Source organism: Triticum aestivum, chromosome 3A (genome assembly GCF_018294505.1).
Source record: "Triticum aestivum cultivar Chinese Spring chromosome 3A, IWGSC CS RefSeq v2.1, whole genome shotgun sequence".
Taxonomy (NCBI): Eukaryota; Viridiplantae; Streptophyta; class Magnoliopsida; order Poales; family Poaceae; genus Triticum; species Triticum aestivum.
In genome coordinates, this window is record NC_057800.1 from 645,352,874 (window position 1) to 645,424,962 (window position 72,089).

A 72,089-nucleotide genomic window follows, 5' to 3' on the forward strand; every position below is an offset into this window, starting at 1 on the left:
TGTGATGTTTATCATGTTTATACATCTTATTTGCTTAGAACGATGGTAGTAAATAAGATGATCCCTCATTACAATTTCAAGAATGTGTTCTCCCCTAACTGTGCACCGTTGCTAAAGTTCGTCGTTTCGAAGCACCACGTGATGATCGGGTGTGATAGATCCTTACGTTCACATACAACGGGTGTAAGACAGTTTTACACATGCAAAACACTTAGGGTTAACTTGACGAGCCTAGCATGTACAGACATGGCCTCGGAACACAAGAGACCGAAAGGTCGGGCATGAGTCGTATGGTAGATACGATCAACATGAAGATGTTCACCGATGATGACTAGTCCGTCTCACGTGATGATCGGACACGGCCTAGTTGACTCGGATCATGTAATCACTTAGATGACTAGAGGGATGTCTATCTGAGTGGGAGTTCATAAGATGAACTTAATTATCCTGAACATAGTCAAAAGGTCTTCGCAAATGATGTCGTAGCTCGCGCTTCAGTTCTACTGTTTAGTTATGTTCCTAGAGAAATTTTAGTTGAAAGTTGATAGTAGCAATTATGCGGACTAGGTCCGTAAACTGAGGATTGTCCTCATTGCTTCATAGAAGGCTTATGTCCTTAATGCACCGCTCAGTGTGTTGAACCTCGAACGTTGTCTGTGGATGTTGCGAACATCTGACATACACATTTTGATAACTACATGATAGTTCAGTGCGTAATGCTAAATGGTTTAGAATTGAGGCACCAAAGACATTTTGAAACGTCGCGAAACATATGAGATGTTTCGAGGGCTGAAATTGGGATTTCAGGCCCGTGCCCACGTCAAGAGGTATAAGACCTCCGACGATTTTCTTAGCCTGCAAACTAAGGGAGAATAGCTCAATTGTTGAACTTGTGCTCAGATTGTGTGAGTACAACAATCGCTTGGATCGAGTGGGAGTTGATCTTCCAGATGAAATTGTGATATTTCTCCGAAGTCATTGCCACCAAGCTGCTAGAGCTTCGTGATGAACTATAACATATTAGGGATAGATATGATGATCCTTGAAATATTCGCGATATTTGACACCGCGAAAGTAGAAATCAAGAAGGAGCATCAATTGTTGATGGTTGGTGAAACCACTAGTTTCAAGAAGGGCAAGGGAACAAAGGGATACTTCATGAAACGGCAATTCAACTGCTGCTCTAGTGAAGAAACCCAAGGTTGAACCCAAACCCGAGACTAAGTGCTTCTGTAATAAAGGGAACAACCACTGGAGCAGAATTACCCTAGATACTTGGTAGATGAGAAGGCTGGCAAGGTCGATAGAAGTATATTGGATATACATTGTGTTGATGTGTACTTTACTAGTACTCCTAGTAGCACCAGGGTATTAGATACCGGTTCGGTTGCTAAGTGTTAGTAACTCGAAATAAAAGCTACGGAATAAACGGAGACTAGCTAAAGGTGAGCTGACGATATGTGTTGGAAGTGTTTCCAATGTTGATATGATCAAGCATCGCACGCTCCCTCTACCATCGAGATTGGTGTTAAAACCTGAATAATTGTTATTTGGTGTTTGCGTTGAGCATAGACATGATTGGATTATGTCTATCGCAATACGGTTATTCATTTAAAGAGAATAATGGTTACTCTATTTATTTGAATAATACCTTCAATGGTCTTGCACCTAAAATGAATGGTTCATTGAATCTCGATCGTAGTGATACACATGTTCATGCCAAAAGATAGTAATGATAGTACCACCTACTTGTGGCACTGCCACGTAAGTCATATCGGTATAAAACGCATGAAGAAGCTCCATGTTGATGGATCTTTGGACTCACTCATTTTTGAAAAGTTTGAGACATGCGAACCATGTCTATTGGTGTATATGCATGAAGAAACTCCATGCAAATGGACCAGTTTGAACTCACTTGATTTTGAATCACTTGAGACATGCAAATCATACCACATGGGCAAGATGACTGAAAGCCTCGTTTTCAGTAAAATGGAACTAGAAAGCAACTTGTTGGAAGTAATACATTTTGATGTGTGCAGTCCAATGAGTGCTGAGGCGTGTAGTGGATATCGTTATGTTCTTACTTCACAGATGATTTGAGTAGATGTTGAGTATATTTACTTGATGAATCACGAGTCTGAATTATTGAAAGGTTCAAGTAATTTCAGGGTGAAGTTGAAAGATCGTCGTGACAAGAGGATAAAATATCTATGATATGATCATAGAGATGAATATCTGAATTACGAGTTTGGCACAGAATTAAGACATTGTGGAAATTGTTTCACAACTAATACAGCCTGGAACACCATAGTGTGATGGTGTGTCCGAACATCATAACTGCACCCTATTGGATATGATGCATACCATGATGTCTCTTATCGAATTACCACAATAGTTTATGGGTTAGGCATTAGAGACAACCACATTCACTTTAAAAGGGGCACCACGTAATTCCGATGAGATGACACCGTATGAACTATGGTTTAGAGAAACCTAAGCTGTCATTTCTTAAAAGTTTGGGGCTGCGACGCTTATGTGAAAAAGTTTCAGGCTGATAAGCTCGAACCCAAAGCGGATAAATGCATCTTCATAGGACACCCAAAACAGTTGGGTATACCTCCTGTCTCAGATCCGAAAGCAATAAGGGATTGTTTCTAGAATCGGGTCCTTTCTCAAGGAAAAGTCTCTCTCGAAAGAATTGAGTGGGAGGATGGTGGAGACTTGATGAGGTTATTGAACCGTCTCTTCAACTAGTGTGTGGCAGGGCACAGGAAGTTGTTCCTGTGGAACCTACACCAATTGAAGTGAAAGCTTATGATAGTGATCATGAAACTTTAGATCAAGTCACTACCAAACCTCGTGGGATGACAAGGATGCGTACTACTTCAGAGTGGTACGTGATCCTGTCTTGGAAGTCTTGTTGCTAGACAACAATGAACCTACGAGCTATGGAGAAGCGATGGTGGGCCCGGATTCTGATAAATGGCTCGGGGCCATAAAATACGAGAGAGGATCCATGTATGAAAACAAAGTGTAGACTTTGGCAGAACAACTCAATGGTCGTAAAGCTGTTGAGTGCAGATGGATTTTAAAAGGAAGACGGACAATGATGGTAAATGTCACCATTAAGAAAGCTCGACTTGTCATTAAGAAGTTTCTGACAAGTTCAAGGAGTTGACTACGGTGAGACTTTCTCACTCGTAGCGATGCTAAGAGTCTGTTGGAATTATATTAGCGATTACTGCATTATTTATGAAATCTTGCAGATAGGATGTCAAAACATTGTTTCCTCGATGATTTTCTTGAGGAAAGGTTGTATGTGATACAACCGGAAGGTTTTGTCAATCCTGAAAGATTCTAATAAGTATGCAAAGCTCCAGCAATCCTTCTAAGGACTGGAGTAAGCATCTCGGAGTTGGAATGTATGCTTTGATGAGATGATCAAAAATTTTGGGTTTATACAAAGTTTATGAGAAACTTGTATTTCCAAAGAAGTGAGTGGGAGCACTATAGAATTTCTGATAAGTATATGTTGTTGACATATTGTGGATCAGAAATGACGTAGAATTTCTGGAAAGCATATAGGGTTATTTGGAAAGTGTTTTTCAATGGAAAGCCTGGATTAAGCTACTTGAACATTGAGCATCAAGATCTATAAGGATAGATAAACGCTTAATGGTACTTTCAAATGAGCACATACCTTGACATGATCTTGAAGGTGTTCAAGATGGATCAGTCAAAGAAGGAGTTCTTGCCTGAGTTGTAAGGTATGAAGTTAAGACTTAAAGCTCGACCACGGCAGAAGAGAGAGAAAGGACGAAGGTCGTCCCCTATGCTTAAGACATAGGCTCTACAGTATGCTATGCTGTGTACCGCACCTGAAGTGTGCCTTGACATGAGTCAGTCAAGGGGTACAAGAGTGATCCAAGAATGGATCACAGTACAGCGGTCAAAGTTATCCTTAGTAACTAGTGGACTAAGGAATTTTCTCGGTTATGGAGGTGATGAAGAGTTCGACGTAAAGAGTTATGACGATGCAAGCTTAACACCTATCCGGATAGCTCTGAGTAGAGATACCGGATACGTATAATGGAGCAACTATTTAGAATAACTCCAAGTAGAACAGTTATTTGAAATGGCTCCAAATAGAGCGTGGTAGCTGCATCTAGGAGATGACATAAAGATTTGTAAAGCACACACGGATCTGAAAGGTTCAGACCCGTTGACTAAAACCTCTCTCACAAGCAACATGATCAAACCCAGAACTCATTGAGTGTTAATCACATAGTGATGTGAACTAGATTATTGACTCTAGTAAACTCTTTGGATGTTGGTTACATGGCGATGTGACCTGTGAGTGTTAATCACATGGCGATGTGAACTAGATTATTGACTCTAGTGCAAGTGGGAGACTGTTGGAAATATGCCCTAGAGGCAATAATAAATTAGTTATTATTATATTTCCTTGTTCATGATAATCGTTTATTATCCATGCTATAATTGTATTGATAGGAAACTCAGATACATGTGTGGATACATAGACAACACCATGTCCCTAGTAAGCCTCTAGTTGACTAGCTCGTTGATCAATAGATGGTTACGGTTTCCTGACCATGGACATTGGATGTCATTGATAACGGGATCACATCATTAGGAGAATGATGTGATGGACAAGACCCAATCCTAAGCATAGCACAAGATCGTGTAGTTCGTATGCTAAAGCTTTTCTAATGTCAAGTATCATTTCCTTAGACCATGAGATTGTGCAACTCCCGGATACCGTAGGAGTGCTTTGGGTGTGCCAAACGTCACAACGTAACTGGGTGGCTATAAAGGTACACTACAGGTATCTCCGAAAGTGTCTGTTGGGTTGGCACGAATCGAGACTGGGATTTGTCACTCCGTGTAAACGGAGAGGTATCTCTGGGCCCACTCGGTAGGACATCATCATAATGTGCACAATGTGATCAAGGAGTTGATCACGGGATGATGTGTTACGGAACGAGTAAAGAGACTTGCCGGTAACGAGATTGAACAAGGTATCGGGATACCGACGATCGAATCTCGGGCAAGTATCGTACCGCTAGACAAAGGGAATTGTATACGGGATTGATTAAGTCCTTGACATCGTGGTTCATCCGATGAGATCATCGTGGAACATGTGGGAGCCAACATGGGTATCCAGATCCCGCTGTTGGTTATTGACCGGAGAATGTCTCGGTCATGTCTGCATGTCTCCCGAACCCGTAGGGTCTACCCACTTAAGGTTCAATGACGCTAGGGTTATAAAGGAAGCTTGTATGTGGTTACCGAATGTTGTTCGGAGTCCCGGATGAGATCCCGGACGTCACGAGGAGTTCCGGAATGGTCCGGAGGTAAAGATTTATATATGGGAAGTCCTGTTTTGGTCACCGGACAAGTTTCGGGGTCACCGGTATTGTACCGGGACCACCGGAAGGGTCCCGGGGGTCCACCGGGTGGGGACACCTGCCCCGGGGGGGCACATGGGCTGTAGGGGTGTGCACCTTGGCCTATATGGGCCAAGGGCACCAGCCCCAAGAGGCCCATGCGCCAAAGGATAAGGAAAGGAAGAGTCCTAAAGGGGGAAGGCACCTCCGAGGTGCCTTGGGGAGGAGGGACTCCTCCTAGCCGCACCCTTCCTTGGAGGAAGGGCCAAGGCTGCGCCTCCCCCCTCCCTTTCCCCTATATATATGTGGGGGGTGGGAGGGCAGCCATACCAATGTTCTGGTGCAGCCCTCCCCTTCTCCCAAGTCCTTCTCCTCTCCCGTGGTGCTTGGCGAAGCCCTGCAGGATTGCCACGCTCCTCCACCACCACCATGCCGTTGTGCTGCTGCTGGATGGAGTCTTCCTCAACCTCTCCCTCTCTCCTTGCTTGATCAAGGCGTGGGAGACATCACCGGGCTGTACGTGTGTTGAACGCGGAGGTGCCGTCCGTTCGGCACTTGGTCATCGGTGATTTGGATCATGACGAGTACGACTCCATCAACCCCGTTCACTTGAACGCTTCCGCTTAGCGATCTACAAGGGTATGTAGATGCACTCTCCTTCCCCTCATTGCTGGTCTCTCCATAGATAGATCTTGGTGACACGTAGGAAAATTTTGAATTTCTGCTACGTTCCCCAATAGCAATGTCCTCATATGAGGAATTAGTGATAGCAGAGGCAGTTCAAGAATTTGCAGCATTGGAAGTGTTTGACCATTCAGGTGAAGAATTAGCAGTTTCACGTTGAATGCACTTCAAACATGAAGGAACAAATTCATCCTGAGTAGCGCTGATTTGTTGAGCAAGTAATGAATCACGCTCCTTCTGAAGATCTTCATAACTCACTCTTAGCTTCTCAAGATCTTGCTTTCTCTGAAGAAATTCGTAAGAAAGCTTCTCATGATCAGATAAGAGAGTGTTACGATGACTTTGAAGGGTGTCAAACTTAGACTGAAGTCTCTGAAGACTATCAGCCAAAGCTTTCGACTGATCCATTTCTTCACCCAGCATATCATCGCTTTTATCCAGCATGTATTGAACTTTTTCCAAAGCTCTTTGTTGTTTAGTGGCAAGGAAAGAAAGTTTGACATAACTGGGTCCAAATTCATCACCAGATTCATCATCACTAGACTCAGATAAGTAGCATTCAGTTACCTTGGCACCTTTTGCCATAAGACATGGTGCATAGGATGATGATTCTGGATCGAAGTTCATAGCATTGCACGATTCAATGAATTCTTAGAACCAGGGTTCATGGTGAGATCGATGACCTTCATAGACCTCAGAGAGTCGGTCCCAGATGAGTTTCACATGGCTGAGATGCATAACGTTCCTGAACTAATTTTGTGACAAGCTGGAGCAGATGATGTCCTTCGCCATGAGGTTGAGAAGTGTGTATTTGCGAATATCATCAGCCTCCGTCTTCTTGCATAGGTCAGTAAGACCAATCTCGGTGACGGTCCAGAGTTCGCTGTTCATCGCCATGAGGCGCTTCTTCATCATGGCCTTCCACTTGGGATAATCATGACCGTCAAAGATGGGGCAAGTCACAGTCTTCATTCCTGTGTTCGACATAACTAAAACTCTAGGTGGTTAAACCAAAATCACACAGAACAAGGGAGTACCTTGCTCTGATACCAATTGAAAGTGCGTTATATCGACTAGAGGAGGGGTGATAGGCGATTTTTATGAAATCTTCACTGAGGATTTCAGGGTGAGGAAATTCCCGAGTGAAGAATTACTTGCAGCGGAATAAGTACTCAGAAGTAAATATAACAGAACATGAGCATGGTCTTCATGATGAAATGAAAAACAAGCACAGAGTACAGAAAGCGTAAACACAGGAAAACACAAGATGAAGACAAACAAATTGAAGAAATTGAACTGAGGAAATTGAGAAAGTCTTCGGTCAAAGTCTTCAAACAGATATGAACAAGCTCACAACACAGAAATGAGGAAATGAAAGGGTTGAGGAAATGGAACCAGGTAGCTTGGTGAAGACAATGATTTGGTAGACCAGTTCCAACTGCTGTGACAGTTGTACGTCTGGTTAGGGCGGCTAGGTATTTAAACCTGAGGACACACAGTCCCGGACACCCAGTTCTAAACACGTAGTCCAGAACACTCAGTCCTCACCGTATTCCCCTTGAGCTAAGGTCACACAAACCTCGTTCAATCACTCGTGGTAAGTCTTCAGGTGACTTCCAAACCTTCACAGTCTCGGTCACTCGGCGATCCACAATTTCCTCTTGGATGCTCTAGACCATGATGCCTAACCGTCTGGAAGATACGCTGTCTTCAAAGGTAACAAGCGTCAGATCCATGCAGGATCGATCTCTTCAGTGCTGCTCAATCACTTGGGGTTTGTAGGTGTTTGGGTTTGGGTTTTCCTCACTTGATAATTTTCACTCAAAGTTCTCAGAGGATGGGATGCTCTCAAATTACAAGTGTCAGTTTCTCTTGGAGTAGCCAACCAGCTAGTGGTTGTAGGGGGTGGATATTTATAGCCTAGGGAGTAGCCCGACATGATAATACATAATTGCCCTTCAATGATATGACCGTTAGGTGGGTAGATATTTTGGGACAGCTGACGCATAGCACAACAATGGTCAGAATTTTGAGTATCAAATTCCTCAGGGCTATCATGTTCCTCACTGTGTAGGCAATCCGCACTGGCGAATTCCTAACTCCTCAGTCAGAACAAATTCCTCAGAGACCAGAAGAACTTCGTCTCTGTCACTGAATAAATTGACTAAGCCGTATGAGATTTCCAATGGCTTCACTCGAAGGAATTGGTAGGTGTATGATTTGAGTTGAGCATCACTTGGAAATTTTTCCTTAGTATTTCCTCGACCCCCTTTAACAGTATGGTGTTTCCTATGACTCAAGAAAGAGAAAATGAAACTACGTAAAGTCTTCACGCTTCGTGTTCCTTGAACGAATACCAAGTCTTCAGTATTAAACCAATTTCTTCACTTTCAAAGTCTTCAGAAAGTCTTCAAAAATACAAAGTTTTCAGTCGAAGAACTTCATTTTTAGGGGTCGACTTTCTCTGTAAATATGAAACTCCTCATAGACTTATAGACCTGTGTACACTCACAAACGCATTAGTCCCTTAACCTATAAGTCTTCAATACACCAAAATCGCTAAGGGGCACTAGATGCACTTACACTACTGCGGGAGTCCTGGACTAAAGGGTCCTCGGGCGTCCGACCTGTTATCCATGGGCCGAAGACTGTATCAGTGTCCGGATTGGACTCTACTTGGCGTGGAAGGCAAGCTTGGCGACCGACTATGAAGATTCCTTCTTATGTAACCGGCTCTATGTAACCCTAGATCTCCCTCTTGTGTTTATATAAACCAGAGGGGTTAGTCCAGAAAGGATAGATATTCCTTACCATAGTCATACATGTTGGGGAACGTAGTAATTTCAAAAAAATTCCTACGCACACGCAAGATCATGGTGATGCATAGCAACGAGAGGGGAGAGTGTTGTCCACGTACCCTCGTAGACCGAAAGCGGAAGCGTTAGCACAACGCGGTTGATGCAGTCGAACGTCTTCACGATCCGAACGATCCAAGTACCGAACGCACGGCACCTCCGAGTTTAGCACACGTTCAGCCCGATGACGTCCCTCGAACTCCGATCCAGCCGAGTGTTGAGGGAGAGTTTCGTCAGCATGACAGCGTGGTGACGATGTTGATGTTCTACCGACGCACGGCTTCGCCTAAGCACTGCTACAGTATTATCGAGGTGGACTATGGTGGAGGGGGGCACCGCACACGGCTAAGAGATCAAACAGATCAATTGTTGTGTCTCTGGAGTGCCACCTGCCCCCGTATATAAAGGAGCAAGGGAGGAGGAGGCCGGCCCTAGGAGGGGGCGCGCCAAGTGTGGAGTCCTACTAGGACTCCCTAGTCCTAGTAGGATTCCACCTCCCATATGAAATAGGAAAAGAGGAAGGGAAAAGGAGAAGGAAGGAAGGGGGCGCCCCCCTTCCCTAGTCCAATTCGGACCAGACCAAGGGGAGGGGTGCGGCCACCCTTGAGGCCCTTTTCCTTCTTTCCCGTATGGCCCAATAAGGCCCAATACGTATTCCCGTAACTTTCCGGTACTCCGAAAAATACCCGAATCACTCGGAACCTTTCCGATGTCCGAATATAGTCGTCCAATATATCGATCTTTACGTCTCGACCATTTAGAGACTCCTCGTCATGTCCCCGATCTCATCCGGGACTCTGAACTTCTTCGGTACATCAAAACTCATAAACTCATAATATAACTGTCATCGAAACTTTAAGCGTGTGGACCCTACGGGTTCGAGAACTATGTAGACATGACCGAGACACGTCTCCGGTCAATAACCAATAGCGGAACCTGGATGCTCATATTGGCTCCCACATATTCTACGAAGATCTTTATCGGTCAGACCGCACAACAACATACGTTGTTCCCTTTGTCATCGGTATGTTACTTGCCCGAGATTCGATCGTCGGTATCTCAATACCTAGTTCAATCTCGTTACCGGCAAGTCTCTTTACTCGTTCTGTAATACATCATCTCGCAACTAACTCATTAGTTGCAATGCTTGCAAGGCTTAGGTGATGTGCATTACCGAGAGGGCCCAGAGATACCTCTCCGACAATCGGAGTGACAAATGCTAATCTCGAAATACGCCAACCCAACAAGTACCTTTAGAGACACCTGTAGAGCACCTTTATAATCACCCAGTTACGTTGTGATGTTTGGTAGCACACAAAGTGTTCCTCCGGTAAACGGGAATTGCATAATCTCATAGTCATAGGAACATGTATAAGTCATGAAGAAAGCAATAGCAACAAACTAAACGATCAAGTGCTAAGCTAACAGAATGGCTCAAGTCAATCACATCATTCTCCTAATGATGTGACCCCGTTAATAAAATGACAACTCATGTCTATGGTTAGGAAACCTAACCATCTTTGATTCAACGAGCTAGTCAAGTTGAGGCATACTAGTGACATACTGTTTGTCTATATATTCACACATGTATTATGTTTCCGGTTAATACAATTCTAGCATGAATAATAAACATTTATCATGATATAAGGAAATAAATAATAACTTTATTATTGCCTCTAGGGCATATTTCCTTCAATACAGGCTAGGCTTCTAGGGTTTAGTCATTACAATCTCATGGTAGATCAACTCTTGTAATACTCACATTCATCAAGATCAATCAAGCAGGACATAGGGTATTATCTCCATAGTGAGGGCCCGAACCTGGGTAAACACCGTGTCCCCCGTCTCCTGTTACCATCGATCCTAGACGCATAGTTCGGGACCCCCTACCCGAGATCCGCCGGTTTTGACACCGACATTCATACTAAAATAACACCTTAAGACACACATCAACCAAAACCCTAATGTTACCTAGATACTCCAATATCACCACAAGTATCCACGGGTTTGATTATACAATATGCATAGCACAATCTCAGATTCATCTATTCAAACCAACACAAAGAACTTCAAACAGTGCCCAAAGTTTCTATCGGAGAGTCAAGACGAAAACGTGTGCCAACCCCTATGCATAAGTTCACAAGGTCACAAAACCCGCAAGTTGATCACCAAAACATACATCAAGTAGATCACATGAATATCCCATTTTCACCATAGATAAACACATGCAAGACATACATCAAGTGTTCCCAAATCCTTAAAGACTCAATCTGATAAGATAACTTCAAAGGAAAAAGTTAATCCATTACAAGAAGGTAGAGGAGGGAAGCATCATAAGATCCAACTATAATAGCAAAGCTCGCGGTACATCAAGATCGTGCCAAATAAAGAACACGAGAGAGAGAGAGAGAGAGAGAGAGAGAGAGAAAGAGAGAGAGAGATCAAACACATAGCTACTGGTACATACCCTCAACCCCGAGGGTGAACTACTCCCTTCTCGTCATGGAGAGCACCGGGATGATGAAGATGGCCACTGGTGATGATTTCCCCCTCTGGCAAGGTGCCAGAATAGGGTCCTGATTGGTTTTTGATGGCTACAGAGGCTTGCGGCGGCGGAACTCTCGATCAAGGTTCTGTTCTGGAGGTTTGGGGATATATAAGAAGTTTTGGCGTCGAGAACAAGTCAGGGGGGTCCACGAGTCAATCACATGACTCGGGACTCTTTTGGCCCAACTCTTTTGCTTCGGGGGCTTCTTTTGGTCCAAAAATAATCTCCGTAAATTTTCTGGTCAATTGGACTCCGTTTGATATTCATTTTCTGCGAAACTCAAAAACAAAGAAAAACAAAAATTGGCACCGGGTTCTAGTTAATAGGTTAGTCCCAAAAATCATATAAAATAGCGTATAAATGCATATAAAACATCCAAAATAGATAATATAATAGCATGGAACAATAAAAAATTATAAATACGTTGGAGACGTATCAGTTCTCGCCTGCGCCGTTGTCGACGCAGCCAACCACTTAGTCCCCATCTCTGGCGAGGTCCTAGCTCGGCCTCGTCAGGGACGTGATAGTCGGCCACATCGCTCTGACGTTTTTGTTCCATGCTTATATAACATGAGGTTGTCCATGGTTCACTCTTAGTCAACGGAGAAAGCCCTACATATGTGGTTTCCATGGCGCTAGCCGTGTGATTTGATTTTTGTAGATTATTCTCTTTTGTGCAAATATTAGCAAGATGATGTTGTGGCAGTCCCAATATATTATTAGTAGTATATCTAAGGCTATATCATCTACATTAAATATATATTTAGGCGTAGCTCCTTCAATGGATATAATATCATTATTGTATCTAGAAGAGCTCTCATTTAAAGAGTTGTATCATATGCAGAGGAAAATATTAGTTCTCTTGGTTCTAGTGCTAAGAGTTATATCGAGATTAAGATATGATAAGTATCTCTTCCCTCATTAAATGCAGTGACTCAAGGTTTTTTCCTTATGTTTCATGATCAGGATATAGTTCAATGTGAAGCACTGTAACTGCCCTTCACGGTGGACTTGTATGCCAAGGTGCTCACATTTATATTAGGAAACCACTAGACATCAGACTACTGGTAATTTGCTTCCCATAAGACCAGTCTGCGGCCATCCGATCAAATGCACCCTGGTCGTCCGATCAGCTAGTAAAACCAAGGGTGTGAATTTTGGATTGGAGATTCCTAAATAGTACTTTCTCCGTCCCGAAATAAGTGAGTCAACTTTGTACTTTAAAATTGAGTCACTTATTTTGGAACTGAGGGAGTAATTGTCTACTTCCTAGTAACAGTTGCATCCATTAAACGTGCATGCATCACGTGGTAGACTGGTAGTACTTGCCGCCAGTTAAAATTTGATTCCCATAAATCACGCACAATATCCTTTATTATCAGTTTTTTTGGTAAGTTGTGATGTGCTTCCAACAATCAAATATAAGAAAATAATATTACTGTGATTTGTTTCATTTCCATCAGGCATCTGAACATAAGTGCTTTCCATTAAGTTGTTTCCCATAAATCACGCTCGATATTCTTTATTATCAGTTTTTTGGTAAGTTGTGATTTGCTTCCAACAATCAAATATAAGAAATGAATTATTATTGGATATGCATTTTTGTGCAAGGCAACATGCTTTAGGTGGCATGGAAGCATTAATTTATATCGACAGAACCATTCTATTATGGGGCCATGGAAACATATTTTTGATTGTATAATAGAAATATATATTTTTTTGTATTGAGGAAGCATTTTGTCTATGCTATGGTAGCATTTCGATGATTTGGAAATTCATTTTGGTGTAGCAGAAACAATATATGCGTTTGATGGAAATATTTACTTTTCACAAACTAAATTATAAGGAAGCAAAATAAGAATATACACGGGCACAAAGTTATTCAATATACCGACAAAGCATGAACTTTTACTGTATGGTACCGTAAGAACATATTGTTCAACACAAGCATTTAATGCAGTCTATATTGTAAGAGCTTTGGAAACAAAATTTTGGTTTAAAGGAAACAATCTTTCTGTATAACAGAAATGTTTTCTTGGGAAAGAGTTCATGTGGAAGCATAGTAACTTTAGTAAGAATGATCAAGTATTGAAACAGATTAATCCGGTAAAACAAATAAATGTACTCCTTTTTTTACAACAAAAGTAGAATCTTATTGCAGCCACACTATTTTCAATTTTACATAGCCATGATAGCAGCAGTCGCTCGACAAGGTGGTCATGGAAAAGATCAGCTCGGGCCATGAACTCTCTGTCATGAACAGTACATCCGACAACTTAGAGTAGCGCATAGAATACTCAACATCATTGCCATTATGCAATAAAGAAGCACGACCGGAATCAGGTGTGGCAAAATGTTTGTACAATAGAAGCATTCAATGAGAAAGAAGGAAGCACACACTGATATTAGTTGATACTAATATTTAGTAAGAGATTGTACAATAAAATTGCGCTAACGGAAGCAACACTAGCGAATGCTTGGATCGCATGCTAGTAGTGGTCAAAGCACACACTAGTAGTGGTTGAGGCAACCACTAGTGTTGCTAATGGTTGAACAGAATGTACAATAAAATAAGCACACACTTCAAATGGTTGAAGCAAAAATCCATGAAGATAGAAACATATGCAACAAATAAAAGTAGGAAGCATGCCTGATAGGAAGCAATTGCTTCTTTTTAAGAGTTTCTGTTATCACAACAAATATATGAATATGACACACAAAAGTATAAATTTTAATTGCAACCATGGTTGGATGAAGAAAGTTGTGCTTCACGAATAAAACAAGAATAAATCCAATAGCTAATATGAACATAGGCCGATGTGAATATAACCAGAAATATGAGTACGAGCTATTTCCAGGAAAGGAAACCAATTTGGCTAGCTGATATCTCAACAAGCTATCTGGGCTGAAGGAACATATGTACAATACTAATGAAGCATGGATATTTGGAAGCATCAGTGTCATGATATCTCAACATAACTTTACATAGTGGAAGCACTTTTTGTTTTGAAATGCGAAGCACATACTTTTGAAATTAGGAATTACCTACCAATACGTGAGTGCGCAATATGTGAGTGAGGTGGGGAGGGAGGAACCAGATAAACCATGATTTACGGATAGAGACACGGGAGTTATGGTGGGGTGGGTGCGTGGTAATCGGGAGGCTTGAACTGATATCTCCAGCGATATCTCGACCGACCGACCGACGGATGGTGTTGGAATAAACGGTGGGCAATCGGTCCGATGTTTCGTTTCCATCAGACGTCTGAACGTAAGTGTTTTTCTCATATAGTCCAACAATCCAATTCCACGCCAACTCGAACTCCAAGCACGCTTCGAACCAACCACAAAAGAAAAACAACAAGAGCACCAGCTGGCGCGGGTCACTGGTTTGTTGATCAACAACAACAAAAGGCACATGATGCATACTTATAAAACTTGAGCCCGCTCGTGCCTGTTTCTGTTCTACACTACGCTACACATTATACACCACATTGCACTTTCCCCTCTCCAACAACTCTTCCTCCAGTAGTAGGAGTAGTTATTAATTGTACGTAATAAACAAGGGTTATGCCCTGCTAAACTAAACCGGAAACGGCCAAGGAATGAGAACAAATTAACGCATGCCGAGCTCAGCAGCAACCACCACCCACGCCGCCTCCCTAATTAAAACCGGCGCCGGTGGCGATGAGCCGATGACCAACCCCCCGCCCGGAATGCTTAGCTCGGTAGGAAAAAACCGTCAACGGAAAATCCCAACCTCCACCGTGGAAAGAGGACGAGCGAGGCGGAGCAGTGGGGGAGACCGGGAGAGACTCTGCGCGTAGAGGAGGCGAGAGGAGAAAGAGAGATCCATCCAAAATACTCCTCCGTCTCCACCTCCACCTCCACCTCCACGTAAAGCTAGCTGTATTCCTCTCCACCGTCGCCACCACCACCACGCACACTCCCCTCCCCTCACTCTCTCTCTACCTTCTCTTTCTCTCTCTCTACCTCTCGAGATCTGCCACGGACGCGGAATTCAGCTTGCTTCTCCCGTGAGGATGCCATCCTTACGGCGGCTCCCGCGCCGGGGGCTGCCGCCGCTGCTCCTCGTACTGCTCCCGATCCTGCTCGCCCCCTCCTCCTCTCGCGCCGGCGTCCTCGCCGCTCCGGCCACCGCGAGGAGGCAGCTGCACCAGCCCTTCCTGCCGGACCCGTCCTCCGCCGCGCCGCCGTCGCAGGCGCCGCCGGGCCCGGCGCCGCCCTTCTTCCCCACGCTGCAGGCGCCGCCGCCGCCGCCGGGCACGCCCACCGCGCCGGAGCAGCCCACGTACCCCGCGCTCGTGCTCCCCAACCCCGGCACCCCCGCCGGGAGCGCCACGGCCGCGCCCTCCGACGGCGCCGGGGGCAACAAGTCGTCCAGGAGCTCCAAGCTCGTCCCGGCCATCCTGCTGCCGCTGCTCACCGTCGCCGTGCTCGGCCTCTCCATCGCCTTCTTCTTCAAGCGCCGCCGCACCAATGCCGGCCGCGGGGTCGGGGGCGGCTGCGTCGGCGGCGGGGAGAGCAAGTTCCTGCACCCGGAGCGGGCCAGCCTCTTCGCGCGCGACGAGTTCGGCGGGAGCGGCAGGGGCGCGCCGGCCACCACGGCCGCGTCCACGGCCCCGTCCGCCGAGTCCCTCTACGTGGGCACCCTGGCCGGCAGGGAGGACGGGAAGAGCAGCGACACCACCTCGTCCGGAGACGAGGTGTCCCGGAGCTCCGGCGGGTCGCCGGAGCTGCGCCCTCTGCCGCCGCTGGTGGGGCGGCAATGCGGGCCGGCCGGGTCGAGGAGCCCTGGCATCGGCGGGTCCTCCCCGTCGTCCGGGGACGAGGAATTCTACTCGCCGCGAGGATCGTCCAAGGCGTCGGGCTCGCAGCGGACGCTCGCCGCGGCGGTCCAGGCCGCCGTGGCCGCGCGCGACCGCTCCCGTACCCCCTCGCCGGGATCGGCTGTCAGCACGCCGTCGTACCCGTCTTCGCCCGGGGCGACCATGTCCCCTGCACCTTCCTCCCCGCCTCTCCTGTCCAGCCCCGGCCAGTCGTGCCGCCGCTCCGCCAAGGCAAGATCCGAGAGCGCGCGCGACGTCTTTGGCATGCCACCGACGCCTCCACCCCCACCTCCTCCGTTCGCGCCGACACTTCCACCGCCGCCGCCTCCCCGCCGGAAACCACCGTCCCCATCGCCACCGTCCTCTCCACTCGTGAGCACGCCGCCAGCTCTCAGATCCGCCACCGACACCATCTCAAAAAACCCATTCACCCAGCCACCAGCCCCACCGACAAGCACGCGCGGGCAACCTCCTCCGCCACCGCCGCCTCCACCGCCGCCGTTGGGCTACTGGGAGAGCCGCGTTCGCAAGCCCGGCATGTCGAAAGAGGCCATGTCGCCGGCGCTGTCTCCGCCGCCCCAAGCCGCCAATTCCAGGAGCGTTCCACCCACCGACGCGTTCCCCGGGCGGCTGCAGGACAATGCGGACCATGGCGACAAGTCCGAGGAGACCACGCCGCGGCCGAAGCTGAAGCCCCTGCACTGGGACAAGGTTCGGGCCAGCTCCGACCGAGCCATGGTGTGGGATCAGCTCAAATCCAGCTCATTCCAGTGAGTGCCCTGCCAAATTTCCATCTTTTCTCAGTCCAAACTTTGTTCTTCATTGGTTTGCTGATCTATTTAGCTGAATTCTTGCAGGGTGAATGAGGAGATGATCGAGACGTTGTTCATCTGCAATCCGGCGAATGCGGCGCCGAAGGAGGCGACAAAGAGGCCGGCGTTGCCGACGCCCAAGGCGGAGAACAAGGTGCTGCTGGATCCAAAGAAGGCACAGAACATCGCCATCTTGCTGCGCGCTCTGAATGTTACCAAGGAGGAGGTCTGCGAAGCCCTCTGCGAAGGTGAACAAAGACTAAATTCCTAAATTTGAAATGCTTCCATCATTTCTTGATGAGCTCTATACCGCATTGTGTCGAGAATTTGAGATGTTTGGATCATCCAGCAGCCTTCACTACTATGCTTACCAATTTGCTATGTGCCTTCTCTACAGGTAACACGCAGAACTTCGGCGCAGATTTACTGGAGACCTTGCTAAAGATGGCTCCTACCAAGGAAGAGGAGATCAAGTTGAGAGAATTCAAAGAAGAGACATCTCCTATTAAGCTTGGCCCTTCCGAAAAGTTCCTTAAGGCGGTTCTTGATGTGCCTTTTGCTTTCAAAAGAGTAGACGCAATGCTTTATATTGCTAACTTTGAATCAGAGGTCAAGTACTTGAAGAACAACTTTGAGATCCTTGAGGTGAGCATCATTATTTTCCTAGCACCTCCACTTTTACTCGCCACCGCTGCTCTGTTTTATTACCTAAATGATCATTCTTCGTTTGACAGGCTGCTTGTGAGGAGCTTCGAAACAGCAGACTATTTCTGAAGCTACTGGAGGCCATTCTCAAGACTGGCAACAGGATGAATGTTGGCACAAATCGGGGCGATGCTCATGCGTTCAAGCTTGACACTCTACTCAAACTGGCTGATGTCAAAGGCACCGATGGCAAGACAACCCTTCTGCATTTCGTCGTGCAGGAGATCATCCGAACAGAGGGCTCCCGTCTCTCTGCCAGCAACCAATCAACGCCAAGAACTCTCGCGAACCCTCTCCGAGACGAGCTTGAGTGCAAAAAGCTCGGCCTCCAAGTGGTGGCTGGCCTCGGCAACGAGCTCAGCAGCGTCAAGAAGGCGGCGGCAATGGACTCCGACGTGCTAAGCAGCTACGTCGCGAAGCTCGCAGGAGGAATAGAGAAGATCACCGAGGTTTTGCGGTTGAATGAAGAGCTGAACACGAGGGACGACGCGTGGAGGTTCCATGACACGATGCAGAAGTTCCTGAAGAAGGCCGACGACGAGATCCTCAGGGTTCAAGCTCAGGAGAGCGTCGCGCTGTCGCTCGTGAAGGAGATCACCGAGTACTTCCATGGCGACTCGGCGAAAGAGGAGGCCCATCCTTTCAGGATCTTCATGGTGGTCAGGGATTTCCTCTCGGTGCTCACTCAGGTGTGCAGGGAGGTCGGCAGGATCAATGACCGCACGATCGCCAGCTCCGTGCGCCATTTCCCGGTGCCCGTCAACCCGATGATGCCGCAGTTGTTCCCGAGGATCCACGCGTTGAGAGCTGGAATCTCCGACGACGAGAGCTCGGTCGCGTCGTCGCCCTGACCACCACTAGTCTGCCAATAGAATTTTTCTTGGATTATCAACGGGGAGACATGCCAGAGAGGGCGGGAACTACAGAAGGACAACTCAACAGGGTGGCAGCCGGGGCCAGAGCACCCCTGGCACCGGAGCTTCAACCAACTAGCAGCGGCATCTATCCAACATGCCATATGGCCATGGCGTCGCCAAGCTCAGGTGAGTTGGAGGTAGCTGAGCACCCCCCTAACACCGTGCTCGACGACGCTCGACACCCGCACGCATGAACACCGATGGCGGCGGGCCTGTTCATCCCTTTTTTCCTGACTTTTTGTACCTGTAGAATATAGAATGTACAAGTTTTTGCAAATATTTATTCCGACATATAAGAAGGGACAAAAGGCTTTAGGTCAGACTTCAGAGGAGGAAAAATAAGCAAGCAGTTCATGTATGTATGTATGTATGCGGTCTCAAATTCTGTACATTAACATGGAAGAGTGGGTAAATCAGATGTCGAATTATTCGCCGCCCCGAGCAATGCTGTAAACAAATTTCAAATGCATGTTGAGTGGTGAAAATGCTGTCAAAAATTTCAAAACCTTGCTGAATCTGTACAGCTGCTTCTGTGTGGTAGCTGCTGAACTGGGATGCAGGTGAGAAAGAGAACAAAACAAGAGCATGAGAGTGAGAGTGAGACTGGTCTGGTGGTGGTGCCAAGAAACAGATAGCAGAGCACTCATCACGGTGTTTTGGCATCACATTTCCTGCCTGCACAAATGGTCCATAGGAGTACTACGACCATACACTAGCTGCTGTACCCACCAGCGCCACTACTAAGATGCAGCCAGAGACTTTTTACCAGAGCATAATCTGACAATACTTTCATCTGCAGTAGAAGAATGTTACTAGTATCCACTGCAGGGCAGAGCAGAAGTGCTGTAAACTTGAGAAGAACTTTATCTGCTGCAGAAAGAACCTGAGCAGTTCATTACGGTGAGTTCATTATGGGCCAAGAGGTGCAAGACACTGCAGCACTGAGCCATGCTTGCTTAGTGGTAGTAGAGCAGTGATAAGCCGGGCATTTCATGGCCATGTGCTGGGCTAAAACTATGGTTTTCCATGGGAGTATGTAGCATGGAGACGGCAAAGACCAGGGCGGGGTGGTGGTTCGGGTGGCCGCTATCGCCGGGTCCCCGTCGGCATGTGGGCGTCGCGCTGGACTGTATGGATGCTGCATTGTGATTGTGAGCATGCCAATGCCATGCACGCACGGCTCGTTTCACTGGCTGGGGCTGCCTTTCCTACCAAACTCCATTCTTGCCGTTTTTCACCACATGGCCCCCCTTTTGTCTCCTACGCTGGACGCCCATGCACCAAATTATTGGCACCCGATTGCCTGTAGAATGAATGATGGCTTTGCCTTGGCCTTGGCCTAGAGGCACACGCATGGGCTTGGGCTGACTGGTTTGGCTTGGCTGAACAAGTTGGTGGCATAGGTCAAGAGGAGGCCATGATTGACACACATTTAAGAAGCACGGGCCAGCCAGGGCGAGGGGGAGGAGGAAGAGGGTGAAGATGAGACTGCTGGAGATCGATCTGGCCGGGGTAGTGGCTGGAGTTGGAAGGTAGGGGAGGACCCAGCCATGGCACGCTTCTGGCCTGGGGCAGCAAGATTCTGTCTAAAGACCAAGTAAAAGGGCACGTAGGCGCTCGCATGATTTGGGAGGAGTGACCAACAGCAGCACAGTGTGGCAACTGCATGCAGTGGCCGGCACTTGAACCGCTGCCCCCAAATCTCGCAATGCCGCCGCCCGCCGGTGTTCTTCCATGTAGCACAATGCACATGCGGATGACTCGTGCTGCTCTGTCAGTGATGCATCCTAGTACGAATGCGCTGTAGGCTGTTGGCCAGAGCTCTTTCTTTCCAGGCACTTTGGGCGCTTTCGTTTGATCTGGACTCTTTTAGTTAGTTACTGCCCAGTGAACGCAATGATGCACTACACAGCACATGCATGCAGAGTCTACTCCACAAGTGAGGTAAGTTTTACCGGCTTTGTAGCTAGATATGAGGATGCTTGAACGCAAAATTGAAGCTCTTTTGTCTGGTGACCAATCCCATGTTGCTATTTTAGTTCAGGCACGCAGAGGCATTATTATATCCTTCATGCTGAACCTGTTGCAGGAGTGATGCAATACTTGGCTCCCATACCTGCTTTGCTTTCAGACAAGCACTAGAAAGCAATGCATTGCTGATCACTTGAAGGAGTGATATACAGCAATAATGTGTATACTCTTCGTCGTCTCCGTCCCCGGCAAACCTCCTCTTCTCCCTCGGTTGCCACCACCTTCGGCTCGCCGGGGATAGGTGAAAGACAAGGAAAAGAAGGGGTCGCGCAAAGGCAAATGAAAGAATATGATGAAGAAGAAGAGAGCAGTATCTAGCAATCATGAGGACCAGCATCACAATCACAGGGATGATGCTGTGATGAGCCCCTCCCAACGGCCTCATTCTCACCCCAAAGCCGTGAGGGAATCAATGCAATGCAGCCAACGGCATTGCATTGCGCCCCGGAGAGCGATCATCGCGGCCACGACAGGGTACCATCATTGCATTGGATGCAAAACATCATACCACAAGAAAGAAAAGGCCGGCCGGCCCCAGAACAGGGAAGAAAGCGGCCCAATAGCTTCCGTCCCATCCATGCTTTAACCACCTCTTTATTTTACTGTATGTGGCATGTCACTTTGCCCTTCACCAATCAACCAAAGTCCAAAGTGGTTTTGGGTGGGTCTAACCTGTCAGAAGCGAGGTCCTCCTCTAGTGAAGAACTCCAGCAAAACAGAACAAACTTTCTGGTGGCTGGCAATTGCTTCCTAGGAGGGCCTATGAAGGCCAGACATTACAGGACTAATACAGCAGCAGCAGCAGCAGCTGAGTAGCAAACATACATAGGCAGCGTTGTCTTACAGGGTTGGCTGACACGAACTCATATAATTTATTAGCAGGGAACTCTGGTTCCTTAAACGTCCATTTGAACAATCAATGGACTAATCGCGGCCCGTATAGAAGTGTATCTGAGATGGGCTACGATTATTATTTTGAGTAGTAGATGGCAGTCACAGTACGGTACAACAACAACAGGGGAAACAACTATTGTATAATGGTTCATTTACTTGCTGTGAGATGGCTCAGCTCGCGCCGTCTTGGTCTTCGACGGGTGTGAGAGCCACATACAGGGCTGATGCTTCGGAATGTCCCCAATGCTCGTCCTTGCACCAGACCTCTCTTGGTGTATACTGTATGTAGCCCACTCAAAGTAGCCCGGGAATGGCCATCCAGACTATCCACGGACGTCAGTGCCACCCCTGCAGCAAAATGTGTGTTGCATCAGTTGGAACTGAAACAAACTTCCCCATTGGTAATTGGTTACTGGGGTCTATGAATCACAACTCATGGAATTACTACACCAACATCAACAAGAATGTAGCAACAGAGATAGCATGGGTTCAGATCAGATTGTGCGAGTTATCAGCAGCGCGACGCTAACTGACATGAACCCGTAACATACTGGTAGGGATGCTGACTCATTAAGCATTCGTTTGAACAAATGCTGGACCAGTTATGTACGGTGTCAGGTTTGTGGATAGATATAACTGCTACGAAGATATTGCAAATACTGGATAGATAGATATAGCATTGATAGAAACAGCTCCACTACGATTTAAGCACCTTGGTGAATGCGGGTTTAGTTTGTGTCAGGTTTGCTGTCAGCGGCCTCGCCGTTCAAGAAGCGCGAGAACCACATGGCTGATGCTTTAGGGCGCCGGGAGAGCCCGTTCTTGTAATCAACATAGACAATCCCAAACCTCTTGGTGAATCCCATCGCCCACTCAAAGTTATCCACGAATGACCATGCAAAGTATCCACGAACATCGGCACCATCCCTGTAATGCCAACAGTTAACAAAATTAGTGGCATCACTTGCTTTGGTTGTTTTATTACACGGTGCTAGTTATGCGGCAAGCAAAAACAAACTCACTTTATTGCTTGTGCGACTGCACCAACATATCCTTTGAAGAAATTGACCCTCTTTGTGTCATTTAAGAACTGATCAACTGGTGCTGATGGATCGTCTTCGTCATCCATGCCTACAGAAAATAAACTACATGAGAGCATCATCCATATACAAGGTTGGTTACTTAACAATTTAGTTAGCAAATATTACATCACACAAACAAAACTATGCTAGCTGGATACCAAGTAATGGAATAGCAAATTCTTATTTTTCACATTAAAAAGTCACTGTATTGCATTTACATGTGTACCTGTCGGTTCTTTAAACTTCAATGTCGTATTCTATTTAATTTGTAGTGTGTTTATCTTGCCAATCTATTTTGTCAATATTCTGTGGCAGTACAAACTCAGGAATTTGAAATTCTGTACAAAAATATATATCCAAGAGAAGATAAAGAAGAGCTCCCTATGCATATTCCATAATTAGACTAGCACGCACAGGTGGAATAAATAGCTTGCTGCGGGGTTGTTTGGTCAAAACAAAAGATCTCTGCAACTAAGGCAGTACAACAACCTCCAAGTTGCATAGTATAACGATTCTAGAAAAAAAAACTGGAAATAAAGCAAACTTAATCCATATAATCTACATTATGTGAAGTAATTGTTATTTGATTTAATCACTCAACCAACATATGCAGGAAATGTCACAACTTCAAATAGTGTAACCAGATATGCCATGTGTGTATTAGAAACTTCAAATATAAAATATGCACCAGAAAAAATGTTAGAAGCATGGAAGCCTTACCATTCTCTGTTATATATATTATTGGATTTTCATATTTTTTTACTATATAATTGATTGTTTTCCGAATACCCCAAGGAACTATTAAAAGCCACTCAGACGCAGCCTGCACAAATATTGAGACGAAATGTTAGGTGAGATCGTTGGAGCTACATGAATGGACAGCGGTCGAGTCTTTACTCTTTCACCAATTGCTTCACCGCTACTCCATTTTTCTGCCAAAGGGAAATAAAGTGTCAGCATTACGATATTAATCTGGGGATAGGATAGCTTGCAAGGGACAAGTTTACATATATATAGTGGGCGCAGAATATTCAGACCGAACTTCAGCAAGAAAAGTAGTTCTGTATTGCATGTGTATATTGATTTACAATTCTCCAAGAGTAAGGAAGAGGTAAATAGACTCTATGGGCAGTGGAGAAGGGCTGTTTTTCCTAATCAGCAAGGTGAAATACTTCTGCCATGTCTGCTGTCTACATACTGCAGTTTTTATAGATAACCCTGCATCTTTCAGCTGATGCTGTGCTTGTTTTTCCAAACAAAAAAGACAAGTCTTTGATAGATGAATCATGGTACCTGATCTCTCTATTTGTTCAACCTGATAAAAATGGATCTCTTGTGGTTGTGGGTTAGGCCGATTGCCAATGATTCTTGTTGTATAGTGATTTAATCCAATAAAATCAATTTTGTTCCTCATCAATTCACGGTCTTTCTCCGAGAATTTTGGAAGATATTCACCCACTCTCTGGCGCATGCTTTCTGGGTAATCACCAAAGTATATTGGGTCCAGGAACCTTCAAGAAAAGCAATTATAATCAGGATACATGCATAAAATCATATAGCTTGATGAATCTGAAGATGCGTCAGCATTATATTAAAATACAGGAAGTTACCCTGAGCGGAAACAAAAACATATAGGTTCTATGGAAAATGGTAACAAATTTACGAGACTTTTAAGTATTCCCTGAATAGGTGAGCATAATTTTTACCATCCAAGTTGAAAGTCAATGCGCCGTGCTGCAGCAGCCTGGTCTTCCATTTTGTCCGACATTGGCTCCGCCCATTCACAATCAATAACAAACCCTACTTGACCACCTTGCTTAGCCTATAATATGTAAAATATCAGCAAAACAATGGTACTACGAACAAACTGATAATGATGATACTTCAATGGAAACTTAACAGGCCTTGAATTTTCTTCTGTAGACATCAACAGCAGCAGCATGAGCTAAGATCTGGTGATGGCCAGCCAAGAAAGGTTCAGCAGCTACACCTTTACATAATCCAGGAGCAAATATTCCAACCGCATAAGCATTAATGCATGTTTGAATAGGTTCATTGATTGTTATCCAATGCTTAACTCTATCTCCAAAATTTGCAAAGCAAGCTTCTGCATATAATGCGAAGTACTCCCTGAAATTTTTTGACAACCAATACGATCAGATATAGAAACACCAAGTTAAACGAGAACACTTTGACAGGGGTCTTTCCCCCCTTCCCGGAAAAAAAAGATAGAACACTTTGAAATAAAGCAATGTTCTTAGGTAATCATGCCATGTAGTATTTTGTGTTGGCATTTAACTATATTTACAAATTCAGAGTTTAAAGATAAGATGCCTGCATTGACTTACACAATCTTGTCCGAAAGCCAACCCCCCATAGTCTTCTGAAGATTATGCGGAAGATCCCAGTGATACAGAGTTGCATAAGGCTGAATACCTGAAGTCAGGGCAGATGGGTGGTGAATAACTGGATGAATAGTAACTTTGACATTAGGTATATCATGTGGCACCTTTCTCAATCATGAAATCTATAAGGTTGTTATAGAAAGCAACTCCTTGCTCATTGATCGCTGTCCCTAAGCCATCTGCAGAAACAGTAAACTTATAAACTCGGATGAGGTATGGAAGATAAATGATAATAATAAACAAGATGCACATATCGAGGGGGAAGCTGGAATTGTGGCGACACAATTTGGAGATGTATTAATATGTGAAGCATGATCCACCAATTGAAATGTACCAGGAAATATCCGTGACCAAGATATGGAAAATCTATAAGCACCAAAACCCAACTTGGCCATGAGCTCAATGTCTTCCTGTACCCAAAGAGTTCAAACAAGTAATTAGGGATCTAGGAAAAAAGGTAATACTGTACACACATATGCATCAAGGAGACAATCCATCTCAAGCAAGACAAAGAAACACTTTATTTTACAAGAATATAATAGTAATGCGATAGTTATGTCAATAATAACACCTTGTATCGATGGTAATGATCAACTGCAACTTCTCCAGAGGATCCGTCTAGGACACGTTCTGAAAAAAGCATTTCAATGTCAACTATCAGTTAAATTGATATATTTCAACAAATTAAAATAGGATCCAGATGAGACAAACCTTTGTTATCTGTAAATACATCCCATATGCTATCACCTTTGCCACCTTCATTTCTTGCCCCCTCAATCTGGATAGAAGGGAAAAGCCAAGGACATTACTTCACGGCTAGATGCATCTAGTTTTAGACAAAAGGAAGGAGGATAGATTCATAGATTACAAAAAACCTCATTTTTGTTTCTTTTATTACTTGGAATCAAGGAGATAAAACTGGTGAAACCTACAATTTGTCACCCAAGGACCCACACAAAATTCTAACAGTATGATGGTTCTCTCTTTCCTCCTCAAGGTGGGGGACACTCGTTTCCCAGCTTTCCTGTATAGTTCTTCTCTGTTCTCGTTTATGCTTTTGATTTGCTCTCTTTTTGTGTGTGTGTGTGTGTGTGTGTTTCTCAAAATTTGCTCGGTTTAGTTATATTTTGCTTCGTCTTTTGGCTGGCTCTACTCTTAACACATTTTTTGTCATTTCTTCTAATACGAAACAATGTGTGTTTCGACACGTGTCCGAGAGAAAACAAAAGCGGAGAACGTTTACGACAACATACGGATGGAAAATCCCCTATTCACTTCTCTACTTTGTCGGTTCAACTACGGCTTCTCTGCCAGTAGAGGAAAAGATCATTTCCTGTCAACCTTCCCTTCCCGTGTATATTTCTTCCTCTCCATCTCCCATTAAACAAATACCGCCTCCGTTCGCAAATAGTGCTCTACTTCTGACTTCCATGTCCATTATTCACAACAACTTGCCGATTCTCCATTCCTAAGATAAATTTCCCTGATAGATATTAAGTCTGTCCATATACATATGTTTGTAGTCAAAGAATTACAATTTGTTGATTAGTTTCCACTTTGCCGCTTCCCTTTTTTTTGGTCGAGATAAATTTACTGGAGGAGAGGGCGCTTGGTTCAACCGCATAAAAATCAGATATAGGAACCGCATGAATTTGCTTCTTCTATTCTTGGTGAAAGCAGAGGGGTCGTTGCTCGGTCACTGTCCTACTTCACTTTTTCAAAGATAAGTCGGCAACAGCATGAAGGCAGCGCAACCAAGCGAAAGTACACAGGCGTCGTTCGCGTGGGCTACCGGGCGAGCGCGACGCGCTGTCACACCACACGGCGGCGTGGGGGCGGAGCAGGGATCAGCAATCGGCAGCCAAGATGCGGCCGGTGACCCACCGGCCACCGCCACCACTCACCAAACTAAGAGTAGTACCGTAGTAACTGCTAGCACTGGTAGTACGAAGTGGCAGTCTGAACGGACCTGGTAGGCGGAGGTGGCGACGCCGAAGACGAAGCCCTCGGGGAAGTCGGCGCGGGTGACCTCGCCCGCCGTGCTCCCCATTCCCGGCGGGAGCGAGGGCGAGAGCGGCCGCGGAGGAGCAGCGGGCGTGGCGCTAAGCGTGACTTGATCCCGATCCGGCGCGGCGCGTGGGTGGGCGAAGGTTTGGGAGGCGCTGCGAGCAAGACTGAGGGGGTCCGGTCGGGTCGGGTCGCGTCGCGTAGATATAGGGGAGGGAGGGAGGGTGCGGCCGGGCCCGGCTAGTCCGCGGGAGAGCGGCCGCACACTGCAGTCGCTCTCTCTCTCTCTGCCTGCCGGTTTGGATCTGGGTTTCCAACTCACTCAAACCCACCAAACCACCCTCATGTGTCGAGTCAATCTTTTTTTTTTTGAAAAGATCAGATCTATTATAAAAATTCACAGGAAGTATAAAACACGTCAAACATAATAAAAAAATACATCGAGGTCCATGGACCACCGAACGACCATTGCCACCGCCAACGCGCCGCTGTCGCCGCTCCCATATCTCCATTACGTACGCACGACGAAAAACGCTAACCTCGCCGCCCCGAGGAGGTGGCAGGAATCTACACCGGAGCTCCATCTAATCCTTCCCAACGGATGAACTTAAGGAGAATCGAAGCCCGACAGACTGACTCGAAGAAGAAGCGCCGCTATCCGTCCAAACGCCGTCTCTGCGAGGACTAAAATCCTACCTATCTACTAGCCGGATCTGAGACACCAGAAATCCCCTCCCCGCCACCAGTCGCCGGAGCAGCAGGCGAAGGGGAGGCGAATTCACGGGCTCGCCGGTGAAGACCGAGCGGAGGAAGGCTTTCCCTAGCCGCTTTGCGAGAGCGGAAAGAAAAACTCGCACCTTCTCCTAGTCGAGCGCTTGATCTTCTTCGTCTTCTTTTTCTTCTTTGCGGGGTCGTTACATAAATAAATCTCCTTTGGGATTTGACACAAATATTATCTTACTCCCGTGACTAGAAAACCTAAACGGTGCACATGTCTAGCTATTAACCACAAAGTCAGTAGAGTCTGATAGGGTGTATAGCTGTAGAGGCAACAACAGGGCAATGTAATAGACATGAGAGAGATGAAGCCGCTGACACTAATTTTGTGGTGTTGGACTTTTTTTCTATTAGACCACCTGCACCAATGAAATACTAGAAAGAATCGGCTGCAAAAACTATTGCCAAATCTATCATGGCGCTAAGCCGGGCAAGCCACACAAGTGTCACCGTAGCATGTGGCGACAAGTCGTGGACAACAGGAATCCGCACGCGGGAAACAAGAACATGGTATACACGACACTTGCCGCCACGGGTTGTGGCGGCATGTGTCACTTCTGTGTGCGACACGATAGCTTTTTGTCGGATGGTGGGTGGCATAGTGTTTTTCTGTCGTTTTGTGCTGACGACAACTGATTCCTTTAAAGCAAAGCCATTTTTGTGTTTTTCATTCGACATGCTTTGATTATTAGCCCTCAAGTATGCTTCTTATGATGTTTTGGGCATTGGTGGGTTGTTTTGGAGACTCATTTGGAGCTTTTCGAGTATGATTTCTCACGATAAGTAAACTATAAGAAGTTGAAGATCATAGTGCGAGCTATGTAACACATGCAACATTTTACATGCATGTTGTAACATAGTTTGGTTATTGAGCTCGTAATTAGCTATGCGATGTCATATTACTTCGTTTTAGAATTGTTACCCAACAAGATATGTAGCATTTGTAGTTAAAAATTAAGATATGATGTAGTTTAAGAAGTTGTAGATCAATATTAGCTCTGCCATGTCGTGTTTTTCTTCTTCATATGAACAATGTTGTTATTGATTCCATTGGCACACATGAAAAACTTCACGCCAATCAGAAAAGTCAGTCTCCTCCTTCACCCTGAGTGGATCGCCACACCAACACCACAAGACTTCCACCTCAGGGGGGGGGGGGGGGTAGCCCCGCGCATCCTTCATCTTCCTCAATCTAATATCATGGCCCAAGCAAAGCAAACTCATCGAGAAGACCGAGGGTACAAAGTGAGCCGTGGAGAAGGTTGCTCGGATGCAGGATGAAGAGGGGTTCGGAGGGGGTTATAGCCTCGGATTATCGGTGCGATGGTGGAAAAAAAATAGCGGAAACGGTGGGTGGGAAAATTAGGCAGGAACGACATAGATTCTTTTGGCTAGAAGTTAGCGCAACTTTATAAATCTGGCCGTAACGACTTGTCTCGTCAGTGGCAGCAGCACCAACCAACAGTTCACACGCAGGCTTGGCCATGTCACAACTTGTGGCCATAGCCTCAATGTGGCCACTCTGTTTCGCTTTAGTGAGCCCCCCCCCCCCCCCCCCCAAGCGTGAATTTATGTTATCCGCAACTTCCCGCCACATGCTACAGTGTCAGGTGCCACGTGTCGCTTGCCTAGCTTGCCGCCGCGGCAGGTTTGTAATAGTTTTCACCGGTGGTCCTTTTTAGCATTTTCATTCATGCACGTGTTTGTGACAAGCAAGTCGGGCATGGTGGGTCGGTGGGCGTGTGGTGGTTCGTCGTAACAAGCAAGTCGGGCATGATAGATTTATTGAGGATTATTTTGAAGAGAATCCAATATTTGACCCTAAAACTTTTTGGAGAAGGTTTCAAATGTTGCGGGATCCATTCAAGCTCATTGGAGATGCAGAAAAGGAATGCACCAGGTCAACTTGGTGATAGTTCTTTGAAGCAGGTTGCATCAACTTGGTGATAGTTCTTTGAAGCAGGTTGCATCGTCTGTGCACAAAAGCTTGCATATGGTTGTCCCGCCAATACTATTGATGGTTGGATCGGAGCATAGTGATCAAAAGTTTTTAAAAAAATGCGAAGGTTGTCAGGTTTCATTGAAATATTTGGAGAGTGATATCTATGAGCATTTTTGGCGCATCATGACGACGTGTGTGATTATGCACAACAAGATAATAGAAGATGAGTGAGGTTAGCCGGAGGATCTTGGATATGAGAATGAGGGGAAGAAAATTTACACGGCTCGTGTGAACCCTATAAGGGATGAAGATCGACTCAGGAGATTTATTTAAGTGCGTCAACAAATTGAAGACAATGCAATGCAGGGCATGAACAACTTCATGATGACCTTATTGAGCACTTGTGGGAGTTACATGGGCGTTAAACTTCTTCATGTTTACTTTCAATGCATATGCACCATTTACTATGTTTGAATATGAATTCTTTTTTTTTAACTCATAAGTTGTGGATTTCAAGTTATGATGAATGGTGTGTGTTTGAGACAAAAATATCTAAGTTATTTTGATGCTAAGGGGGATTGCTTATATACGTACACACTAGTGTAGAGAGAAACGAGAAAAATAAAACAGATTACGGGGATAGCGTTACAGGGGCGTTGTTAAACACTCAGGGGAAGATTTTTTGGGAAGCTACTAGAGATGCTCTAAGGAAACAAATAGAGCCTTTTGCTTTTGTTTTCGTTGCATCGATTAAAGCGTTTATTTCTTCTTTTAGTTGGTGAAAGCTATAGGATAAGCGGAGACGCTCTTGTGTGCACTCGTTCCCTCTGAAACTCGGTAAAAAGCACCACGCCTGATTTGCAGCCTGCGCCGGACCAACCATTTCGAAATTCGAACAGCACTGGAATCAAATCAATCAAATATAAAAACATGCAGAGGACAATCTGCCGCCGTCCGTTTGTCTGGCCCTGGCCGCATCCCGATGGAAGATGCGAGTGGCCGGCAGAGCTTCAGTTGCTCAAACCCTAAACAATGCCAGTAGTCTAGGAAAGCTTATCTTCCCAAGCGCATGGAGAATGCAAATATATATGATAAGGCTCGGATCAGATTCTGATTGTCACCATGGACGGCCACTGTTTCTCTCTGTCCTTTTTTTTGTGTGTGCGATTGCCACTGTTTACTTATGTGCTAAATCATAGCTCAGGTATAAACTACTCCCTCTATCCGAATATATATGGCTATAAATAATACTCTCTGATTCTTTTTAGTCTGCATATAAGTATTGTTTGAAGTCAAAGCATCTCTATTTTAACTAAATCTATATAAAAAGTATCAACATTCACAATCACAAATCAATTTTGTTAGGTTCATTGTGAAATGTAGTTTCATAGTATATATATTTGGTATTGTAGATGCTGACATTTTTAATATAAATTTAGTAAAATTTTGCAAAGTTTGTCTTAACACAAGTCTTGTGTATTATTGACTTCATTCATGGCTAAAGCAATCTTGAAATATGTATTAGACCCTGTATATCCGGACGGAGGGAGCAGCTTAGCTGGAAACGACGACCGAGACCAGGTACGCGGTACGTGCACAGCCTGACACCGGTTCGCTCGTGATGCACATCCACAGGTAGGATCACGTCATCGCGCTGGAAGCCTAGAACATATGGCACGTGGCTCTGCCCAAGCTTGCCAGGTGTGATCGCGTTCACCATCAGGCATCACTTGACAGCGCAACCGACATATTCCAACCAGGAATTATACTGCTGCCAGTGCACAAAGAAGAAAAATGGGTGACTGCTGACAGCTGACCACGACACAAGAGCACTAGTATCTCAACCCCAACAGCAGTAGTATCTCAACACAATGCAGAATCAATCAGAATCCCGACGCAATCACAAAGCCTATTGCTAATATGCTATTGCTCTATTGTGGTTTGAGATGGAAGCAGCTGCTGCCTCTGCCTGCACCCAGCACCTTTTTTTTTTACCTCTCCCGGCTTTTCTCATTAGCCATCTCTGTCAGGCACAACAGCACTGACAAGACATGTAACACTTTCATATCTCTCTTTTTTCTTGGGAAAAAATATTCTAACTAGTGATCTAAACTAGTGCCAAAAACGTTCTTATATTATGGGACAGAGGGAGTATTTCTTTACAGAGGGAGTATTTGGCTGAGATTTCAAGCACCACTTACCGCTAGCTGCTGGGAATTCAGCTTGCTCTATGTGCAGAAAAAAAGTGTGCGATGATCGCAGTAACCTAAGCCAATGCGGCGACCACACAAAAAACTGGGCAGGCACCGTTGATTTCAGCAGAATCGCAGATATATAAAATTGAAACCAAATGAAAAGCTGAATCGTCAGGCACCAAACTATAAACTCATCAAATAGACCATATTTTCTAGTCGTGCAACCAAATTATGCTCCGAATAGTGCACAAAAGACCCACTGGAGAGTGATATCTGTGAATACACATTAGTAATTGATCAATTACTAGTGTGATCGAACATATCATCATCGCCATAACATGTACAGTACTACGTAGCACCCATGCTTGCGCAGCTTGTGATGTGTGGTTGCGTCCACCATCAGTTGACAGTACAACTAATAGCAGCGTCAGGGCCAGGAATCACACTTATCACCACAACACAGCAGCAATATTTTAACCCAGCGGAGCAGACAAGTAAATCGAAGGACCTATTTATCCACATACCAGCCACGTGCACGACGCAGAATCAAAATCTTGACACAATCACCAATCTCTATTTGCTATTGCCATTCACAGGTCTAGCATAGGAGCAACTGCACACACAAAAAACTTTCAGAAACTGCCTTGTTTTCAACTGCAAAGCATCTACTCCTGATTAGGCCCGACCCACCAGATGACTATTCAAAATTCCATTCAGCTGAGATTTCATGTACCACCTACCACTAGCCGCTGGGAATTAAGCTTGCTCTATGTGCAAAAAAAGTGTGTGGTGATCGCAGTAGCCGAAGCTAGTGCGGTGATTACACGAAACTGGGCAGGCACTGTTGTGTGTTTTCAACGGGTCGCAGATACAAAATCAAAACCAAATGAAAAGCTGAATAGCCAGACACTAAACTCCATCAAATCATGCTCCGAATAGGGCACAAAAGACCCAGCAGATTACTGCGCAGGAGAGTGTTATCAGTGAATACACATTAGTAATAAACCATTAAGTGCATTCCCAGAAAATTACTCCATTAGATATAGCAGCAGACTAATTGGCAATACATGTCCTTAAATATCATATCAATGAAAGTGTCTTCGCTGAGTCAGTTACCACTTTCCAGTGCCAACAAATCTATGAATTGCATACTAAAAATATACTCCCTCCGTTCGGAATTACTTGTCTCGGATATGAATGTATCTAGAACTAAAATACATCTAGATACATCCATTTCTGCGACAAGTAATTCCGAACGGAGGGAGTAGCATTTTCATTCCGATGTTTTACACGATAACAGCATATAGGCATGTCCTTGTACATCACGCACCAAAGCACCGACAGGTACCTGCTGCTGCATCAACATGTTTTTCCTTTTACTACTTCCCTTTTGATTTTTTTAGGCACATCCCAAAAAAAGAAATCCATTTTTTGGTTTGCAAGGACTCTTGCTTTGGGAATAGGCAAACATGTATCCTCCTTTGGCAAGTCTTAAGATTGGATCAAAATTTGCGTGAAAATTCTCTTGGTTCTACTTCTGCAGAAGCAGAAACTCTAGACCAAAATTAAATATGCATCCCTGCCGGTCCAGCATTTATAATACAAATGCAATATTATTTTAGCATCTAACAACAAGCAGACAAGTACAAAAGATGGTGTTTTCATAACCTCACCAGAGATGCAGAGAGCAAAAAGAGGGCAAATTCTCCAAAACTGATTAGCGGATGTGTCACTTCAAGCGTACCCTAGAGAAACTATGCTTCTTGGCTGTCTTTTGACACCTCTTCCATTTCCAATTCCTTGACTGCTGCTATGAGGCTGCGGGTAATGCCCTTAAGGTATAGTCCACTGCCCTCCATTTCCTCCAGGAGCTTCTCAGCTGTTCTCCAGTCCATAGCCTTCAGACATAACGACTGGATGAGTTTGTTATACTCATCCACATTTGGCTGCACCCCGTCCTTCTTCATCTCCTTTAGGCACTCCAGGGCCTTCTCAAACTCCTCCATCTTGCAGTAACCACGGATCAGTATGTGATAAGTAACCCTGTTTAGTTTTCGATAGATCTTCTTAGCTTCGCGAAGTAGAGAATGGGCTTCATCAATCATGCCTCCCTTTGCGTAGCCACTCATGATCACGCTGTATGTATAAACATCAGGGCGCAGCCCTCGGCTCTCCATCACCCTAATCATATCCTTTGCGTCCTCCATTTCTCCCTCTTTAGACAATCCTGTAATGACAAAGTTGAACACTGCACTACCAGGAGCTGGGCCAAGATTCACCATCCTCATCAACAGCTTCTTTGCATCCTTCACATTCTTCACCCTGCACAAACTATGTATAACGGCAGCAAAGGACTTGCCTGCATGCTTAAGAGACTCTCCTTTGTATTCCTCCAGCAGCTCCAGAGCCATACTGACGGTCTCATCATTCTTCGCCAAAGCACCAACAAGGAAATCCAAGGATGACGTAGGAATCTGAACCTTCTTCTCCTTCGCTGCTAGGTATACTGAATGTGCCTCCTTCACCTTCTTCCCCTTGCAAAAGAAGGTCACAATCTCACCGGCCTTCTCCCCATCAGGGAAGCGCCCAGAGCTAATCATCTTCTCGCAAACTCCCCATGCAGCACCAACCATGGACTTCTTTCCAGCCGCTTGAATCGCCAGATAATAACTGTCGCCGTCCGGAGTGCAGCCAAACTCACTGAACTTGTCAAGCACCTCTAGCGCCGCCTTTGATTTCTCGAGCTTCCAGAACATTGCTAGCACTTTGTTCAGCAGTGGGATGCTCAATGATCCTGGCACACTGCCCATTTCCTTCACCAAATCCCAGAGCATGTACGCGTCCATCTTGTCAATCTGAGCTGAATCAGCAACCTTGCTCGCGACGATGTCAAGATTGGCAAGGCTCTTGACATCAGGGTTGTTCTTCCCGGCAGACTTGAACAAGAGGAGCAGCTTTTTACCAGAGCAGTTCTCGGCGGAGAGGAGGATGGCGGCTAGGAGCGGCTCGGTGAAGTCAACGACCATGTCGGCGATAGCGGTGGGGATCTGGTCCTCCGGGGTGGACTCCACGACGGCGCGGACGCGGGCGACCTCCTCGTCCCTGGCTTCGGGATCGGCGGTGTCGGAGGAGGCGGCGGAGACGAAGATGTCGTCGGCGTCGCCCGCATCCTCCTCCCAGAGCGCGGCAAGGTTGTCCTCGTCGGCCTCGGTGGGATCAGCCGATCCGGATATGGCGCCGGGCGGGAAGGCGAAGGGGTCATCCGGGAGGGCCTCCGCAGCGGAGGAGGGGGCGTCCGGCAGGGCCTCCGGGGAGGAGGAGGAGAGGAAGCGGGAGAGAAGGCGTGGTGGCGGGGGTGGGCCTCGGGCCAGGCTCCGAAGTGGATTTTGCTGCGGCGGTGGCGATCTGGGGACGGACGAGCGGAGCAGGAGGAGAGCGCGAGCTCGCGAACGCCACATCGTCGTCGTCGACCTCGGCAGCGGCGGCGGCGGCGGCGGCGAGGTGCTCTGGTGGTTCTCTTGTGGGGTGGAGACGCGGAACACGGGAGTTGAGGGAGAGAGCCAGTGAAAGGTTTCGCATTAGGGTTTAAGGCCTTAATGGGCTATTGCTGGGCCACTCGTACTATTGATGACCATGATGCCCTTCGAACTTATTTGTGCTAGTTGAATTTCAAGATCTTGTCTTGCTAAAAAAAAGTTGACTTTCAAGATGATTTCTCATAAATAAAAGATGCCCTGGAAAAAAAAGTGATTCTGAAGATAGTATAAAAAAATTGAATCTCAAATTTTTGTTTTGTTTTAGAAAATGGTTAACCCTGGAAAATGGTGCTGACTTTTCTTTTTCTTAAAAAACATTTTCGTTCACAGAATAGTACTCCCTCCAATCCATAATAAGTGTCGTGGTTTTAGTTCAAAATCAGAGGGACCTTTTATTCTACAAAACATTACCTTTCTTTTTGACAAAAAGGGTGAGTTATAGCTCGACCTAATGAATTATCTGCTCCATTCAATATGGATATTCTACACAATGCGATGAATTTTATTTGCAATACAAGATCCCAGTTACAGGTTTAAGAAAAGAAAACTCAGAATGAGTATGAGCTTTTCCGGGTTCTAGTGCCCCCTCAACTCAACTCAGTAGGCTTCTCAGCAATATGGCTACCTTAACAACGCTTGATAAGATTGTAGTGCATCCTGCCTACGAAATTCAACACTATCGGAATCGGGGCTCCACGGACCCAAACAAGGTTCGAACTCTGGGACGTGTGCGAAGGATCTAGCCTAGCTGCAGCTCCGTGCTCACTGCCTCACGGCTTGGCCTCGTCGGATTCGAGCGAGCAGGAAGAAGAGGTGGACACAACGGTTTACCCAGGTTCGGGCCACCTTGCGGTGTAAAACCCCACTCCTGCTTTGTGGTGGGTTGCTTCACAAGGAGGATGAGTACGAACTAGTACAGGTGTGAGCTGCCTCGGGAGAGCTCAATGGCCAAAGGATCTATTATTCTCTACGGTGGAGTCTAACCTATATTTATAGTGGCCTTGGTCCTCTTCCCTCATAGCTTAGGCGGAAAGGGATTCCACAACGGCGAATTTGAAACGGGACAGGAGTACACCCTATCCCGACTAAAGGTGGTCTTCGTCTGCAAAGCTTCTGGTCGTGATGCAGTGGCGGGCTCGGCGATGACCCCCATCCTGTCGAGCCAGCGGTCTTGGTCTTGTTGCACCAGAATGGAAAACCTTTGGGGGATTCCTTGGGAACCCACGTACGTCCTTGCCTCCTTAGCACCAAAGAGGAAACTGAAGGAAATATGCCCTAGAGGCAATAATAAAGTTGTTATTTTATTTTCCTTATTCATGATAAAGGTTTATTATTCATACTAGAATTGTATTGATCAGAAACCTAAATACATGTGTGAATACATAAACAAATACCGTGTCCCTAGTAAGCCTCTACTAGAGTAGCTCGTTGATCAAAGATGGTTAAGGTTTCCTAACCATAGACATGTGTTGTCATTTGACAACGGGATCACATCATTAGGAGAATGATGTGATGGACAAGACCCATCCGTTAGCTTAGCATATTGATCGTTCAGTTTATTGCTATTGCTTTCTTCATGTCAAATACATATTCCTTAGACTATGAGATTATGCAACTCCCGGATACCGGAGAAATGCCTTGTGTGCTATCAAACGTCACAACATAACTGGGTGATCATAAAGATGCTCTACAGGTATCTCCAAAGGTGTTTGTTGGGTTGGCATAGATCGTGATTAGGATTTGTCACTCCGAGTATCGGAGAGGTATCTCTGGGCCCTCTTGGTAATACACATCATAAGCTTGCAAGCAAATGACTAAGGAGTTGGTCACTAGGTGATTGTCGGCATCCTAGGAACGGGGGTCCCCAGACTTGCCTGCCTGCGGCCCACGGCGTGGCTTTGCTGGCAGGCCTGTACGACCCATCTTCATCAACAAGGAATCAAGACCCTTGCGAGGGGCCAAGCCTCGCGAGGCGGACGACACAAGACCTCCTTAGGAGCAACCTCCTCAGGACGGCTCGTGAGGGGCGGAGAGTTCATGGTCGGGCAAACCTCGCGCGGTTCTCGTGATGTAAGCCATGACGATCGAGACCAGGCGGGCGCCAGGCGGGCGCTAGTGCGCGCATCGTCCTTGTTTCCTCTTTGGTGCTAAGGGGCCAAGCGCAGGCTCAGAGTACCGAGGCATCAAGCAAAGGTTTCCATATTGGTGCAACGAGACCAAGACCAAAAGGACGACAAGACGGAGGTCACCATGGAGCCCAGGACGGCGTCACCGCCAAAACCTTTGGCAGGCGAAGACCACCTTTTGTCAGGATAGCTTGTACTAGATGTCCCCTTTCAAATTCACCGTTGTTGGCTCCCTTCCCGCTCAATATTTGGGGAGAGGACTAGGGCCTCTATAAATAGGACTAGCCACCATCATAGGAGGGAGAAAAACGAAGATCATCCTCAGCCACACAAGTACACCAAGCACAAGAACACCTCAACCTGAGGAGGCTGTTCTTCCCTTTGTATTTGTAACACCCTCGATGCGACTATAGCTCCCACGTGTCAAGGCACGACTTAGAGACATAATCGCATTGAAGGCATATGTCGCAAGTTAGGCAATCTTCATAACATCCCATGTAATATAAATAATAAAGGGGAGATAGCAATAGTTGGCTTACACTCGCCATGTCAATCAAGTACATAAATAACATTACATCATCCAAACACTCATGGCCCGACTACGGCGCCAAAATAAAAGAGAACCCAACATGCGACAACGGTCCCGTTCACCCCCAACTGGGCACCACTACTGATCATCGGGAAAGGAAACATAGTAATGTTGAGAGTCTTCGTCGAACTCCCACTTGAGCTCATACGCGTTTCCTGGAGCGGAATCATCAGGCCCTGCATCTGGTGTAATAGTAATCTGTGAGCCACAGGGACTCAGCAATCTCGCACCCTCGCGATCAAGACTATTTAAGCTTATAGGTAAGGCAAAATATGAGTGGAGCTGCAGCAAGCGACTAGCAAGTATGGTGGCTAACTTATTCGCAAAAGAGAGCGAGAAGAGGAGGCAAAGCGCGAGCATGAAACTAGAGAGCAACCTACGCAAACATTACTCCAACACCGTGTCCACTTCCCGACTCTGCCGAGAAGAGGCCATCATGGTAACACACTCAGTTGATTCAATTTAATTTAATTAAGGTTCAAGTTATCTACAACCGGACATTAACAAATTCCCATCTGCCCATAACCACGGGCACGGCTTTCGAAAGTTCAAATCCCTGCAGGGGAGTCCCAACTTAGCCCATGACAAGCTCTCAAGGTCAACGAAGGAATAGACCTCCTCCCAAGACGTTCCGATCAGACTCGGTATCTCGGTTACTCAAGACACTTCGACAGGTTAAAACAAATCCAGCAACACCGCCCGAATGTGCCAACAAATCCCGATAGGAGCTGCACATATCTCTTTCTTAGGGCACACTCAGATGAACACTACGTACAACTAAAACCAACCCTCAAGTTGCCCCGAGGTGGCGCTGCAAGTGGCTCTATTTGGACCAACACTCAGAGGAGCACTGGCCCGGGGGGGGGGGGGTTTAAAATAAGATGACCCTTGGGCTCCGGAAACCCAAGGGAAAAAGAGGCTAGGTGGCAAATGGTAAGACCAATGTTGGGCATTGCTGGAAAAGCTTTAATCAAGGCGAAATATCAAGGGGTTCCCATTATAACCCAACCGCGTAAGGAACGCAAAATCCGGGAACATAACACCGATATGACGGAAACTAGGGCGGCAAGAGTGGAACAAAACACTAGGCGAGAGGCCGAGCCTTCCACCCTTTACCAAGTATATAGATGCATTAAGATAACAAGATAATATAATGATATCCCAACAAATAAAATAAATGTTCCAACAAGGAATGGCCTTCCAATCTTCACCTGCAACTAGCAACGCTATAAGAGGGGCTGAGCAAAGCGGTAACATAGCCAATCAACGGTTTGCTAGGACATGGTGGGTTAGAGGTTTTACATGGCAATTTGGGAGGCTTGAAAACAAGTGGTAGGCATCGTAGCAATGGCATAGCAAAAGAGAGAGCAAACTAGCATAGCAAAGATAGTAGTGATTTCGAGGGTATGGTCATCTTGCCTGCACAGTTGTCAGAGTTGACTGGATCCTCGAAAGCAAACTCAACGGGATCCTCATTAGCGAACTCGTCTCCTGGCTCTACTCAAACAAGACAAACAAGCAACGAGGATACAATCAACCACGTGCAAACTCAAACAACACGATGCAAAGATGATATGCTATGCGGGATGCGATGCGGGATGCAAAATGCAAGATATGACAGGAAATGCATGAAACTGGCCTCAACTTGGAAATCCAAGTGTGCCACTGGAAAGATGAGATGAGATCTCTTGAAAACGATATAAAGAACGCCGGAATCGGAGTTACGGTTTGGAAATGGCAAGCGATTCAAAAATGACACCGGTCTGCGATTTACAGCAAGTAGGCATCTAAATGCAACGAAATGAACATGCTACAGCAACCAAACATGACAACAAATACATGGCAGGGATGCACACAAGATGCTTAACAAAAGTCTAGCACTGAGCTACGGCCAAATTCATCCATTAACAGGTTCAAACAAGTATGGCAAAAATGCATATGGCAAACAGATCTCAGACTTAGTGAAATCAACACTTGTCTGGAATTTCAGATCAGGTAGCCCTCTTCGGAGCAACAAAACTACATGCTACAGGACCTGAACATGGCAAAGTAAAGCATGGCATGGAGCTACTCAAAGAGCTTAACAAAAGTCCCTTAGTGACCTTGAGCCAAAAGGGATCAGAAAATATAATTGCAAGCATGTGAACATAGCAAAAACATAATCAGTTTTCAGACAGTGAAAACTAGAGCAAGCTGAAATATAACTCAAGTAGGCATGTTTACGAGCTTGATGCACTCACTACGGTGCAAGTCATGGCAAGAAAAGCATACACCCATCAAGAAGGCACAAAATGCAATCTAGACATGGCAAGAACAATAGCATAGCATGCACGGATCAACCACAACATCACCGGCAAAATTGCAAACAAGTTGACAATCTGCCCAGATTCACAAAGTAGCAAAAGTAGAGCTCGATTGACTCAAGCTAGGGTGCTCCATAATTGCAAACAAAGACATGGATGGATAGAGAACTACAATATTAACAAAACATCCTTACTGATCATCCTTAAAAGAGGCACGGATCACTAGGAAACAACAAGAACATATGGCATCATGAGATAAACAGCTCCAGGACTTAGTGAAATTACTAAGTCCCTGAAAACAGACTTAGCAAGTGCACCACTTTGCAAGCTTGCACAATTCACCACACACATCACAAAAATACATGGGTTGCACCTCTGGAAATATGACAAAACCCTTAACAAAACACATGTAGAGCATGAGGGCATAGCATGCACACATTAAACATGGCAACAATGACAAAAACCTAAACGGAGTAGCAGATCTGACAATTATCTCAAGTAGCCCTCTTCTAACAGCATTTCGGGCATCAGGATGAGCTCAAATGAAAATGATGCAATGGAATGAAATGATGTACTCTCTGAGATGAACATTTTGATATGCTATATGCATGAATCGGAGCTACGGTTGCAAAGTTACGGGGCCACGAACAGAGGCACTTGGATCTGCAATTTCAGGACTTAGGTAAAAAAAACAACCTCCTCAGATCTAGGGTTGCACGGAATCCGAGGCGCGGCGTGCGCACTGTAGCCGGCAGGGACGAGGACAGCGGCCAGCGAGGGCGAGGTCCGGACCCGGCGCTCCGGCGGCCGGATCTGGCCGGAGACGAGGCAGGGAGGCGGCGTGGCGGCCGGAGGACGGGCGAGGCGGCGCGGCGGTGGCGTCGGGCGGCCGGGGCGGCGAGCGGCTCGTCGGCGGAGATGGCGAGGAGGCGCGGCGGCGGGCGAGCAGCTCGGGCGGCGGCGCGGAGGGAAGCGGCGGCGTCGGCGCGGCGGGGCGGAGCGGGGCGGCGCGGGAAGGCGGCGCGAGGCGGCGCGGGAAGCGGGCCGCGGGGGCCGGCCGTGGGCCCCCGGGCCGCGCGGTGGGAGACGGCGGCGAGGCCACGTGGCAGCACGCGACTGGTGCGGGGGCGGCGGCGCGGAGTGTCCGGCGCGGGCGGACAATGTCCGGCGCGTCGGAGGGGATTTTTAGGGTTTCGGAGGTAGGAGGAGATCCGAAAATCGGGGGGGTGTTTAAATAGGCATAGAGGGAGCTAGGAGAGTCCAAATGAGGTGCGGTTTTCGGCCACGCGATCATGATCGAACGCTCTAGATGATGGAGCAGAGTCATGTGGGTTTTGGGCGAAATTGGAGGGGTGTTGGGCTGCAACACACACGAGGCCTTTTCGGTCCCTCGGTTAACCGTTGGAGTATCAAACGAAGTCCAAATGATACGAAACTTGACAGGCGGTCTACCGGTAGTAAACCAAGACCGCTTGGCAAGTCTCGGCCCAATCCAGAAATGTTTAATCCCCACACAAGAAAGAAAGCTAGAAATGACCACCGGAGGAGAACGAAGCGCCGGAATGCAAAACGGACAACGGGGAAAATGCTCGAATGCAAGAGACGAACACGTATGCAAATGCAATGCACATGATGACATGATATGAGATGCATGACAACGACAACAATACACGGAGACAAAACCCGAACCCGAGATAATAAATTAACTTAACGCCGGAAACGACAAGAGTTGGAGTACAAATAGGGAAAGTTACATCTGGGGAGTTACAGTATTGTTCATCCTCGGCCCAAAGAGGCAATCCACCACCACCACCACACTGGAGTAGGGTATTACACCACAACGGTGTCCTGAACCAGTATAAATCTCGTGTTCTTTGTGTTGCGAGTTTGTTGAGTTAGTTCATGAGATCTAGGCTAAGTTAGGACCCGTATCGATAGGGGGGGGGGGGGTCTTCGCGCGCACCCCAGTGTTCAAACCTTAAGGGTTATGCCAGAACCCGTGATCCAACAGTGATGTATTACGGAATGAGTAAAGAGACTTGCTGTGACGCCCTCGATTCAATCATACACTAATCATACACGCAAATGTGCACGATCAAGATCAAGGACTCACGGGAAGACATCACAACACAACTCTAGACACAAATAAAATAATACAAGCTTTATATTACAAGCCAGGGGCCTCGAGGGCTCGAATACAAACGAGTCAGTGAAAATAGCAATATTTGAGTACAGACATAAGTTAAACAAGGATGCCTTAAGAAGGCTAGCACAAAAGTAACATCGATCGAAAAGGCAAGGCCTCCTGTCTGGGACCTCCTAACTACTCCTGGTCTTCGGCAGCTTCCACGTAGTAGTAGGATCCATCGGGTAGTAGTAGTCGACTGGGTGGCATCTGGCTCCTAGGATCCACCATCTTGTTGCAACAACCGGAAAGAAGAAAGAAGGGGGGAAAGAGGGTAGCAAAGCAACCGTGAGTACTCATCCAAAGTACTCGCAAGTGATACGTCTCCAACGTATCTATAATTTTTGATTGCCCCATGCTATATTATCTACTGCTTTGGACATTATTGGGCTTTATTATCCACTTTTATATTATTTTTGGGACTAACCTATTAACCGGAGGCCCAGCCCAGAATTGCTGTTTTTGCCTGTTTTAGGGTTTCGAAGGAAAGGAATATCAAACGGAGTCCAAACGGAATGAAACCTTCGAGAACGTGATTTTCTCGACGAACAAGACCTGGGAGACTTGGACCCTACGTCAAGAAAGAAAAGAGGAGGCCACGAGGTAGGGGGCGCGCCTGCCTACCCCACGCGCGCCCTCCACCCTCATGGGCCCCCTGTTGCTCCATCGACGTACTCCTTCCTCCTATATATACCTACGTACCTGAAGGAAATATGCCCTAGAGGCAATAATAATGTTATTATTTTATTTCCTTATATCATGATAAATGTTTATTATTCATGCTAGAATTGTATTATTCGGAAACATAATACTTGTGTGAATACATAGACAAACTAAACGTCACTAGTATGCCTCTACTTGACTAGCTCGTTAATCAAAGATGGTTATGTTTCCTAACCATAGACATGTGTTGTCATTTGATTAAACGGGATTACATTATTAGGAGAATGATGTGATTGACATGATCCATTCCATTAGCTTAGCACCCGATCGTTTAATATGTTGCTATTGCTTTCTTCATGACTTATACATGTTCCTATGACTATGAGATTATGCAACTCCCGTTTGCCGGAGGAACACTTTGTGTGCTACCAAACGTCACAACGTAACTGGGTGATTATAAAGGAGCTCTACAGGTGTCTCCAAAGGTAAATGTTGGGTTGGCGTATTTCGAGATTAGGATTTGTCACTCCGATTGTCGGAGAGGTATCTCTGGGCCCTCTCGATAATGCACATCACATAAGCCTTGCAAGCATTGCAACTAATGAGTTAGTTGCGAGATGATGTATTATGAAACGAGTAAAGAGACTTGCCGGTAACGAGATTGAACTAGGTATTGAGATACCGACGATCGAATCTCGGGCAAGTAACATACCGATGACAAAGGGAACAACGTATGTTGTTATGCGGTCTGACCGATAAAGATCTTCGTAGAATATGTAGGAGCCAATATGAGCATCCAGGTTCCGCTATTGGTTATTGACCGGAGACATGTCTTGGTCATGTCTACATTGTTCTCGAACCCGTAGGGTCCGCACGCTTAAGGTTTCGATGACAGTTATATTATGAGTTTATGAGTTTTGATGTACCAAAGTTAGTTCGGAGTCCCGGATGTGATCACAGACATAACGAGGAGTCTCAAAATGGTCGAGACATAAAGATTGATATATTGACGGCTATATTCGGACACCGGAAGTGTTCCGGGTGATTTCGGAGAAAACCGAAGTACCGGAGGGTTACCGGAACTCCCCCAGGAGAAGTAATGGGCCATATGGGCCTTAGTGGAGAAAGAGAAGGGCAGCCAGGGTGGGCCGCGCGCCTCCTCTCCCCCTAGTCCGAATTGGACTAGGAGAAGGGGGGCGGCGCCCCCCTTTCCTTCTCCTTCCCCACTTCCTTCCCCCTCCTAGTAGGAGTCCTACTCCTACTAGGAGGAGGACTCCTCCTTGGCGCGCCTATAGGGCCGGCCGGCCTCCTCCCCTTGCTCCTTTATATACGGGGGCAGGGGGCACCCCTAGACACACAAGTTGATCCACGTGATCATTTTCTTAGCCGTGTGCGGTGCCCCCTTCCACCATAATCCTCGATAATATTGTAGTGGTGCTTAGGCGAAGCCCTGCGACAGTTGAACATCAAGATCGTCACCACGCCGTCGTGCTGACGGAACTCTTCCCCGACACTTTGCTGGATCGGAGTCCGGGGATCGTCATCGAGCTGAACATGTGCTAGAACTCGGAGGTGCCGTACATTCGGTGCTTGGATCGGTTGGATCGGGAAGACGTACAACTACTTCCTCTACGTTGTGTCAACACTTTCGTTGCCGGTCTACGAGGGTACGTAGACAACACTCTCCCCTCTCGTTGCTATGCATCACCATTATCTTGTGTGTGCGTAGGAAAATTTTGAAATTACTATGTTCCCCAACAGTACCCCCAACGATCAGATACGGAGCCAAAACCCTAATTCCACCGCCGTAACTTTCTGTATCCATGAGATCCCATCTTGGGGCCTGTTCCGGAGCTCCGTCGGAGGGGGCATCGATCACGGATGGCTTCTACATCAACACCATAGCCTCTCCGATGAAGTGTGAGTAGTTTACCTCAGACCTACGGGTCCATAGTTAGTAGCTAGATGGCTTCTTCTCTCTTTTTGGATCTCAATACAATATTCTCCCCCTCTCTTGTGGAGAACTATTCGATGTAATCTTCTTTTTGCGGTGTGTTTGTTGAGACCGATGAATTGTGGGTTTTTGATCAAATCTATCTATGAATAATATTTGAATCTTCTCTGAATTCTTTTATGTATGATTGGTTATCTTTGCAAGTCTCTTCGAATTATCAGTTTGGTTTGGCCTACTAGATTGATCTTTCTTGCAATGGGAGAAGTGCTTAGCTTTGGGTTCAATCTTGAGGTGTCCTTTCCCAGTGACAGTAGGGGAAGCAAGGCACGTATTGTATTGTTGCCATCGAGAATAACAAGATTGGGTTTTCTTCATATTGCATGAGTCTATCCCTCTACATCATGTCATCTTGCTTATGGCGTTACTCTGTTTTTAACTTAATACTCTCGATGCATGCTGGATAGCGGTCGATGAGTGGATTAATAGTAGTAGATGCAGGCAGGAGTCGGTCTACTTGTCTCGGACGTGATGCCTATATACATGATCATACCTAGATATTCTCATAACTATGCTCAATTCTGTCAATTGCTCAATAGTAATTTGTTCGCCCACCGTAGAATGCTTATGCTCTCGAGAGAAGCCACTAGTGAAACCTATGGCCCCCGGGTCTATCTTTATCATATTGATCTCCTACTACTTAGTTATTTCCTTGCTATTTACTTTGCCTTTATTTTACTTTGCATCTTTATCATAAAAATACCAAAAATATTATCTTATCATATCTATCAGATCTCACTCTCGTAAGTGGCCTTATAGGGATTGACAACCCCTATTTGCGTTGGTTGCGAGGATTTATTTGTTTTGTGTAGGTACGAGGGACTTGCGCGTAGCCTCCTATTGGATTGATACCTTGGTTCTCAAAAACCAAGGGAAATACTTACGCTACTTTGCTACATCATCCCTTCCTCTTCGGGGAAAACCAACGCAGTGGTCAAGAGGTAGCAGCAAGCAAGGGTCTACGCTACATATGCATCGGTATCAATGAAATGGGTTGTATCTGTGGACTGAACTGCAGAATGCCAGAATAGAGGGAGAGCCTAGTCCTATCGAAGACTAGCATCTTCAGCATCTTCAGCGGTCTTGCAGCATTAGAGGAGTGCAGACTAGCATAAAGTAAAGTAGTAGTAGTGTTATCAACCTCGCCCAGAGATTCTTCCTCGACTCCCTACGAGAAAGCAATCCTAGAGCCATACTATCCACTTATCACCTCAAGTATCCAGTTCTAGTTGTATCGATCGGGATACAACTCCAAGTGTCTGTTACCGTAGGACAGGCTATCGATAGATGTTTTCTTCCCTGCAGGGGTGCACCAACTTACCCACCATGCTCGATTAACTCCGGCCGAACACACTTTCTTGGGTCATGCCCGGCCTCGGCCAAACAATACACCGCAACCCGACCTAGGCTCAATAGAGAGGTCAAGCACGCCGGACTAAACCTATGCCCCCAAGGGTCTTGGGCCATCGCCCCGGGAACTCCTACACGTTGTGTGGGCGGCCGGTGAGCAGACCTAGCTACCTCCTTCAAAAAGGCAGGTGCTTACCAGTCCAACCCGGCATGCGCCGCTCAGTCGCTGACGTATAATAAGCTTCGGCTGATGGATATGACGCAGAACGCCCATACTATGCCCACATGATGGTTAGCGCTATCAGGCCAGAGGCCCCTCAGATCAATTATCCAAAACATAGTGGATTAGGAGCACGCGGTAACGAGCAAAGACTCACGATCGATGTGACCCCATTGCCCCGTCTCGAGGACTTGCGACAAGGGCTAAGAATTCCCGGCCACGCCTCATAAGTATCTCGCGGGCACCTTCCAAGTCAACCCAACTCCACATCACTCGCAATTAAGCTCGCGCGGGTACCCCTTAGGGCCGACGCGCGCGGGTACTCCTCAGGGCCGACCCGTCTTTAGTAACATGGTTCAGTATAAAGTCACAATAACCGTAGTAACTGTGTGTCTAACACCAAGGGGAACCCTGAGGAACCTCGCGAGGTTCTCGTGACGTAAGCCATGATGATCGAGACCAGGCGGGCGCCAGCGCGCATAGCATCCTTGTTTCCTCTTTGGTGCAAAGGGGGCAAGCGTAGGCGCGGAGTACCGAGGCATCAAGCAAAGGTTTCCATATTGGTGCAACAAGACCAAGACCAGAAGGACGGCAAGATGGAGGTCACCATGAAGCCCAGGACGGCGTCACCGCCAGAACCTTTGGCAGGCGAAGACGACCTTTTGTCAGGATAGCTTGTACTAGCTGTCCCCTTTCAAATTCGTCGTTGTTGGCTCCCTTCCCGCTCAATATTTGGGGAGAGGACCAGGGCCTCTATAAATAGGACTAGCCACCACCATAGGCGGGAGAAAATCGAAGATCATCCTCAGCCACACAAGTACACCAAGCACAAGAACACCCCAACCTGAGGAGGTTGTTCTTCCCTTTGTATTGTTCATCCTCAGCCCAAGAGGCAATCCACCACCACCACACTAGAGTAGGGTATTACACCACAACGGTGGCCCGAACCAGTATAAATCTCGTGTTCTTTGTGTTGCGAGTTCGTTGAGTTAGTTCATGAGATCTAGGCTAAGTTAGGACGCGGATCGATAGGGGGGAGATATTTGCGCGCACCCCAGTGTTCAAACCTTAAGGGTTATGCCGGAACCCGTGATCCGACATTTGGCGCACCAGGTAGGTGTGTGCCGGAGTCTTCCTTCTGACGGCTCGCGCTCCACCATCTACACGCCCGCTCCCCATGGCGAATGCCCCTCCAGCTAGATCAACCGGTGCCCACGGTGGCGCTCGAGGGCTCCGAGCCCTCGCCCCACCTTGCGACGGGTGCAGTGGCCACCCAAGTTCAAGCTGGAGATGTCGCCATGCTATGACGGCGCGACGGACCCGTCGGCTTTCCTGCTGGCATACGAGGAGGCCGTCCTGGAAGCTGGGGGCGACGACAAGGTCATGGCCAACTGGTTCCCAATGTCCCTTGCGGGCGCGCCGCGCGCCTGGCTCCTCCACTTCCCGAAGTCTTCTGTCGCCACCTGGGAGGATCTGTGCGGCCTCTTCATCACACGCTTCGGGGAACCAGCGGCCCCCGTTGTCGCATCTCTTCTCGGCGGTTCGCAAGCACCACCCTCAGATCGGCACCTCAAGCCATACCTTCGACAGATCGGCGTCGCCTCCAAGCGTCCGGGGGCTCCGCCCGGCTGGGCTGCGCCTAAGTCCAACCTCACCTTCAACTCGGAGGACCATCCCACCTCCACCGTCGGTTCGGGTGCGCTCCCGATGCTGTGCGCACCCACCATCTACCACGTATCCATCACCAAGACACTCGTTGACGGTGACGCCGGCCTTAGTGTGCTCTTTGTCGAGGCATTCAGCCTCCTTCACGTACCGTTCGAGCGACTCCGCCCCAACAAGCCTTTCTCGGGAGTTGGCGGGGGCCCCGCCCGCTCCCTGGGGCAGATCCGCCTCCCTGTGACCTTCGGCACGCGTGACAACTACCGCACCGAGCTCATCGACTTTGACATCGCCCACATTGGCCTTCCATACAACGCCATGCTCGGGTACCCAGCTTTGGCCCAGTTCATGGCAACACCCCATCCTGCTTACAATCTCATGAAGATGCCGGGGAGCCAGGGTGTCCTCACCATCAAGGGAGACACCAAGGAGGCCCTGGCGGTGCTCAAGCTCACCCTCAAGGCCGTCGCGGCAGCGTGACCCACCGACGCGGATACTTCCAAGGCCAAGGGAGCCGTACCAACCAAGAAGAAGCAGTTCTTCACTCAGGCCAAGGCAGAAACCAAGCAAGTGTTGGTCGAGGAGGACGGGTCCTCAGGGGAAACCTTCACCATAGGCGCCAACCTCGAGCCTACTCAGGAGGAGGCACTAGTGAAGTTTTTGCATGCAAACAAGGAAGTGTTCGCCTGGGAGCCCGACCAGCTGGTAGGGGTCCCAAGAGAGGTAATAGAGCACCACCTGAAGGTGTGCCCCAACGTACTCCCTGTGAAGCAGAAGGCAAGGCGGCAGTCCATGGAGAAGCAAGCTTTCATCGTCCAAGAAACCCGCAAGTTGGAGGCCGCGGGTGTCATTCGCGAGGTTCGTTACCCCGAGTGGCTGGCGAACCCCGTCGTCGTACCCAAGAAAGGCGGGAAGGAGCGGATGTGCGTCGACTTCACCAACCTCAACAAGGCCTGCCCCCAAGATCCGTTCCCGCTTCCGCACAACGACCAGATCGTCGACTCCACCGCCGAGTGCGATTTGCTATGCTTCCTGGATGCATTCTCAGGATATCACCAGATCAAGATGGCGGTAGAATATGTGGAGAAGACGGTCTTCCTGACCCCATGTGGGGTGTACTGCTACACTTGCATGCCGTTCGGACTGTGCAACACGGGCGCAACCTTCCAGCGACTCATGCACATCGCCTTAGGGCAGCAGCTCAGGAGAAATGTTGAAGCCTACGTCGACGACATCGTGGTGAAGTCTCGGGAGGCGGAGACCTTGACCCGAGACCTAGAGGAGACCTTTGAAAGCCTTCGCTAGGTGGACTTGCGGCTCAATCCGGAGAAATGCGTGTTTGGCATCCCTTCCGGCAAGCTGCTGGGTTTCCTGGTGTCCCACAGGGGGATCGAGGCCAACCTAGAAAAGGTGAAGGCCATTGAAGACATGAGTCCACCATAGACCCTGAAGGAAATGCAGAAGCTGGCTGGTCGGGTGACTGCATTGGGGCACTTCATCTCCAAGCTGGGAGAGTGCACCCTGCCCTTCTTCAAGCTGATGAAAAAGAAGGGCCCGTTCAAGTGGACCCTGGAGGCCGACCAAGCTTTCCAAGACCTCAAGAGATACTTGACCAGCCCACCAGTAATGGTGGCGCCACGACCTTGTGAGCCACTAGTGCTCTAACTGGCTGCCACTCCGTACTCAGCCAGCGCGGCCCTGGTGGCGGTTCGAGAAGAACACCAAGCCAAGGGCGCATCGCGTCATGCCACGCCTCCAGCAGAGACGACGAAGGACCAGAAGGGCGCCGCAAGGGCCGAAGCAGCAGCGGCAGAGGGACAGGCCCGGCAGGACAACGCCCCCGAACCCGCGAAGACTTCGGCAAGCGACCAAGCATCTGGGGCTCTACCCCCTCAGGAGGCTCCTCAGCTCCCAAGGGATGCAAACCTCGTCAGCACACCAACCCTCGTCGAGCACCTGGTATACTTCGTCAGCACGGTGTTGAGGGACGCAAGAGCGCGATACCCCATGCCTCAGAAGCTCCTACTCGCACTCCTAGTCGCCTCGCGAAAGCTGCGGTACTACTTCCAGGGCCACCCCATCAAGGTCGTCTTAGCTTACCCATTGGAGAGAGTCCTCAGGAGCCCCAACTCTGCTGGAAGAGTCGCTGAATGGAACATCGAGTTGCAGGCATTCCAGGTGGAGTTCAGTACCACCAAGGTCATCAAGGGTCCGCGCTCGCTGATTTCGTGGCAGAGTGGACAGATGCCCTAGCGTTTGAAGAAGGCGAGGACCGGTCCCTCTCGCCAGGAAGTGAGGCGCCTGATGGCTGGGTCATGTATTTCGATGGCGCCTTCACACGTCAAGGCGCGGGGGCTGGAGCTGTACTCATCTCGCCCACTCAGGACAAGCTCTACTACGCCGTACAGCTCTGCTTCCAGCAAGGCGAGAAGATCTCCAACAACATTGCAGAATACGAGGGCCTCATAGCCGGCCTGAAGGCTGCAGCGGCACTGGGGGTGAAGCGTCTCACCATCAGGGGCGACTCACAGCTCCTCGTCAACTTCTCCAACAAGGTGTACAAGCCGAAGGACGAGCACATGGAGGCATACCTCATGGAGGTGCGCAAGATGGAGAAGCAATTTCTGGGCCTGGAATTGCAGCATGTACCCCGAGGCACCAACAAGGAAGCAGACGACATCACCAGAAGAGCATCCAAGTGACAGCCCCAGGAGCCTGGCATCTTCGAGGAGCGGCTCTTCAAGCCATCAGCAACGCCGCCACTTTCAAGAGCAACTCAGCCTCAGGAGGAACTCCCACAACCGCCAGCCTCAAGAGCTCCAGCCTGCGGCCCGACCTCGAGAGCATGCCTACTCCCAGCGCTCGAGCCCCAGGAGGGATGCTGGACCAAGGAATTCAAGGAATACCTGATACGAGGGGTGCTACCAGAGAAGGAGGAGGACGTGGAGCATGTGGCCTGTCAGGCCACGACATATTGCATCCAGGACGGTGAGTTATACAGAAAGTGACCAAATGACGTTACACTGCGTTGCATCTCCAGGGAACAGGGGAAAGAGCTGATAGCTGACATACACGGCGGAGACTGTGGGCACCACTCGTCGTTGTGAACCCTCATCAGCAAGGCATTCCGAAGTGGATTCTACTGGCCTACGACACTCAACGACGCGGCCGAGCTGGTGAAGTCCTGCGAGGCCTGCCAATTCCACGCCAAGCAGATCCATCAGCTAGCTCAGGGCCTCCATACCATCCCACTCTCATGGCCGTTCACGGTCTGGGGGCTGGATATTCTGGGTCCGTTCCCTCGGGCGCCTGGGGGCTATCATACCTCTACGTTGCCATCGACAAGTTCACCAAGTGGCCGGAAGTTGAAGCCATTCACGCCATCCTAGCTGGCTTTGCAGTCAAGTTCATCAAGGGCCTCGTGAGACGCTTTGGGGTCCCCAACCGCATCATCACCGATAACGGCTTGCAGTTCACTAGTAATCTCTTCAAGTCATATTGTGCTAACCTTGGAACGCAGATCTGCTACGCCTCAGTAGCACACCCCAGGAGCAACGGCCAGGCTGAACGCGCCAACGCGGAGGTCCTGAAAGGCCTCAAGACCAGGACCTTCAAGAAAAAGCTCAAGGCCTGCGGCAGGGGCTGCACAACGAGCTCCAGTCTGTGTTGTGGTCGATCCACACCACCGCCACCAAGCCAACGGGCGAAACCCCGTTCTTCCTCGTCTATGGAGCTGAAGCAGTCCTCCCTCATGAGGTCGAGCATCACTCCGCATGGGTCCTAGCGTTTGATGAGACGTAGCAGGACGCCATGCGAGGGATGGACCTCGTGCCGGGGAAGGAGCGATGCCGTGAAGCTGCACTACGAGCGGCAAGATACCAGCAGGCGCTGCGGCGGTACCACTGCTGCAGCATCCGCTCCAGAACTCTCGAGGTGGGTGACCTCGTCCTAAGGTGGGTGCTCTCCAGGGCGGGGCTGCATAAGCTCTCGCCTATGTAGGAGGGCCCGTTCAAGGTCGTCCACACGTAATAATGAGTGGGGCTGTACACGCCCCGGAGCCTCAGGAGAGCTGCCCTTGGGCCTCGGGGGCTCCCTCCCATGCTGAGTGGCAGCACTTAGCTCCGCGCTGGTGGGAAGACGTCGAAGACTAGACTAGGTGTCGGATGCGGCTTTTCATTTGCTTTCCAAAGTTGGCTCGCCCCTCTTTTAATCGAAGTTTGCTTTCTGGTGTCTATTGCTGGTTCCGTTTTATCGCTTTCTACCTCTGTTTCTGCCTTCGCCTCTTTGGTCGACCTAAACTCTCCCTCGTGTCCCTTGTGAGGGGGCTGGACAGGTACCTTCATGAGCTCCCTCCTTCCGTCTTTTCGCGAGGCACCCTCGACCGAGCCCACAAGCTGGCGCACCTCTCCTGGTTCGTGCCCCATGGGCATGGCGACGCGAAGCACTGAGTCAAGGCCAGCGGCGCCTATAACCAAACCCCGGGTGAGTGATAAACCTCTTACGATTTTTTTGCAGTTCCTAAGCGCATATCAGGTCAAGGAGGCCTCGACAAGCACTAGGAAGCGAGCGCCTCGTGAGGAGGAGGTCACTCAAAACAAGTCGAGCTAAGTTATCCCTACATAAAACGATAATGTTACGACACGGCACAAGAACGACAAACATACCATAGCGATTGGGACCATAGTTCGATATACGCCCCTCCGGGGCCCATTCTAGTTTCTTTTTAATGCAGGAAGGAAAGGAAGAATAAAATAAGCGGCGCCTACAGCGGTCCACGGGCGCAGGCCCCAGCGCCCGCCTGAGCTCAACCAGACCCCTCCTCGCGCTTCACGGAGGCGCAACGACGAGATGACCCGCTACCTCTTCGAAGCGGGCACGACGGTGTGGCGGCTGGTCGTAGCCACCGCTGTTGGAGCTGTCGCTGGGGGAAGAGCTGTCGTAGCCGGACGAGACGCGGTCGGCGCCAAGGGCGAGTTCGCCCCCGTCCTCGTCGTGGCCATCGCCAAGGCCGAGCACCTCCTCACCATCGTTCACCTCGGGGCAGAACCCGACGCGGCGACCATCTTCCCCGAACACCCTCATGTAGAGGGTCGTGTCGCCATTGTGCTTGAAGTGAAGGGTGCACCGTCTGCCCAGACCGCGCGCGCGGGCGAATGTCTGCCAACCGTGGGCCAGAGTTACATTGCCCTTGGCGGAGACCTCGATCGCAACCCAGGAAGCCCTGCTGCAGCAGCCGTCCGCCTGCAGCCAAAGCCCGCCAGGAGCTGAGGCCGGCAGCTCATTGGCAAGGAAGCGCGGGAGCTGAAGCCAGTTGCCGGCCGGGTTCTCCGACCAGACGACGAACTCCAGTAGCATCTCCGCTGAGTGGAAGCGTGGCCGGGGAGGTGGCGCAACCACGGCGCGCCTCCCCTCATCGACGGGACCACCACAACCGGAGCCGCGGCGGGGGTTGCGGTGTGCTTGCAGGGACGGCCGCGTCCACGCTTGGGCACCAGAGAGCTGGGCCCCTCGTGAGGGCTTTCCCCTTCTCCGCGGCGGTGAACCTCCTTGACGGCGTCATTGGTGGCAGGAGAGGAGCAAGGAAGGAGAAGAAGCGAAAGAGGAAGAGGAAATATGGGCGACGGGGGCTCCGCCCCCTCCCATTTATATCAAGAGAAGGCCAACCGGCACCCCCCATGATCACAGGTAATGATGGTCTTCCTTGCATGTCGCAGGGACTTATCACGTTGGGTAGTTGCCGAGGCAGCATGGGGAAGCGGAGACGCCCACGTCAAATCCACCGCCACACGTCGACCGAGGCTGCAGGCTATTGGGGCCCGCGGCACTCTGCACTTGACCCTTGGCTTCACCTCGAAGCCAAGCCCGAGCGCGCCTTGAGCCCTGGGGCTACTGTCGGCGTCCTGGGAACGGGGGTCCCCAGACTTGCCTGCTTGTGGCCCATGGTGTGGCTTTGCTGGCAGTCCTGTATGGCCCATCTTCATCAACAAGGAATCCCTCACGAGGCGGACGATGCAAGACATCCTCAGGAGCAGCCTCCTCAGGCCGGCTCGTGAGGGGCGGAGAGTTCAAGGTCGGGAAAACCTCGCGAGGTTCTCGTGACGTAAGCCATGACGATCAAGACCAAGCAGGCGCCAGCGCGCGTAGCGTCCTTCTTTCCTCTTTGGTCCTAAGGGGGCAAGCGCAGGCGCGGAGTACCGAGGCATCAAGCAAAGGTTTCCATATTGGTGCAACGAGACCAAGACCAGAAGGACGGCAAGACGGCGGTCACCATGGAGCCCAGGACGGCATCACCGCCAGAACCTTTGGCATGCGAAGACCACCTTTTGTCAGGATAGCTTGTACTAGATGTCCCCTTTCAAATTCGCCGTTCTTGGCTCCCTTCCCGCTCAATATTTGGGGAGAGGACCAGGGCCCCTATAAATAGGACTAGCTACCACCATAGGCGGGATAAAATCGAAGATCATCCTCAGCCACACAAGTACACCAAGCATAAGAACACCTCAACCTGAGGAGGCTGTTCTTCCCTTTGTACTGTTCATCCTCAGCCCAAGAGGCAATCCACCACCACCACACTGGAGTAGGGTATTACACCACAATGGTGGCCCGAACCAGTATAAATCTCATGTTCTTTGTGTTGCGGGTTCGTTGAGTTAGTTCGTGAGATCTAGGCTAAGTTAGAACGCAGATCGATAGGGGGGGGATCTTCGCGCGCACCCCAGTGTTCAAACCTTAAGGGTTATGCCGGAACCCGTGATCCGACAGTGATGTATTACGGAACGAGTAAAGAGACTTGTTGTGACACCCTCGATTCAATCGTACACTAATCATACATGCAAATGTGTACGATCAAGATCAAGGACTCACGGGAAGATATCACAACACAACTCTAGACACAAATAAAATAATACAAGCTTTATATTACAAGCCAGGGGCCTCGAGGGCTCGAATACATAAGCTCGAATAGAAACGAGTCAGCGGAAACAACAATATCTGCGTACATACATAAGTTAATCAAGGATGCCTTAAGAAGGCTAGCACAAAAGCAACATTGATCAAAAAGGCAAGGCCTCCTCCCTGGGACCTCCTAACTACTCCTGGTCTTCGGCGGCCTCCATGTAGTAGTAGGATCCATCGGGTAGTATGTCACATCCCTAGCTGCTGGTACTGCCTGGTGTTTTGCATCTTGTTGCATCATGTTTAAATTCTATTTAAGTTGAAATGGGGATTGACCAAACCCTAGCATCAGAAAGAATTCAACTAGGTTCAAATAAAAATATTTTCAATGAACCCAAATTGCCTTCCCAAAAATGTTCATCATCTTTGGATTGGTCTAGAACCTCTGCCAAAAATGGTGCACATTTTTCTAGGACACTTTGGATTTTTGAATTAATCCATAAGTATTTGAATTTGGACATTTAAATCTTATAAATATTTTTAATTGTCCAAATAATCCTAAAAGTACTTGAGGGCTGTTGGGAAATATTTCAAAGGTGCCTAAAATTATTTTCAGGATTTTACCAAGTGCTTTAGTATTTTTACTAAATCAAAAACAACAGTAGTAAATAGAAAAAAACAGAAATAAAAGAGAGAGAGAGAGAGAGAGAGAGAGAGAGAGAGAGAGAGAGAGAGAGACTACCTGTGTTACCTGCGGCCCAACAACCGTGCAGCCACCTGGCCTGGCACTGCTGGCCCAGCCCACCAGGGGCTTGCGTGTCTTCTTCCTCCTCTGCCAGGAGGACAAACAGGTGCGTGGCGAGCGCCGACGCTGCCCTGACCACCTCCTCCTTCCCTGGCCCCTCCTCCCCCTGGACGCCTTTTGTGACGCCACACAACCCCCCCGGACCCTATCACTCTCCCCGCGCTCCCCCCCTCCTCTGCTCTCTCTCCACACGCGCTCGAGCGGAGCTCGTCGCCGCCGTCCGCATGTCCACCGCCGCCCCCATTCCCCGTGGCTGCGTCCACTTGCTCCGCCTCGATGCCGTGAATCTCCAAGCCGAAGAACGTGCCCCGGATGCCCTGCAGCATCACCGCCATCGTCATCTTCCTCACCGCCTCGGCCACCGAACGCGGTCGCCAAATTCGCCGCTGGCAGGACATCCCCGAGCCCACTTACCCTCCCTACGAACTCGCAGTGAGCCCCTGAGTCGTTTCCCCCTTCTTCCCTGGTCGCGTTTGACCTCTAGGCCATAACCCCGCCTTGGTCGAACTCCGGCCGCCGCCCAACTTGCCGTTGTCGCTGCTACACATCGCCCCGCGACCAGTAGGTGCCACCCCTGGATGCGGGCGAGCGAGGGCAACCCACTGGTGCCCTTGGCTTGACCCACTGCCGCCTGTAGCGCCATCTCCACCGTTGCCCGAGCTCCGGCCGCCACCCAAGTGGTCGCCGCCGTAGTTCCCGACCTCCCCTCGCCTAGCCGCCTGCTCTGTTGGATGCGGTGCACGTCCAGCAACCCATAGGGCCAAACCACGAGCCCAATGGTCGCTGGATGGCAAAACCCGACGCCTCCGCCGTGCGGAATGGTTGCCGCCGGCCAGTTTCCGGTGAGGCCGACGTGGCGACATCATTAGTTGCTAATGAGCCTACTAATCACCCCTTTAGAGCCACTGACATGTAGGCCCCACCGCCTATTTAACCAAGGGGTAAAACCCTATTAAATTTTAACCTAAACATAGTGGACCCCGCATGGCAGTTGACCCGCTGACGTCATCGTTGACTGGCCCCACCTGTGTGTGAGACAAACTGGCACCGGGTCACTGACCAGTGGGTCCCACTGGTCAGGTTTGACCTGGACCGGCCCTGTTGACCTCCTGACGTCATAAAGATGCAGTGCTGACGCAATAAGCTATTTTCTAGGTTTAATTTAATCTAGGAAATTCCAGAAAATGTTTAAAACTTCAAAAATTCATAGAAAATCAACCGTAGCTCCAAATGAAATGTTTTATATATGAAAAATGATCAGAAAAATTCAATCTATCCATCTGTACCATTCTCATGCATGTTTGAACAACTTACAGCCACTGTACCTGACAATTTGAATTAATGGCATTTAAGAAAGCACATATGGAATTTGAATTTGAACCTAGTGTTCAAACCAACTCCATTTAACTTGTTGCTAGTTGCATTAGCTCAATCAACAGCATATTGCCATGTCATGATCATGCATCATATTGTTGCATCGCATTGATTGTGTTCTTCCTTGTTTGCCGGTAATTGTCCCCTCTCAGTAGACGATGTTCCGACAATGAGATCGATGACACCGATGAAGAACTATACTATCTTCAGAAGTGCCAGGCAAGCAAAACCCCCTTGTTCATTTCGATACAATCCCACTCTCTCGCTCCTGCTCTCTTTTACCGCATTAGGACAACAACGTTTCAACTGTTACATGCTGTGGTAGCTGAACCCCTTTCCTCTGCATGACCTGTCATTGCCACAGTAAATAGATGAAACCCACTAGCATGAGTAGGAGTTGTTTGAGCCCTGATGTGCCTACTCATTCATGTTTGTTTGTCATGCCTTCTACTGCTTAGAGTTGAGTCAGGTCTAATTCATCGGGGATGAATTGGAATGTGGTGAACATGTCCTACTGTTGAGAGCAAAGGGTGTGAACACGATTTGGTAAAGGTTGCGGTGAGAGGCCATGGAGTACATGGTGGGTAGTCTCATTGCGAGCGTCCTTAGGAACTGAGTTCCATGTTTGTGATCCATGAACAGTTACTACCACACATTGGGCTCCGGGCGCTCCAAGCTCTCTCGACTTATTAATCAACCTGATCTCTGTCCAGGAGTTGCAACTAGTTTCTGGTGTTTGTAGGTAGTGTTAGTAGTCTACCAGGTGGCACTCGGTACAGGTGGGCTTGGGACAGACTAGGCACAGTGGCCCGGTGTACCAAGTGGCACCCAGATGGTGGGCTTGGGAACCCTGCTCACATCGTTTGGGGCCGTGAGAGACACCCCGGCCGGATCTCCTTGCGGATGGAAGCCGAATAGGCGATAAACCTGGACTAGAGACTTGTTGGTTAGCCAGGTTGTGGCTGACTCCCTCGCCAGGCTTCCGCTTGAAGGTTGCTGAGATACACGATGTGTACATGGTGGTAAGTGGCGAGAGCGTGTGTGAAGAAGTACACCCATGTAGGGTTATCATTATCTATTCGAATAGCCGGATTCCTCGGATATGGAAACTTGGACCCCTTGCATAGTTCATAGACAAGTGAAAGTGGATACTCTAAAATGCGCAAGATAAGCGTGAGTGCTATGGATGGCCTTCTCATAGGGAGACGGGAGCGGATCCATAGTGGAGTATTGATATGGTGAATATGTGGACTCGTGTGCGCCACCTCAAAAGAGTTACTTGCAGTCGTAGTTTAGGTTATCCACTGAGTCAAAAGCTGGCTTGCTGTAGTTAAACCCCACCATCCCTTTTGTTGATAATGATGCATATGTAGCTAGTTCTGATGTAAGTCTTGCTGGGTACATTTGTACTCACGTTTGCTTAATTTATGTTTTGCAGAGAGACGTTAGTCTCACTAGTAGTTCCGCTTGGACTTCGATGTTTAGCTTGTTACCTCAGCTACGATCTTGTACCCTTGGGAGGGTCTTGTAGATAGTCAGGCTCCTCAGCCTTCTTCATTTTTAGTTGTCTGTACTTAGATAAGTTAAGCTTCCGCATGTGCTTTGACTTGTATGCTCTGAATATTGGGTCATGAGACCCATGTTTGTAATATCTCGCTCCTCGGAGCCTAATGAATAAATACTTGAGTCATAGAGTTATGTTGTGATGCCATGTTGTATTTACACATATCGAGCATATTGTGTGTATGATTGAAATGCTTGGTATGTGTGGGATCCTACAACCTAGTGGTTTATCCTTGGTAGCCTCTCTTATGGGGAAATGTAGTCTTGTGCTTCCATGAGCCATAGTAGTCCGCTACAGCCCGGTTCACCGGAGTCCTGCTAGCCCAGCACTACTGCTCCGGAGCACTTGACTGGCCGGCATGTGATTCACTTTGTTCCTATGTCTGTCCCTTCAGGGAAATGTCACGCGATGACATCCGGAGTCCTATCTAGCCTGCTATAGCCCGGGTTCCCAGAGTCTTGTTAGCCCAGTGTTACAGCCCGGATTCACACGCTGCTGACCGACATGCTCGATGTTGATTCATGTATGCCTGTCCCCGTAAGTTAGTGCCACTTTAGGTTCACGACTAGTCATGTCGGCCCGGGTTCTCTGTCATATGGATGCTAGCGGCACTATCATATACGTGAGCCAAAAGGCGCAAACGGTCTCGGGCCATGGTAAGGCGACACCCGTGGGAATACCGTGCGTGAGGCCGCAAAGTGATATGAGGTGTTATAGGCTAGATCGGTGTGACTTAGAATCGGGGTCCTGACAGCTTTGGTATCAGAGCCTGACTGCCTGTAGGATTACCAAGCCAAGCTGGTCGAAGTTGAGTCTAGAAATGCTTTAGTTATATAAGGGAATTGATTGTGGATGGGAACGTAAGGCTCTTTTTACTCCTTTACCCTAAGGCCTTCTAATCTGAGTCAACCTCTTCTGTTCTACGGGGGTTAAGAACTAGGCTTCTCTTCTATCTCTTAGGATGACATGTTACTAAACCGTAGTTGCCTAGGATTGTTGAGTTCAAGCCTCAGTTCAGTTCCTACTACTTCCATATGTTCATAGCTGGCCTCAGAACCTTGATGTTGTGATGTTGAGTGGTTATGCCACCATTTTGCAGGATGTCTCAAATCATTTTGAGCATTTACAGCCGTTATGCTGTCCGAGTCATCCCAGGTTTCTAAACAGTCTGATGCATCTGCAAATCCCTTCCTCCCGTTCCTGAAGTCCTTTTTGGCCAGATTAAGCACACTAATCAGTGAGTTGAGGTACTCTATTGCCTTGACATATATGTTGGAGTTGTTATTATGACACTAGGGTATCTTACAATTAGTAATCTAGCCATGTTTGGTGTTCCCAGTATGATGATTCTGGCCACCATTCTCGAAAGCATCTCGTGATGTTATTTAGTTAGTAGGTATTCTACTCCTGGGTTTTGAACCCGAGATTCACCTTACTTCATGTTGTTAGTATTTGTTAGTTCCCTTAAGATATTAGTAACCTTGTGATAGTCCTCGAGGCCCGTGGTATTTCCTTCTTCCAAATACCATGAACCATTAAGGTAGAAGTTCTTTGAACCAAAAGATCACCATTAGAGTACTCCTGAGGAGTTCTCGATTCTATATTGTGACTCTGCTAGTTCTACCTTTCTGCATGGGTCATCCAAAAGAAATATGTTGAACTTGTTCGACATGCCAATCCATGCATTTCCAACTCAGAAAGTTATATGTTCCTTCGAGTTGTTCATCCCTAGTTGTTTTCTGACCTTCATCTATCAATTGATAGTCAAGAGTATGCATGCATTCATTCATCAATGCCTATTATTCTTGTGGTCCGTCAAGCCATTCTATTCCGGAATGACTAGGGGAAACAAACTCTAGTACCTCGTCCATTTCTGGGATTGGGTCAAAGCAGTTGTATCGCAGATCAAAATGCCAATCCAGCTTTTGCTATGTTCTACCTTGGAGTGTTACCATCTTTATGTTAGGAATGTCATGGGAATTGCACCACCTCTTATGCATTCTTGATGCAGTGATACTTCTCACCATCATCATTCATTCCTCGGTCCTCGTGTTGTTGTAACCAGAATGCCGACAAGTGAATTGTGATGTGTGAAATCAATACTCCGAGCAACCCATTGCTTGGTAGTAAATGGACAATATTGTCATTCTTAGCATGTTGGTTATTGAACTACCATTCTAAGATTGATCTTGTTACCTAGTCCATATTTCCTGGTGCACTCTTCGATCAATGAGTTAGGATTGTGTCAACCCCTCGCTCCCTTGATCATATCGTCTTGCCCTGAAAAGCAAGATTGATCTTGAGCTTTGTAACATATCGGTGGTTCGTGATTTTCCGAATATCTTCTCGGAAGTATTACCTGGTTATCACCTGACCGCTATGTTGAGTTTGTGATCAAGTTGATTTTTTCTATAAACCACTATTTCTCCAAGAATCTGTGTTGGATACCCTGAAATAGTTGGTTAATCTAAATAACAACTTGGAGAGTTGGAATATGATAGCCTGTCTGACTTAGTTCATCCCAAAGGGATATCCTTGTGTTTTGATAGTTGCTGAAGCAAGATGATATCTTCATCAATTGGTCCTCGTGATCAGTTGCTGGGTCTATCATCTTGTCAGAACTTTGACTTGAGTATGGACTATCGTCAAGTCAAATCAGAACCAACGATGTTTGTAATGTTGCCTTACTCGTGGTTGGTCCCTCGAGCATACACCATTACATCTTTTGGTTTGACCAATGCTATCACCATGTTCACATGATGGTGGAAGTCCAGTGATATGGAAATTCCGATGAGTTGCTGTTGAGCCCATCAGTAGCATTTTGTCTCTCCCATGATTCATGTTGAACATCAACCTAGTATTGGAAGCTTTGTAAGCAATGCCTTCGTGTTCCATTCATGAAGCTTATGCTTGGATGGAAGAAGTGACTTCCTCAAATTCATGTGCATTTGGAGCAAGTTGCCGCCATGAGTTTGAGAAAGATTGTTTTGTTTCCTCTGGTACCATCCCAAGTTAGTTATGCATGTGTGAATGTATTATATGGTTTGGTAGATTAATTACCTCCACTCCATATGTATTCCCTAGCACACCAAGCCACTGATTGATTTGTTCAAGGAGAAGAAGTTCCTTCTTAAGAGCATGCCTTATGCAAGGACTTTGTTATCCTCGATGATGGTTCCCCACCTGAACTCGGTAGTGTTTTTATTATAAGACTACTACGTGGTCATGCTTGTCTGGGACAACATGATCACATGTGTTAGCAGAACCAGCTCATGTTTTGGAGCTTACTACCATAGTCCATTTCCTGAGAATCTCGCAACGCCATCTCGTCGATTTGTGTTGCAAACTTTCATTTTCTTCTAGACTCGATGGGTCTGGAATATCCTGTTACCAACCAGATCTGAATCTTAGGCAGATATGATGGTTGGAACTTTTCCAAGATCTATGATGTAGGTCCCCGACAAGGTTGATGTTCTGGCCGACACACCTAGCCAGAAGATCTACCATTGTAGTATCTTGATTGAGCTATTTGACCATCTTCTCCATGAGGATTTAGTGTGACTTATTCTTGAAGTTGTTCCTTATGGATCCTTGTGCTCTCAGTTTCTTCGATGATTCTATAACCATTGGAACGTTGGAAACACTCTAGACTGTTGAGTTCTTCCCCAGTTACCAGAATCATTCCCAACATTTGCATTTTGTTTCCAGCTTGCACCTCAGTAGTTGTTGTTCAGGATCATCTTCAAAAGTGGACTTACCATGGGTCCCATCCATTTCTGATGATAAGCTAAAAATCATCCATTGCGTTGTCTTCAACAAGGTAGTCCACATCATCCATCCTAGTCGGAGTATGACATTCTTTCGAACCCCTTCCAACGATCGATTGTGATTACCTCAGGCTGGTATAAAGAGTTTCAATGATCTTTGTATCAAAAGTAATTCTTTTTGCCACTTAAGGGAAATGCTCTACGAGTCACCTTTCCCTAAGGTGCCTCGTTATGGTATTATGGGCAACATAACTCCTTGCTACTTGAAACCCCCTCACCATCTAATTAAGCGTGGAATTGTTGCCTACCTATTGAACCTTTGTCATCAGTTCCTTGCCATTCCCCCTGAGGTGTGTTTGTGTCTCGGCTCAAGATATGTTTCAACGTCTCACTCCATGAGTTGATCCTGAGTATTCGATCTTCGAGGAGATCGATTCCTATAGAGTTTCTTTCTGCCATCATCGTGTTGGATGGAGATCTCGAAAGCAAAGATGTCAAGATTAAATTGAAGCAATGAATCAACATCTTCGAGAAGGACAGTTGGATCACGAAGATCGTGTTAGCTTTGTGTCCCCTCTGTCTTTTTACCTCACATCTTGAATCTCGGGACGAGATTCTTGCTTAGTGGGGGTGAGTTGTCACATCCCTAGCTGCTGGTACTGCCCGGTGTTTTGCATCTTGTTGCATCATGTTTAATTCTATTTAAGTTGAAATGGGTATTGACCAAACCCTAGCATCAGAAAGAATTCAACTAGGTTCAAATAAAAATATTTTCAATGAACCCAAAATGCCTTCCCAAAAATGTTCATCATCTTTGGATTGGTCTTGAACCTCTGCCAAAAATGGTGCACATTTTTCTAGGACACTTTGGATTTTTGAATAAATCCATAAGTATTTGAATTTGGACATTTAAATCTTATAAATATTTTTAATTGTCCAAATAATCCTGAAAGTACTTGAGGGCTGTTGGGAAATACTTGAAAGGTGCCTAAAATTATTTTCAGGATTTTACCAAGTGGTTTAGTATTTTTACTAAATAAAAAACAACAGCAAAAAATAGAAAAAACGGAAATAAAAGAGAGAGAGAGAGACTACCTGTGTTACCTGTGGCCCAACAACCGTGCAGCCACCTGGCCTGACACTGCTGGCCCAGCCCACCAGGGGCTCGGTGAAAGGAAATATGCCCTAGAGGCAATAATAAAGTTATTATTTATTTCCTTATATCATGATAAATGTTTATTATTCATGCTAGAATTGTATTAACCGGAAACATAATACATGTGTGAATACATAGACAAACAGAGTGTCACTAGTATGCCTCTACTTGACTAGCTCGTTGATCAAAGATGGTTATGTTTCCTAACCATAGACATGAGTTGTCATTTGATTAATGGGATCACATCATTAGGAGAATAATGTGATTGACATGACCCATTCCATTAGCTTAGCACCCGATCGTTTAGTATGTTGCTATTGCTTTCTTCATGACTTATACATGTTCCTATGACTATGAGATTATGCAACTCCCGTTTACCGGAGGAACACTTTGTGTGCTACCAAACGTCACAACGTAACTGGGTGATTATAAAGGTGCTCTACAGGTGTCTCCAAAGGTACATGTTGGGTTGGCGTATTTCGAGATTAGGATTTGTCACTCCAATTGTCGGAGAGGTATCTCTGGTCCCTCTCGGTAATGCACATCACTTAAGCCTTGCAAGCAATGCAACTAATGAGTTAGTTGCGAGATGATGTATTATGGAATGAGTAAAGAGACTTGCCGATAACGAGATTGAACTAGGTATTGAGATACCACGATCGAATCTCGGGCAAGTAACATACCGATGACAAAGGGAACAACGTATGTTGTTGTGCGGTCTGACCGATAAAGATCTTTGTAGAATATGTAGGAGCCAATATGAGCATCCAGGTTCCACTATTGTTTATTGACCGGAGACGTGTCTCGGTCATGTCTACATTGTTCTCGAACCCGTAGGGTCCGCACGCTTAACGTTACGATGATAGTTTCATTATGAGTTTATATATTTTGATGTACCGAAGGTTGTTCAGAGTCCCGGATATGATCACGGACATGACGAGGAGTCTCGAAATGGCCGAGACATAAAAATTGATATATTGGACGGCTATATTCGGACATCAGAAGTGTTTCAGGTGATTTCGGAGAAAACCGGAGTGCCGGAAGGGTTACCGGAACCCCCCGGGGAAGTATTGGGCCTTAGTGGGCCTGAGGGGAGAGAGAGGGCAGCAGCCCAGGAGGTGGCGTGCCCCCTCCCATGGGGAGTCCGAATTGGACTAGGGGAGGGGGGCGCGGCCCCTCTTTCCCTCTCCCTCTCCCTCTCTTTCCTTCCCCCTTCTCTCTTCCTAGTTGGACTAGGAAAGGGGAGTCCTACTCCTACTAGGAGGAGGAGTCCCCCTCCTTGGCGCGCCCCAAGGGCCGGCCGGCCTCCCCCCTTTCTCCTTTATATACAGGGCAGGGGGCACCTCTAGACACACAAGTTGATCTTCGTGATCGTTTTCTTAGCCGTGTGCGGTGCCCCCCTCCACCATAATCCTCGATAATATTATAGCGGTGCTTAGGCGAAGCCCTGCGACGGGAGAACATCAAGATCGTCACCACGCTGTCGTGTTGACGAAACTCTTCCCCGACACTTTGCTGGATCGGAGTCTGGGGATCGTCATCGAGCTAAACGTGTGCTAGAACTCGGAGGTGCCGTAGTTTCGGTGCTTGATCGGTCGGGCCGTGAAGACGTACGACTACATCAACCGCGTTGTGCTAACGCTTCCGCTTCCGGTCTACGAGGGTACATAGACAAACTCTCCCCTCTCGTTGCTATGCATCACCATGATCTTGCGTGTGCATAGGAATTTTTTTGAAATTACTACGTTCCCCAACAGTGGCATCCGAGCCTAGGTTTTATGTGTTGATGTTATATGCACGAGTAGAACACAAGTGAGTTGTGGGCGATATAAGTCATACTGCTTACCAGCATGTCATACTTCGGTTTGGCGGTATTGTTGGATGAAGCGGCCGGACCGACATTACGCGTACGCTTACGCGAGACTGGTTCTACCGACGTGCTTTGCACACAGGTGGCTGGTGGGTGTTAGTTTCTCCAACTTTAGTTGAACTGAGTGTGGCTACGCCCGGTCCTTGCGAAGGTTAAAACAGCACCAACTTGACAAACTATCGTTGTGGTTTTGATGCGTAGGTAAGAACGGTTCTTGCTAAGCCCGTAGCAGCCACGTAAAACTTGCAACAACAAAGTAGAGGACGTCTAACTTGTTTTTGCAGGGCATGTTGTGATGTGATATGGTCAAGACGTGATGAGATATAGGTTGTTGTATAATATGATCATGTTTTGTTGAAGTTATCGGCAACTGGCAGAAGCCTTATGGTTGTCTCTTTATTGCATAAGATGCAAGCGCCAAATAATTGCTTTACTTTATCGCTATGCGATAGCAATAGTTGCAAGAGCAATAGTTGGTGAGACGACCATGTGACGACATATTGATATAGATCAAGATGATGGAGATCATGGTGTCATGTCGGTGACGATGGAAATCATGACGATGTTTTGGAGATGGATATCAAAGGCACAAGATGATGATGGCCATATCATGTCACATATTTTGATTGCATGTGATCTTTATCTTTTATGCATCTTATCTTGCTTTGATTGACAGTAGCATTATAAGATGATCTCTCACTAAATTTCAAGATAAAAGTGTTCTCCCTGAGTATGCACCATTGCCAAAGTTCGTCGTGCCCAGACACCACGTGATGATCGGGTGTGATAATCTCTACGTCCATCTACAATGGGTGCAAGCCAGTTTTGCACACGCAGAATACTCAGGTTAAACTTGACGAGCCTAGCATATGCAGATATGGCCTCGGAACACTAAGACCGAAAGGTCGAGCATGAATCATATAGTAGATATGATCAACATAGTGATGTTCACCATTGAAAACTACTCCGTTTCACGTGATGATCGGTTATGGTTTAGTTGATTTGGATCACGTGATCAATTAGAAGATTAGAGGGATGTCTTTCTAAATGGGAGTTCTTAAGTAATATGATTAATTGAACTTTAATTTATCATGAACTTAGTCCTGGTAGTATTAGCATATCTATGTTGTAGATCAATGGCTCGCAATGTTGCTCCCTGTTTAATTTTTATATGTTCCTAGAGAAAACTAAGTTGAAAGATATTAGTAGCAATGATGCGGATTGGATCCGTGATCTGAGGTTTGTCCTCATTGCTGCACAGAAGAATTATGTCCTTGATGCACCGCTAGGTGACAGACCTATTGCAGGAGCAGATACATACGTTATGAACGTTTGGCTAGCCCAATATGATGACTACTTGATAGTTTAATGCACCATGCTTAAACGGCTTAGAATCGGGACTTCAAAGACGTTTTGAACGTCATGGACCATATGAGATGTTCCAGGAGTTGAAGTTAATATTTCAAGCAAATACCCGAGTTGAGAGATATGAAGTCTTCAACAAGTTCTATAGCTAAAAGATGGAGGAGAATAGCTCAAGCAGTGAGCATGTGTTCAGATTGTCTGGGTACTACAATCGCTTGAATCAAGTGGGAGTTAATCTTCCAGATAAAATAGTGATTGACAGAATTCTCTAGTCACCATCACCAAGTTAGTAGAACTTCGTGATGAACTATAGTATGCAAGGGATGATGAAAACGATTCCCGAGCTTTTCATGATGATGAAATCGATGAAGGTAAAAATCAAGAAAGAGCATCAAGTGTTGATGATTAACAAGACCACTAGTTTCACGAAAAGGGCAAAGGGAAAGAAGGGGAACTTCAAGAAGAATGGCAAGCAAGTTGCTACTCAATTGAAGAAGCCCAAGTCTGTACCTAAGCCTGAGACTAAGTGCTTCTACTGCAAAGGGACTGGTCACTGCAAGCGGAACTACCCCAAGTATTTGGCGGATAAGAAGGATGGCAAAGTGAACAAAGGTATATTTGATATACAAATTATTGATGTGTATTTTACTAGTGTTCATAGCAACCCCTCGGTATTTGATACTGGTTCAGTTGCTAAAGAGTAGTAACTCGAAACGGGAGTTGCAGAATGAACATAGACTAGTTAAGGGTGAAGTGACGATGTGTGTTGGAAGTGGTTCCAAGATTGATATGATCATCATCGCACACTCCCTATACTTTCGAGATTAGTGTTGAACCTAAATAAGTGTTATTTGGTGTTTGCGTTGAGCATGAATATGATTTGATCATGTTTATTGCAATACGGTTATTCATTTAAGTAAGAGAATAAATTGTTGTTTTGTTTACATGAATAAAACCTTCTATGGTCATACACCCAATGAAAATGGTTTGTTGGATCTCGATTGTGGTGATACACATTCTCATAATATTGAAGCCAAAAGATGCAAAGTTAATAATGATAGTGCAACTTATTTGTGGCACTGCCGTTTAGGTCATATTGGTGTAAAGCGCATGAAGAAAATCCGTGCTGATGGGCTTTTGGAATCACTTGATTATGAATCAGTTGATGCTTGCGAACCGTGCCTCATGGGCAAGATGACTAAGACTCCATTCTCCAAAACAATGGAGCAAGCAACTGACTTATTGGAAATAATACATACTGATGTATGCAGTCCGATGAATGTTGAGGCTCGCGGCGGGTATCGTTATTTTCTGACCATCATAGATGATTTCAGTAGATATGGGTATATCTACATGATGAAACATAAGTCTGAAACTTTTGAAAAGTTCAAAAACTTCAGAGTGAAGTGGAAAATCATCGTGACAAGAAAATAAAGTTTCTACGATCTGATCGCAGAGACAAATATTTGAATTACAAGTTTGGCCTTCAGTTAAAACAATGTGAAATAGTTTCACTACTCACGCCACCTAGAACACCACAGTGTAATGGTGTGTCCGAACGTCATAATCGTACTTTACTTGATATGGTGCGATCTATGATGTCTCTTACAGATTTACCGCTATCGTTTTGGGGTTATGCATTAGAGACAGCTACATTCACATTAAAAAGGGCACCATCTAAATACGTTGAGGCGACACCGTATGAACTGTGGTTTGGCAAGAAACCAAAGTTGTTGTTTCTTAAAGTTTGAGGTTGCAATGCTTATGTGAGAAAGTTTCAACCTGATAAGCTCAAACCCAAATCGGAGAAGTGCGTCTTCATAGGATACCCAAAAGAAAATGTTGGGTACACCTTCTATCACAGATCCGAAGGCAAGATATTCATTGCTGAGAATGGATCCTTTCTAGAGAAGGAGTTTGTCTCGAAAGAAGTGAGTGGGAGAAAATTAGAACTTGATGAGGTAACTGTACCTGCTCCCTTATTGGAAAGTAGTTCATCACAAAAATCTGTTCCTATGACTACTACACCAATTAGTGAGGAAGCTAATGATGATGATCATGTAACTTCAGATCAAGTTACTACCGAACCTTGTAGGTAAACCAGAGTGAGATCCGCACCAGAGTGGTATGGTAATCCTGTTCTGGAGGTCATGTTACTTGACCATGATGAACCTATGAACTATGAGGAAGCAATGATGAGCCCAGATTCCGCGAAATGGCTTGAGGCCATGAAATCTGAGATGAGATCGATGTATAAGAACAAAGTATGGACTTTGATTGACTTGCCCAAAGATCGGCGAGCCATTGAGATTAAATGGATCTTCAAGAGGAAGACAGACGCTGATAGTAGTGTTACTATCTACAAAGATAGAATAGTCGCAAAAAGGTTTTCGACAAGTTCAAGGTGTTGACCACGATGAGAATTTCTCACTCGTATCTATGCTTAAGTCTGTCCGAATCATGTTAGCTATTGCCGCATTTTATGAAATCTGGCAAATGGATAAACAAAACTGCATTCCTTAATAGGATTTATTAAAGAAGAGTTGTATATGATGCAACCAGAAGGTTTTGTCGATCCTAAAGGTACTAACAAAATATGCAAGCTCCAGCGATCCATCTATGGACTGGTGCAAGCATCTTGGAGTTGGAATATACGCTTTGATAAGTTGATCAAAGCATATAGTTTTATACAGACTTGCGGTGAAGCCTGTATTTACAAGAAAGTGAGTGGGAGCACTACAACATTTCTGATAAGTATATGTATGACGTATTGTTGATCGGAGATGATGTAGAATTATTCTGCAAAGCATAAAGGAATGTTTGAAAGGAGTTTTTTAAAAGAAAGACCTCGGTGAAGCTGCTTACATATTGAGTATCAAGATCTATAGAGATAGATCAAGACGCTTGATAAGTTTTTCAATGAGTACATACCTTGACAAGATTTTGAAGTAGTTCAAAATGGAACAGTCAAAGAAGGAGTTCTTGCCTGTGTTACAAGGTGTGAAGTTGAGTAAGACTCAAAACCCGACCACGGCAGAAGATAGAGAGAGAATGAAAGTCATTCCCTATGCCTCAGCCATAGGTTCTATAAAGTATGCCATGCTGTGTACCAGACCTATTGTATACCCTGCCCTGAGTTCGGCAAAGGAGTACAATAGTGATCTAGGAGTAGATCACTGGACATCGGTCAAAATTATCCTTAGTGTAATAAGGATATGTTTCTCGATTATGGAAGTGACAGAAGGTTCGTCGTAAAGGGTCACGTCAATGCAAATTTTGACACTGATCCAGATGACCCTAAATCTCAATCTGGATACATATTAAAAGTGGGAGCAATTAGCTAGAGTAGCTCTGTGCAGAGCATTGTTGACATAGAAATTTGCAAAATACTTACGGATCTGAATGTGGCAGACCCGTTGACTAAACTTCTCTCACAAGCAAAACATGATCACACCTCAGTACACTTTGGGTGTTAATCACATAGCGATGTGAACTAGATTATTGACTCTAGTAAACCCTTTGGGTGTTGGTCACATGTCGATGTGAACTATGGGTGTTAATCACATGTTGATGTGAACTATTGGTATTAAATCACATGGCGATGTGAACTAGATTATTGACTCTAGTGCAAGTGGGAGACTGAAAGGAAATATGCCCTAGAGGCAATAATAAAGTTATTATTTATTTCCTTATATCATGATAAATGTTTATTATTCATGCTAGAATTGTATTAACCGGAAACATAATACATGTGTGAATACATAGACAAACAGAGTGTCACTAGTATGCCTCTACTTGACTAGCTCGTTGATCAAAGATGGTTATGTTTCCTAACCATAGACATGAGTTGTCATTTGATTAACGGGATCACATCATTAAGAGAATAATGTGATTGACATGACCCATTCCATTAGCTTAGCACCCGATCGTTTAGTATGTTGCTATTGCTTTCTTCATGACTTATACATGTTCCTGTGACTATGAGATTATGCAACTCCCGTTTACCGGAGGAACACTTTGTGTGCTACCAAATGTCACAACGTAACTGGGTGATTATAAAGGTGCTCTACAGGGGTATCCAAAAGGTACATGTTGGGTTGGCGTATTTCGAGATTAGGATTTGTCACTTCAATTGTCGGAGAGGTATCTCTGGGCCCTCTCGGTAATGCACATCACTTAAGCCTTGCAAGAAATGCAACTAATGAGTTAGTTGCGAGATGATGTATTACGGAACGAGTAAAGAGACTTGCCGATAACGAGATTGAACTAGGTATTGAGATACCGATGATCGAATCTCGGGCAAGTAACATACCGATGACAAAGGGAACAACGTATGTTGTTGTGCGGTCTGACCGATAAAGATCTTCGTAGAATATGTAGGAGCCAATATGAGCATCCAGGTTCCGCTATTGGTTATTGACCGGAGATGTGTCTCGGTCATGTCTACATTGTTCTCGAACCCGTAGGGTCCGCACGCTTAACGTTACGATGACAGTTTCATTATGAGTATATATATTTTGATGTACCGAAGATTGTT

At 47.1% G+C, this 72,089-nt stretch overlaps 3 protein-coding genes across 3 annotated transcripts; 1 reads left to right on the forward strand and 2 right to left on the reverse strand.

Moving 5' to 3' along the window:
- Nucleotides 1-15,203: 15,203 nt before the first annotated feature.
- LOC123062863 (formin-like protein 1) lies at nt 15,204-19,209 on the forward strand. The gene is made up of 4 exons (XM_044486547.1): nt 15,204-17,115; nt 17,203-17,405; nt 17,555-17,802; nt 17,892-19,209. The coding sequence occupies exons 1-4, from the start codon at nt 15,539-15,541 to the stop codon at nt 18,711-18,713; spliced, it is 2,850 nt and encodes a 949-aa protein (XP_044342482.1). The 5' UTR covers nt 15,204-15,538; the 3' UTR covers nt 18,714-19,209.
- A 2,454-nt stretch (nt 19,210-21,663) lies between these two features.
- Nucleotides 21,664-27,465, reverse strand: LOC123062864 (beta-glucosidase 4). The gene is made up of 14 exons (XM_044486548.1): nt 27,161-27,465; nt 25,903-25,969; nt 25,763-25,821; nt 25,526-25,601; nt 25,296-25,370; nt 25,135-25,222; nt 24,691-24,916; nt 24,493-24,608; nt 24,080-24,297; nt 23,684-23,718; nt 23,507-23,609; nt 22,727-22,835; nt 22,417-22,631; nt 21,664-22,052 (listed from the first exon to the last, which is right to left on the reverse strand). Exons 1-13 carry the CDS (start codon nt 27,239-27,241, stop codon nt 22,433-22,435), a joined length of 1,452 nt encoding a protein of 483 aa, XP_044342483.1. The 5' UTR covers nt 27,242-27,465; the 3' UTR covers nt 21,664-22,052; nt 22,417-22,432.
- A 6,155-nt stretch (nt 27,466-33,620) lies between these two features.
- On the reverse strand, nt 33,621-35,690 carry LOC123062865 (pentatricopeptide repeat-containing protein At3g02650, mitochondrial). Its single transcript, XM_044486549.1, has one exon. It carries the CDS (start codon nt 35,568-35,570, stop codon nt 33,867-33,869), a length of 1,704 nt encoding a protein of 567 aa, XP_044342484.1. The 5' UTR covers nt 35,571-35,690; the 3' UTR covers nt 33,621-33,866.
- Between the last annotated feature and the right edge of the window lie 36,399 nt (nt 35,691-72,089).

What these genes read in the sequence shown, in the direction of transcription:
- LOC123062863 (XM_044486547.1), top strand. Translation starts at nt 15,539, where the DNA reads ATGCCATCCTTACGGCGGCTCCCGCGCCGGGGGCTGCCGCCGCTGCTC. An exon ending in CTCAAATCCAGCTCATTCCA is followed by an intron (nt 17,116 to 17,202) that starts GTGAGTGCCCTG and finishes GAATTCTTGCAG; the next exon opens with GGTGAATGAGGAGATGATCG. An exon ending in CTGCGAAGCCCTCTGCGAAG is followed by an intron (nt 17,406 to 17,554) that starts GTGAACAAAGAC and finishes CCTTCTCTACAG; the next exon opens with GTAACACGCAGAACTTCGGC.
- LOC123062864 (XM_044486548.1), bottom strand. Translation starts at nt 27,241, where the DNA reads ATGGGGAGCACGGCGGGCGAGGTCACCCGCGCCGACTTCCCCGAGGGC. An exon ending in ATCATTACCATCGATACAAG is followed by an intron (nt 25,602 to 25,762) that starts GTGTTATTATTG and finishes CTTTGGGTACAG; the next exon opens with GAAGACATTGAGCTCATGGC. An exon ending in TCTACAGAAGAAAATTCAAG is followed by an intron (nt 24,609 to 24,690) that starts GCCTGTTAAGTT and finishes TACATATTATAG; the next exon opens with GCTAAGCAAGGTGGTCAAGT.
- LOC123062865 (XM_044486549.1), bottom strand. Translation starts at nt 35,570, where the DNA reads ATGTGGCGTTCGCGAGCTCGCGCTCTCCTCCTGCTCCGCTCGTCCGTC.